General features: G+C 37.3%; 4 protein-coding genes across 4 annotated transcripts; 3 read left to right on the forward strand and 1 right to left on the reverse strand.

Annotated features, from left to right (window-relative positions):
* Positions 1-12,028: 12,028 nt before the first annotated feature.
* On the reverse strand, positions 12,029-17,759 carry LOC141617587 (protein FAR1-RELATED SEQUENCE 5-like). The gene is made up of 5 exons (XM_074434770.1): positions 17,745-17,759; positions 17,483-17,570; positions 14,518-14,586; positions 14,292-14,369; positions 12,029-14,193 (listed from the first exon to the last, which is right to left on the reverse strand). Exons 1-5 carry the CDS (start codon positions 17,757-17,759, stop codon positions 12,029-12,031), a joined length of 2,415 nt encoding a protein of 804 aa, XP_074290871.1.
* A 191-nt stretch (positions 17,760-17,950) lies between these two features.
* LOC141617588 (protein FAR1-RELATED SEQUENCE 5-like) lies at positions 17,951-19,420 on the forward strand. Its single transcript, XM_074434772.1, has one exon. It carries the CDS (start codon positions 17,951-17,953, stop codon positions 19,418-19,420), a length of 1,470 nt encoding a protein of 489 aa, XP_074290873.1.
* A 110-nt stretch (positions 19,421-19,530) lies between these two features.
* LOC141617589 (uncharacterized) lies at positions 19,531-21,181 on the forward strand. The gene is made up of 2 exons (XM_074434773.1): positions 19,531-20,001; positions 21,035-21,181. The coding sequence occupies exons 1-2, from the start codon at positions 19,531-19,533 to the stop codon at positions 21,179-21,181; spliced, it is 618 nt and encodes a 205-aa protein (XP_074290874.1).
* Positions 21,182-24,791: 3,610 nt separating this feature from the next.
* Positions 24,792-25,433, forward strand: LOC141617591 (uncharacterized). Its single transcript, XM_074434774.1, has one exon. The coding sequence runs from the start codon at positions 24,792-24,794 to the stop codon at positions 25,431-25,433; it is 642 nt and encodes a 213-aa protein (XP_074290875.1).
* The last annotated feature ends 46,656 nt before the right edge of the window (positions 25,434-72,089 follow it).

A 72,089-nucleotide genomic window follows, 5' to 3' on the forward strand; every position in this document is an offset into this window, starting at 1 on the left:
TAGGCAATCCTTCACAGGATACAACCCATTATTTTCAAAATGTAAATAGAAGGACATTTGCGATCGCACTTGGAATTCGAGAAGAATAATAAATAGAAAATCACAACAGTTTCATAACCAATTTAACCTTTTTTATTTCATCCATTTTCTAGTAATAATACGTTACATAATAATAAAAAAATAATAAATAAAAATAGGCTATGATTCTAAAAAAACCCACCTTTTTATTACAATAATAATAATAATAAATAATAATAAAGACTTGGGCTATTCCTCCATGTTCCCTTTGCCCTTGTCATTCTTGTCATATTTCTTTTCACGACCTCGAGCCGGACACTCTTGCGCCACTTTAGACCTAATCACCAACGGTCTTTCTCGAGGCCTGGCCTTCCCATTCTTGTCAATCACTTTTTCCATGACAGGAGAGGTATTCGGTTTCTTCGAAGGATGAACAACTCGAAACCCAGCTTCCTGCTCTCCCTCAGTAAGATGCTTCTCTTTCTCCTTTTCCACCTCGCGCACCTTGTAGTCAACAGGCTCGCGCTTCCTCAATCTCTAGCGCTCCTCCGAAGTAGTAGCCTTCCTCCATCGCAGGTAGGAATCCGACACCCATAAGGCACTAACAGAAGAATTCAAGAACCATACATTTCTTTGAGCCCATTTAATGGCCCACTCCCTTCGGCTCTCGGTAGTAAGTGCCACGGCAGTCTGCGGGACGGTGTCAAGCTTCGGAATTGTCTGCTTTAGTCCAACCTGTCTCATTAGCCTCTCCGGGAAGATGCATACCATGAATTCCAAGCCAGAAATGCGCACAGATCGAGTAGGATCCAAAGAAGACACTCCAGTGACAAATTTGAGGTGCCACCATGGTACAATCCACCTGATCAAGGGGCCATCATCACTCTTCAATTTATTCTCCCAATAATTGCAGACTCAAGTGAAGTCCACCATGTACAGCGTGGTCCTCATTGCGATCGAACGAGCATGATAAGAAGAAACATGAACTGGGGGCTCGATCAATCGAAGGCGCTCCATAAGCCAAACCTACCAAAAGCAGGTATTAGACATCAAAAAAAAAAGAAGAAAGTCGAAAAAAGAAAGAAAAAAAAAAGTCGAAAAAAAAAACGAACGAAAGAAAAAAAAAACGAAAAAAAAAGAGGACGAAAAGAAAAATATGCTTTTACCTGCAAGATAACGGGACTTCCCAAGTACGGTAGGTCGCGATTGGCTTTCCTATTATCCAACCCCAAAAGGATCTCTCCTAAACATAAACAAGCTGGGCTCCTGCGCAGCTCCATTTGTTCATCTAGGCCCAGGAGACGGGGATCACCTCTCAAGTCGTCTTCAACATGCCCTTGAAGGACATATACATGCAACAAGCAAAACCCGAATGCCCTTCGCCTGGCAACATAAGAAACGGTGGGGTCGGCCCTATTAATGAATCTGTCAATGAAGTCCAACATCCGCACTCCTTTCGAGGTCACTAAACGGTCCACCTCGAGCCTTGTTAATCCAATAAAGTCTCTAAATTTGCTCTTATACCCTTGTGAAGTAGAAGGAATGGCAGGTAAGTGTTCTGGGTCCCACCCACCGATCGCAGCAATTTCTTCAGGAAATGGGCAAATGTCGCCTCCGGGGAACGCAAAAACATGATAATTCGGGTCCCAATAATCAAGACAAGCATCTAAGAATGGTTTGACAACCTTGATAAGCTTCAAAATCAACAAGGATCCAAGATTATAAGCGCCCATGTCGTGCTTCTCCATGTTGGAAAACTCATTGGTCCACTCTTTTAGGTGAATCTCCAAAGTATTCATGATGAGTGATTATATTGAGAATTTTATGTAATAAGACGAAGAAGAGACGGAAGAATTTTGTGAATAAAACCTCTATCAACGTCTCTATTTATACTAAACTCTGTTTCCTAAAATCGCGAAGCAGACATGCAGGGAACAGCGCAAAGACTTTGCGCGCTCTTCAAAGGGACGCTTGACTCCCGCCGCGCCTCTTCCTCAGCAAGGTTTATGTGATTTTCCGTGTTGGATCTTTCCTAAATTCCTTGGCAAATAATTTCCTATTCCTACGGGTTATTGTTTTGGTAAATACGTGACAATTGCCATATTTCGTGTTTCCTAATTCCGCGGGCACGCATTTCGAGACAATATCAGCATTTTCGTCATTTTAACACACTTGTACATTTTCATTTTAGGGAATAATTTTCTTTTTTTTAATGTCATTCATTTCAAAATTTATATATACTTCTTTGTAATCATTTCATTTCTAACTTATAGGTTTTTATTTTTTTTCATTTTTGTAGGGGTAACCCTCCCTACCGTCCGGTCATTTCCGGCAAATTTTTTGCATTTTGACACTTTCTTTTGCATTTTCTTTGCATCCTTTTGAGTCTTTCGTTTTGCGATAATTTAGGCCATATGTATTTACAAATGTATGTTTTGCGTGATTTCTATGTAAATTTCGGCAGCATGACGGCATAAATCGTCATCTACCAAACCTGTTCAAAGCTAACCTACAGATACAAGCAACGCAACCCAGCAACAAAGGCACTCAGGCCATCATATATACAACCAAAAAAGGGAAATGTACAACAAACTGGGAGCTTGAGCCCCAAGCAAAGTCCAAAATGTCCAAAATGTAGGTCCAAAATGTATAAATGTGCAAAATACAAACAACAACTAAACAAAACTACTGCCGGTCGCCCTCTAGCTCCGAAACTCTTGCCGCAAGAGCAGCAACCTCGGCGTCACGAACCTCAAGCTCCCTCAAAAAGCGAGCTGTCTCCTCCCGAGACTGGGCCAACTCTCACTCCAGCTCGCGGTCCCCCTGCAAACAGCAAAATTGGCTCATGATAATCATTTTAAGCAATTACAAGAAAAGTCGGAAAATCAAAGTTCAAAACGAAATAGGCGAAAGATTCGTACCTGATGACCTCGACAGCCGACAAGTGCCTCGACAGCAGTAGCTCGCAGCCGGTTGGCCACCCTCCATAACGCCACAAACCGAGACGGCGCAACCTGCATTTTCAAAAAGAAGTTCTCAATAATTGAATAAGTTCAATCAAATGTGTCCTTACATAAAATCATGCAAATTAGAGGCTCACACTCCGAATCAGATGCTGCCAATCGTCCAGGCCAGCATCCGTCACAGCCACGTCAAAGTCACGTTGCTCGGAGATCGTCGTCCTCCCGGTCGTGTTAGTGTACTCGAGGGTCTCGGGGTACTCTGGGGGCTCGATGCCCGCCGCCTCAACCTCCTGCAAAGTCAAATGTTTCTCGTTAATCGATGATCTTTCATCGTATTCTCAAATCAAATCAATCAGAAAAGGAGAGTAAGATGCTCACCACAACCGGCCAGTACGCCAACCTCCCGTAGAGGAACGCCGAGTAGTCCTCGCCAATAAGAAGGAGGGCGTCACCGCCGACGCCAGGCAAGTCAGCCTCCCTCTCAGCCTCAAAAGGCTCCCTGAACATCGTCCTAGGAGGATCGATGGGAACCGTCAGGACATCCCGAGAGCACTGACTAGCCAAGCGCTCGCCCAACTACCACACATGACCCATCGACGTCCTCAGCAGCAACCGGCTCGAGCTCCTAGGTCGAAGGACCTCAGCCACAAAAGGAGGCACTCCAGCGTACTCCGCCCAAGGCCTGGGCACCCACTGGGACAAGACAAACACGGAATCATTCTTATGATCGATTAAGAAGTAATGAAGAAGCAAAATGAATATAAGTGAGATGCTCATGCTGTCCAGCTGAAGAGCGTTCACGTCCCGCCGATAAACACCGTGAGAGGAACTCTTGCTCCTCGTCCGACACATCACCCAATCCCTCACGACGGGATAGGCCTTCTCCAGCGGCTCCGTCCTCTTGGGCGAGAGGCTCAGAAAGTAGGAGAACACCCACGCCTGTAAAGGCAAGATAGTCAATAAACGATCTTTCGTAACTTGATAAGGAAAAGAGTTGATTTTAGTCTAAATGAAGGTTCATACCTCCAACAGTAGTCCAGGGCCGACAGCGCCAAGAGAAGTCCCCTTTTCCATCAACTCCGGACGAACCATGGCCCTCATGAAGCGGATGAGAATCGCAAAACCAGCAGTGACCCAGTCCCAACGCCCTAGGGAGCTCAGGTCAGAAAGGAAGGGAAGAAGCTTCGTCGACAGCCTCTCTCCCTTGTCTCCGAGGTAGATCGAATACAGAAACCACCAAAGCCACAAATGGGCCCTCTGCTCAGCTGTACAGGGAGGAGGAGCCGTCTCTCTCCCGTCAATCACCACCAGCGCCGGGGTCTTCCCCGCAAAGTAGTCTCGGACATAGGAACTGGGCACCAAACCAGGCACTGTAACAGCCTTCGGTGACAAGTTAACAGCCTCCAGAGTGACTCCCACCTCACCAAAAGGCATGTGAAAAGTGGAAGTCGTGTCCCAGAATCGGTCCAAGAAAGCGCGGACATGGCTAAGGTTAGCCCGCAGCTTCCTCTTCGCGATATCCCTCCAAGCCTGCACCAAGGCACCGAACGCTCCATGCTCGATCATGGCGCGCTCCTCCGCCGCCAGCCTCTCGTAGCACTCCATCGCCGTCGTGTAACCCGAAAACGACCTGATGTTCCCGGCCTCCTATTGTGATTTGAAACAAAAGCTATCTTTAGTTTTGAATGAAAATTGGAAAAGATATGAGCAAGTGAAACGAAAGAAGATGAGTGATGAGTAATGAATTTAAGATTACCAAACTCTTCACCATCCTGTAGGAAAGGCGACCCTCCGCAGCCCAAAGCACGTGCCTACTGTCCCAGGTCTCAGCCCACGCAGGTGCTCCCCTCAACTGACGACCTCCTCGTCTCACGTTGGCCCGCCTCGGGGCCTCCTCCTCATTAACAGCCTCCTCCTCGTGGACCTCGTCCCCAGCAGCCATCACCGCGGCGGTGAAAGCCTCCTCCAAAGCCTCCTCAATAACACGAGAAGGGGTAACATCAGTGTCTATCTCCATGGAGCCCTCCCAGAAGTAGAAGCCTCATCACCTGCAACGTTAAAGTAAGTTTAGGCCGCGTCACGTGACGACAAGCCTGGATTAGGGGACTTTAGAGCCTTAGGAAGCCCTGAAATCGCTCTCTTCTCGCCATCTTTGGCTATATTCTCACAAACCCGATCACTCATATGGTAGTCCAGGTCAAGTCAAGCCTAAGTTGAAGCCTAGTCATGGGTTCGAGTCGAAATTTCGGCAGCATTTCGTTATAACGACGATTATGCCCTGAAAAAGCCGTCAAAAACCAAAATTCCGAGATGGTAGAAAGTTTACCCATCATCCAAGGATCCCAAATATCAAGTTTCATCGCAAATGGGCAATCCTAAGGCCATTTTCGAAGCAATTTACGGTTTAGCTGTGAAACCTTCTCAATTTCACTCAAATGCTCAAAACTCAACGAAAATTCGAAACAAATACGTGCTTATGATCCTTATACTACCAATTAACCCTTTACATGATCAATTTTGCAAGGCAAGATCATTTGGGGAAATAGCCCCAAATTTTCGACATTTTAGGGTTGGGAACCCTAATTTTGTCGATTAAATTCATCCATTATTGAAGATTAATGCAAGAATGATATACATACCTCGATTAGTCATGATGAATGCAAGCTTTTGGATCAAATTTTGGCGGAAATGGTTAAGATTTGAGAGAGAAATTGGTAAATTGTATTTCGAACAAATGAATTGAATCCCTCTGTTTTGCGCGTTTTTACGCAGAAAAGACACCCTCAGGAATAGACGCAGCAGGCGCTGTGCCTCTTTCAAGAGACGCAGTTCTTGCTGCGCCTCTTCCTGAGGTTCCTTTCATACGAGTTTTCAAAAATTCGTTATGAGTTCGTTATTTACGGGCCCATCTTTGGTGCACCTCTTCCTCAATGCCATTATATCTTTTTTGTTCCGTTTGACGATAATTCTTCGTTCAGACCCGCATTTCTAAGCCAACTGTAGACTATTATACGTTATTTATTGCTCCCAAGACTTTTGCTTGTCACAACGAGCCAGTATTCCTTCACAGGTGTTTCGACACGCCTTCATTATATTCCCCCAACGAGAGTACACGGATAAACTTTCCTTCTCAAAACATGGAGATCAGTTCCCGATTATGTTCCCCCAACGAGAGTTCACGACCGACAGTCACTTCCTTTTGAGACATGGAGATCAACATCGACCCCGAATTCTTCCGAAGTTTGTTTGAAGCTCAACGCAAACAGATTTCTCCCAGCAGTTCCAGACTGTGTCCTGCTGTCTTCCCTAAAAATCATCGTTTCCTTATTATTCCTCAGGCAAACCTTCATATCTCTTAGGTAGCCCTTTTTAGGATAAAACCTTCAAATCTTTCAGAAATTTACCGTAAATCCTTCAGACGACCCATTTTAGAATCCCTGTGACCCCTAATGTCTTCAGACACCAAGTTATCTTCAGACCAAAGAGTTTTGCCGAAGCGTCTTCAGTCCCGTTTCACCCAGGGGTATCTCAGGTATGATCTCTTCTTATGGCTGGCGAGCCTCCTTACGTAGTCTAATGGACTTTAAACAACCCTTCCCGATAGTCGACAGACTCTAAAATGTTCCCGACGACAGGTCCTTGGTTCAGACCCCTTGAACCGCCTCGCGTCGCCATAGTCGTCAGGTTGTAATCTTCGATTGACCTGATGGCTATACTTTGACTTTCGCCTTGTCCAAGCCTCAGTCAAAGTGGGGGCTCTGTAGATACCTCATTTCTGCACCTCCCGCAAACCACCCGGTGATGATTGGGCCGCATGTTTGGTACGCGGAATGATTTGTGACAGTTCGTAAGTTTATCATCAAGTGATTGCTCAAACACTGATGTCTACCTCTTAGTTGTAATCTACGCGCCGATACGGTCATTTTGACAGTAATTAGAGTATATTTGGAGTCCGGGCCTAAAACCGTCTTCATTTTCTGATAACCGTTAAATCCCGAGTCAGAATATTTTGGAATGTTCCGGATATTTCTATTCCATATTTTATAAATATTTCACAATCTTTTAATCTTTGGTAAACAATTTCCCGTAATATTCATACAAAATATTAAGGAAAACCAAATTATCCCGTCATTCAATAACTTAAAGGCGGAAATCTTTCTTCCGCAGGAGGAAACCACCTGGGAACAGACGCAGCAGGTGCTGCGCCTCTTCCAAGAGATGCAGTGACTGCTGCGCCTCTTCCCAGGTCCTTTTCTGCGTATTTTTCGTATCTTTTTCATATCTTTTCGAGATTCACTTCCAAAGTCTCTCCGAAAACCCTATTCCTTCACATGATTAGTATAAATAGGAGCTTCGCTCCTCAAATTTCTCACGCGAGTGTCCGCCCTTCTCTTCTCCCTTTGCATTCTAGACCGCGTTCTTACTTTTTGGCGTCTACGTGCTTGAACATTCGATCACGTAAGCTCGGATTCTTCTGAGTACCAGCCTCGTTTGCATGACCGACCAATTTGACCAACTCCCCCATAATCAAGTTAATCAATCTAATCGTTTTCCTCTTACGAGGGCACTTTCGTTACATTCGAGTCGAGCATCACAAATCGATAACTTAGTTCATCTCGTTTCGTCAAACATGTAAGTCTGAGGGTGTAAATCTCTCTTTTATTATTGTTATTTACTTTTTGTATCACCAATGTAAGATTTATGTCGAAAACACCTCTTAAAATCGATTTATAAAACCTCGTTTAAAACCTTTTTTCGGATTACCAGAAGACAAACCGTCGAGAAAGGACGCAGCAACTGCTGCGCCTCTTCGAAGGATCGCAGTGTCTGCTGCGCCTCTTCGTGAGGCTGACGCAGTTCCTGCTTCCTTTCTTCTTCCTTCGTCCTCTGTAGTTCGTCTCCTTCGTTTGTTTTTTTTTAATTCTTTGGTACAATAACATAATAATTTCACATGTATATTGTTTAGACATCATTAATACGTTTATTTAATCATTAAATCCGACTTAAATCTCTAATAATCTCATATTTGCGAGTTTTCGTCATTAAATTCAATCCGGGTTGTAGAGATTCGATTTGTTCATATTGAGTTTCTGGAATACGACTTTTGATATATTCTGATCTGTCTATTGTCATATTCATCGCATATTTGTCGTTAATTCGTTATGTTTAACCTATTTAGTTCACCTATGTCACTAATCAATCGTTCATTCATGTAAATAATTCATTCGTATTCGTCTCGTCCATGTTTTATTTTTATGACCCTCATTCACATGTAATTATGAATTAAATCACTTCCATCCGAGTAAATATATTAATCAAATCCTTAAATTCACTAACAAATATTAACTATTTTCGATTAAAACTCACAGTCAGAACTCACCCTTGAACAGACAAAGAATCGACAAGCTGCTGCGCCTCTTCCAAAGGGCGCGATCTGTTGCGCTGTTCAGGTTGATTTCTGTCTCGAACTTCCGTTCGCTTTGACCTAGTTTAATTAGCTTACGTATAATTAACTATTAACCGTATTATCGCCTCTTTATTTCATTCGTTAATTCCTTTATTCTTTCGTTTTCTCAAATTATCCGTTTTAAAGGTATTTTCGACATAAATCGCTAAACCCATTGTAATTTTTATTGTAATTTTCTTTTATCATTGTATTTTGTATCATTTGTATGTTTTCACATGTAATTGAACCTTAATTCCAACTTCGACCCAATTATATGCTAAATTACGTGTTAACCGACTTAGTTAAATCTTCACATGCTAGGATTAAAACTTGGATGTTACATTGCATGCATATAATCGACGATATATCAAGTATAGATGATTTCCCTAATCATTAGTAGAGGCCGCTATCGAGGCGGGCGGGATTAGGTGTTCGATCAAAAGAGCTTCCTAATACGTACCCTCACCCCTTACTCCAGATCTCTGTGAACATCCGTGTTCATTGGCATCCACGAGAGTCATTCTAGACATAGAATGCTAAGGGTAACAAGTTCTTGGTGTTCATGTCACTACTTTGTGTCTTGACATGACACGAGGTATTCGAACGGTTCCAATTTCCCATAAAAATTGGTGGCGACTCCACAAATGCAAACGCTTGTTTCCCAAGCGCCCCCGTGGCCCATTGTCCACAATTCGAAAATGCAGTTTTTCAGATTCGAAAATGCATTTTTATACATTATTATTATTATTATTTATACATGTTGATTCAGATTCGAAAATGCAGTTTTTTCAGATGTATTAGTCCTCAATATCTAAACAATTTTATAATTTTCAGTTTGCTAAGCACGCAATAAGTCCTCAGAAAGGAAATATTGTCTGGTGCCCTCATCTTAAGATGCACTACAAGCCTGAAAATGGAGCAACTATTGAAAAGGTAAATTTGTTGGGAATCTAGTGGAAAAGTTGTTTTGGAGTTGGGTGGAATGTCATTGTATGACCTTTGCTGCTATGACATTGGTAGGTGTTTTTTGGCAAAAATGGTAATCATTGGTTAGCTTCTGTGTCGGACCTCAAGAAGCAGGAAAACTATATCTTGGACTCATGCAAGCCAAACTTAGAAAAAGCATATGATATTGAGGAGTATAATTCTTATGTGGAGGATATTGTATGGACTCTACTTTTTTTGTTATATTTTTGCATTTATTATCAGTTAGAATGAAATTATTTTATTACTATTTTTGATAAGTTGTTGTCATTCAAAGGTGTTTCATGTTGCAAATCAGTTTGAGCACCACAAGGGTTACAATCATCTTAGGGGCATCATCTTGTTTACTACTGTTGTTATCAATGTACCTCAGCAACAAAATACGTAAGTTTTCTAAAAAATTCCTTATTTATTAAGCTGGGGTTAGGGGGTTTCATATATTAGATTTCCACTGTTATAAAGTTTTGTCCTTTAACAGGATGAAGTTTTTCACTCTAATAATCTCATACTGTATGTGTAGTTATGATTGCGGACTATTTGTTATGAAGTTTCTGGAGGGTGCAATACACGATAAGAAATTATGGGAGGACCAAAACTATTTCAAAGTGAGTTTAGTAGACTTGATAAATAAATTTTCATATTTTACGATTTTTTCACTTTTGCGTGTCATTGCTTATCGTCATTTTAATTTGCAGACTATGATTGCTTATCGTCGACAAATTATGGTGAAACTACTCAAGTGGGAAAAAATACTGCAAAGGTAATTTTTGAATATGTGGAACTGATAGATACATATATGTAGGTGCGATAGAACACGTTAGTAGGGCACACAATTTTAAATTGCTAGATAGACTTCTTTCAGTGTGTAGATACACACCTCCTGCTGTGTGGATACACTTCTTCGGCTGTGCAGATATCCCAGCTGCTGCGTGGATACACACCTGCAGCTGTCTGCATACACACCTGCAGCTGTCTGCATACACACCGGCAGCTGTGTGGATACGCATTGTTGGCTGTCTGGATACACATATCAGAATGTGCGGATACACCTCCGATGTTGGGTGGATACATTCCTACTGTTCTGTGGATACACACCTGCAACTAGTGTTGATACACATCTCTGGCTGTTTGGATACACACCCGTTGGTGTGTGAATACACAGCCCCGGCTTTGTGGATACACATTCCTACTGTTTTGTAGGTACACATGTGCCGGAGATACTAATTTTATTTTACATATAAATTATTTTAAACTAACTTAACGTTAATTTTTTCATGTTTTATGGCCAGGTGAGTTTGTAGATTATTTTAGCAGATGAGAGTGTGTTTTGTGGATGTGTTGTGCGTACTGAAGTGTAATCGAATTTAATAGTGTTGTGTTCAAACATTCCAGGAACATTTTTGACACAATGGTTTTTGTTTCAATCCTTTTTCAATGTATGGCTACTATTAATACTATTAAGTTATTAAATTCCTATTAACACATATTGCGGCTGTTGTGTGGATACACATTACTGGTTGTGTAAATACACATCTATAACTTTCTGGGTACACTTTCGTGGGGATCTGATTTTTATTTGTGCGAGATACACGAAGCTATCTGCGTGGATACACACCTGCAGCTGTGTGGATACACACCTGCATCTGTGTGGATACGCATTGTTGGCTGTATGGATACACATCCCCAGCTTTGTGGGTACACATGTGCCGGATATGATAAAATTATTTTAAACTAACTTAACGTTACTTTTTTCATGTTTTGTGTATATAAATGGCTACTATTAATAATACCCAGCTAGTAGTTATTAAATTCCTATAACCAATGAAGTAAATTTAATTTTTAATTCATCAAAATTCCTCTGAACAATTTGTGGGTTAAATAATCTTAATTGATGTGGGTTAAACAATTTGTAGCTAAGTATAGCTACCATGACTTTAGTACTGATTTGGTGAGCACAATAGGCGAGGTATTAATGGCACATATGACAATTATGGTACGAAGAAACACCACATGCAACATTCAAGTCACGAGAAAAACTACACCAATTCACTATTCCCATTGTTTCATCAATTTTTATGAAATAAAGAGTTTAATCTACAATCTGTATTAATATTTTATTTTTAATTATGGTACCACCACTATTTTTCCACCCCTTCCTACATGTAGACTATTCTACATATGTAGAAACAAGAAGATTGTGTTTATCGTCCTTCGGCCTAAAACTACTTTGTATGTTTTCTATATCAATCAATATTTCTTACGTGTGTCACAGCTCGACTTTTGAGGGTACACAATAAAAGTTTGTATAATAATAGAGAAACAAAGTGTTTGAACGGTAAATGTGAGACATTAGACAAAACCAAACCATCGCGACTATAGGGATCCGTCATAACTAAGCACAAAGCACGCTAAGGAATTATGGCCCAAGATGCGTTAATTAAACATGACAATGTACCTTGGACTTTACACACTAGAAAGTTTTGAAAAGTCGTTACACACTAGAAAGACCACTATTTAAAGTCAAATACAACATACTTCTTAGAAGTCTTTACATACTAGAAAGTTTTTAGAATACTTAATACAACTTAAACTTTTTCTAGCTGAAATCAAACTGGAGTCACTTTTGAGTGGCTCGACTAGGGCAATTCCTACTATCATGATGAGTCATTTCACCGCAAGCACGACATTTCTTCAAAGGCTTGGCATTTTCTTGTACTGCCTTTTCCTTGTTTGAAGTAATCCGTCTTCCTGATCCCTTATTCTTACACTTTTCTGGTGGTAGAACACTAGCTTCAGACGGTATTTTTGAGCCAATAAGCATCTCAATTTCAGCTTTCTTGTTTTTTGACTTCCCACGCTTAACTGAAATCATCAATTTCTCGTTGAAACCAAGAAGAAGTTCAAGCAGCTTATCACCAAGTTCCTCATTATCTTCAACAAGTGAAACTGAAGTAAATACTTCCGACCACAATTCACTTATCTTGCTTTGGTGGTTTTCTATTGACATACAATCAGCTAGGAGGGTTGTCCCAACAACATTAAAAATAGGACAACAGGTTGCGTATTTGCTCCATCTGTCTAATAGATACTCCCTAGGTATATCATCAAACCCTCTATCTTTTAACACCCACAGAACATGCTTACAAAGTAACCCAATTCTTTCAAACATCTTACACGAACAAGAAAATTTATTACCACTTAAATCAACTTTGTATACCTTGTCTTTCTCGCGGTCCATTATTGAAATTTGCTCATTGTTGTCTTCAGTTGTCCTCGGTGAAAGACCACAAGTAAAACACGCATTTTGGAGTTCTTCTTGAAATTGATTAAAAACAGTGGTGGTGTAAAATACAGAAATTTTCTTTTCTAGAAGGAGAGGTGTTGATAATTTTGGAGAAGAGTTCTTATCATCAGCAGTCACCTTATCATATTTCCAACGCTGCGCATCCATAGCCGATTGGAAACGCATCCAAAACTCAACAAGAGTGAGGTGCGGGGTTGTGAAATTTCCAAAGAAGTTATTTTCAGATTCTGACCTTGATGTTGTGCGCATAATCCCACCAAGATATATGTCTCTAAAGTAGGCAGGAATCCAACTTGAACGAATGTCAAACATTGACTTCAGCCACTCATGATCAGAAAGCTCATACGAAGAAAGGATCGATTTCCATCTCAATTCGAATTCTTGTGTATCAATCTCTCCATCCCAAACAATAGAATTTATTTCCTTCAAAAAGTTTGTGTTTTGGCAAATTGTTGGCCCGACTTTGTCTGGCAACTTTTTCATTATATGCCACATGCATAATCGGTGTTGTCTTTTGTCACCAAACACATCTTTTACAGTTTGATTGATGCCTTTGTATTGGTCAGTTATAATTGTAGTAGGATAGCAATCACCCATAGCCTTCACAAAATTCTCAAACAACCAGGTAAATGATTCTCCATCTTCCTTTCTTAACAAACCACCCGCAAAAGTGACGCATCTTTTATGGTTGTCCACACCAGTGAACGGACAAAACACCATTTTATATTCATTGAAGTTATAAGTAGCATCAAAAGAGACGGCTTCACCAAAAAGGGCATAGTTTTTAATTGAGATTGGATCTGCCCAGAAAACCTTACTTTGTCTTTTTTCATCATCCACCTCAAAGTCGAAATAAAATGATGGAGACATAGCCTTCTTTTGTATGAAAGTCTCCAATAACATCTCAGCATCATATTCCCTGATATATTTCTTAACATCCCTTGAAAAGTTTTTGAAATCTTCTAAAGAAGCCCCAACATTTCTGTACCCTTTTACATATTCTTTAAACATTCTAAAGGAATCCACCGGACCATGATTTACCCTTGAATTATCCATGATCATTTTCTTGTGAAAGAGGTTCAAATTCCTAGATGGTTTCATATGAACCATTGTAGCTGGTGTAACCATTGCGTGTGTGTGTACCTCAACAAAATCATAAATTTGGTATTCACCGGTATCAATTCTCTTAAAACTAACCTTAGCTTCACATGTTGTTCTCGTAACAGTTCTCTTTCTTTTAGTCCCCTTGTTCCTACTTTTGCCTTCTTTATTACACACACAACGCTTGTGTGTAATAATCCCATTAACCAATTTTGTTGAATCTAACATTGGAATAAACCCACAAACTTTTGCGTATTTGTTGTAAAAATCTATTCCATCTTCCAAATTTGAAAATATCGTACCGTTGATTGGTTTTAGATCTTCTGGACAGCTTGGGAATCCAAAAATTGTGTTTTCAGAACCAACTTGCGGGGTTTCTACAAGATGATTTAACCAAAAGGTTGTTATTTTAAGGCAAGTACATTATATTAGTGAAATCAAACCTTGTTAATGAACAAGCCACAATTTTTTTTACCTGGTGCATTAGTCAATGGAAGCACATGAAGTATATCATTGTTCATTAGAGCATCAACATTAGCAGCAGCTATACTGTCTGCATAGGAAATGACACACAGTAGAAAACGCATTATGTTCCAGTACTAAAATCAGCCAAAAAATATACTCCATAGGTACACATTACTATGATATTAGATACAATAGTTAATGTATTTAGATACATGCTCAAGATACATTTTTTGTACCTGTTGCATCTATCAAGGGAAGTACAACCAGTATATATGAGGCATGGACATTAGTAGCAGGTATACTATCTGCACAGGTACACATCTCATTCAAATTAGATACTGTTGGATCATATAGCTTATATGTTTATGTTTTGATGATGTCAAGGTGTTTTACATTTTATATACTTGTTGCGTGTAATTGTTTGTCAAGTGTTTTAGAATTAATTTATTACAAACAAGCAACAAAGAAGATTGTGACAATTGCATGTTAAAGTTCAAGCCCTCGTTCAAAGATCAAACGGTTTAAAGATTCATTCAAGAATTATGTGAAGACGAAGTTCGTCTAAAGATTAATCAAGCTTGGATGATGACGTAGCCTATACTCGAAGATCTTCTTGAAGATTAGAATAGTATAGGTGATTATCTCGTGATGGTAATCAAGAATGAGTTTCTTGAATTGGCAAAGTTATAGCTTTGCAGCTATAACATTACTAGTAAAAGAGCTCAATGCTATAGCTCCCCTACTATAACTTTGAGATGCTGAGTTTTTACACACGACTTATATTGTTTCGAAAATTATTTTTATAATTGTTTAAAGTTTATTTTAAATGTTTTAATAAAAGTATTTATATAATAAAGCCCGGTTTAGTGAGGAGTTCGGCTTTGTATTGGACGTTGATTAGTAGTCGTGATGGATCAACTTATGAGTTGGACTTTGCTACTAATTAGGGTTTCAACATAGCCTCTCTTAAAATGAAAATTCTAAATCATATGTTAAGGCTAGGGTTTGCACGAGTCACGAGGCATATGAGCCGTGACATCTCGTGTTACCTAGGGTATATTAGGTAAAGATTTTATTCTATAATAATATCTTTACATATCTTATATATCTTACTTAATATATTTGTTTATGATAAAAGATATTCTTGTTTTAGGAAATCTTATCATAATCTTAGAATTTATAGTAAAGATAATATTTGAATAGATTATATTCTATCTTTTGGAATATTCTTTATTATCTTTTAAGGCTTTTAGGAAAGAGATAATAAGAAGATATGATTTGCTTTGATATCTTATTATTTCGGCTATTAGGGTTTGTGCAAAACCGTGTAGCCTACTCCTTCCTTCTCTATAAATACTTTGCTATTTACAACATCTAAAAGAGAGACCTTAAGCATAAAAATTGATTTCATCTTTACAAAGCAAACCGTGTGTTTTCAAAGAAAAACCGTTTTGTTATTTTGAAAGGTCGTGTGTTTTAAAACTCGCATACTTGTTCTTATTTTATCGTTATAAGATAATAGTGCTTAGTTGATTTCTTAACTTGTTCATTAACGTGAACCTTTGTTAGAATCATTAGTGCTTTCTTATTAGCGTAAGTTAGTCACTCGAGTATTTAACGGTACTCATTGAGTTACAGCTAGAGTTAGTTGTACGAGTTGGGTTAGTAAATTTGTAATCCGTAGAAAGGTACTAAATTTATTAATCGAGAATAGTGGACGTAGGTGTCGACTTGTGAAACTGAACCACTTCAAAAACCGTGTGTCTCTTCGTTCTTTCGTTTGTGTCGTTTATTCCGTTTACTTTCATTAGTTGATTAGTTAAAGTTTAATCAATAAACTTTAAATAATCAATTACATACGCATAATCGAAAAAGCTTTAAAAAGTTTTAAATCCTCAATTCACCCCCCCCCCTCTTGAGTATTTTGGATCAATAGACTCTTCAGATACAGTAATTCATATGTCACTATACATCAACAATTTGCTGCAGAAAAAAAGAAGTTGCGATTTTCAAACTGCTAAAGGTTCATCCAAAAATTTTCAAATGCTATACTAGCTCAATTTTTTGAAAGTCTGCTCTACAGTGCACAAAACTATAATCAATACGAGTATTTATCAAATACGGAGCACACACTTTCTCACCCAAGCCGCAACCATGCTAGCTACGACCCAAAAAATAGATGAGAGCAATATGGTGGAGTTAATATTCCACAAAACGCCACATTAGGTACATGATACCCACAAATTATAAATTACACAACTTCTAAATTTGATCAAATACATAAACACCATGCCTCAGATACACTGTTTTAGCTAGCCAGATACATTTTTTTTCAAATTAGCTGGAATCATGTATCTAACAGCTTGAAGAGATGTATCTTTGGCTAAGAATTTTATTCTGTCATGCCCCCATTAAACACAAAAAAAATACAAAAACAGGCAGAAAAATGATCTAGAGGTAGAAAAATTATACAGAGATACACATCTTTGTGATCCTAGATACACTAGTTCAGTTTTGTAGATACATACGGGTTCAGGTACGAACTAGTCAGATACATGCTTCTAGCTAGAACTGAACGAGTATGTATCTACAAAACTGAACTAATGTATCTAGGATCACAAAGATGTGTATCTCTGTATAATTTTTCTACCTCTGGATAATTTTTCTGCCTGTTTTTGTATTTTTTTTTGTGTTTAATGGGGGCATGACAGAATAAAATTCTTAGCCAAAGATACATCTCTTCAGGCTGTTAGATACATGATTCCAGCTAATTTGAAAAAAAATGTATCTGACTAGCTAAAACAGTGTATCTGAGGCATGGTGTTTATGTATTTGATCAAATTTAGAAGTTGTGTAATTTATAATTTGTGGGTATCATGTACCTAATGTGGTGTTTTGTGGAATATTAACTCAACCATATTGCTCTCGTCTATTTTTTGGGTCGTAGCTAGCATGGTTGCGGCTTGAGTGAGAAAGTCTGTGCTCCGTATTTGATAAATAATCGTATTGATTATGGTTTTGTGCACTGTAGAGCACCTTTCAAAAAATTGAGCTAGTATAGCACTTGAAAATTTTTGGATGAACCTTTAGCAGTTTGAAAATCGCAACTTCTTTTTCTCTACAGCAAATTGTTGATGTATAGTGACATATGAATTACTGTATCTAATTTGAATGAGATGTGTACATGTGCAGATAGTATACCTGCTACTAATGTCCATGCCTCAGATATACCGGTTGTACTTCCCTTGATAGATGCAACAGGTACAAAAAATGTAGCTTGAGCATGTATCTAAATACATTAACTATTGTATCTAATATCATAGTAATGTGTACCTATGGAGTATATTTTTTGGCTGATTTTAGTACTGGAACATAATGCATTTTCTACTGTGTGTCATTTCCTGTGCGATAGCAGTATAGTCTTTCTTTGCTAATGTTGATGCTCTAATGAACAATGATATACCTCATGTGCTTCCATTGACTAATGCACCAGGTAAAAAAAATTGTGGCTTGTTCATTAACAAGGTTTGATTTCACTAATATAATGTACTTGCCTTAAAATAACAACCTTTTGGTTAAATCATCTTGTAGAAACCCCCACAAGTTGGTTCTGAAAACACAATTTTTGGATTCCCAAGGTGTCCAGAAGATCTAAAACCAATCAACGGTATGATATTTTCAAATTTGGAAGATAGAATAGATTTTTACAACAAATATGCAAAAGTTTGTGGGTTTATTCCAATGTTAGATTCAACAAAATTGGTTAATGGGATTATTACACACAAGCGTTGTGTGTGTAATAAAGAAGGCAAAAGTAGGAACAAGGGGACTAAAAGAAAGAGAACTGTTACGAGAACAGCATGTGAAGCTAAGGTTAGTTTTAAGATAATTGATACCGGTGAATACCAAATTTATGATTTTGTTGAGGTACACACACACGCAATGGTTACACCAGCTACAATGGTTCATATGAAACCATCTAGGAATTTGAACCTCTTTCACAAGAAAATGATCATGGATAATTCAAGGATAAATCATGGTCCGGTGGATTCCTTTAGAATGTTTAAAGAATATGTAAAAGGGTACAGAAATATTGGGGCTTCTTTAGAAGATTTCAAAAACTTTTCAAGGGATGTTAAGAAATATATCAAGGAATATGATGCTGAGATGTTATTGGAGACTTTCATGCAAAAGAAGGCTATGTCTCCATCATTTTATTTCGACTTTGAGGTGGATGATGAAAAAAGACAAAGTAAGGTTTTTTGGGCAAATCCAATCTCAATTAAAAACTATGCCCTTTTTGGTGAAGCCGTCTCTTTTGATGCTACTTATAACTTCAATGAATATAAAATGGTGTTTTGTCCGTTCACTGGTGTGGACAACCATAAAAGATGCGTCACTTTTGCGGGTGGTTTGTTAAGAAAGGAAGATGGAGAATCATTTACCTGGTTGTTTGAGAATTTTGTGAAGGCTATGGGTGATTTCTATCCTACTACAATTTTAACTGACCAATGCAAAGGCATCAATCAAGCTGTAAAAGATGTGTTTGGTGACAAAACACAACACCGATTATGCATGTGGAATATAATGAAAAAGTTGCCAGACAAAGTCGGGCCAACAATTTGCCAAAACACAAACTTTTTGAAGGACATAAATTCTATTGTTTGGGATGGAGAGATTGATACACAAGAATTCGAATTGAGATGGAAATCGATCCTTTCTTCGTATGAGCTTTCTGATCATGAGTGGCTGAAGTCAATGTTTGACATTCGTTCAAGTTGGATTCCTGCCTACTTTAGAGACATATATCTTGGTGGGATTATGCGCACAACATCAAGGTCAGAATCTGAAAATAGCTTCTTTGGAAATTTCACAAACCCGCACCTCACTCTTGTTGTGTTTTGGATGCCTTTCCAATCGGCTATGGATGTGCAGCGTTGGAAATATGCTAAGGTGACTGCTGATGATAAGAACTCTTCTCCAAAATTATCAACACCTCTCCTTCTAGAAAAGAAAACTTCTGAATTTTACACCAACACTGTTTTTTTTATCAATTTCAAGAAGAACTCCAAAATGCGTGTTTTACTTGTGGTCTTTCAACTAGGACAACTGAAGACAACAATGAGCATATTTCAATAATGGACCGCGAGAAAGACAAGGTATACAAAGTTGATTTAAGTGGTAATAAATTTTCTTGTTCGTGTAAGATGTTTGAAAGAATTGGGTTACTTTGTAAGCATGTTATGTGAATGTTAAAATATAGAGGGTTTGATGATATACCTAGGGAGTATCTATTAGACAGATGGAGCAAATATGCAACCTGTCGTCCTATTTTTAATGTTGTTGGGACAACCCTCCTAGCTGATTGTATGTCAATAGAAAACCACCAAAGCAAGATAAGTGAATTGTGGTCGGAAGTATTTACTTCAGTTTCGCTTGATGAAGATAATGAGGAACTTGGTGATAAGCTGCTTGAACTTCTTCGCGGTTTCAACGAGAAATTGATGATTTCAGTTAAGCGTGGGAAGTCAAAAAACAAGAAAGCTGAAATTGAGATGCTTATTTGCTCAAAAATACCGTCTGAAGCTAGTGTTCTACCACCAGAAAAGTGTAAGAATAAGGGATCGGGAAGACGGATTACTTCAAACAAGGAAAAGGCAGTACAAGAAAATGCCAAGCCTTTGAGGAAATGTCGTGCTTGCGGTGAAATGACTCATCATGTTAGTAGGAATTGTCCTAGTCGAGCCACTCAAAAATGACTCCAGTTTGATTTCAGCTAGAAAAAGTTTAAGTTGTATTAAGTATTCTAAAAACTTTCTAGTATGTAAAGACTTCTAAGAAGTATGTTGTAGTTGACTTTAAATAGTGGTCTTTCTAGTGTGTAACGACTTTTAAAAACTTTCTAGTGTGTAAAGTCCAAGGTACATTGTCATGTTTAATTAACGCATCTTGGGCCATAATTCCTTAGCGTGCTTTGCGCTTAGTTATGATGGATCCCTATAGTCGCGATGGTTTGGTTTTGTCTAATGTCTCACGTTTACCGTTCCAACACTTTGCTTCTCTATTATTATACAAACTTTTATTGTGTACACTCAAAAGTCGAGCTGTGACACACGTAAGAAATATTGATTGATATAGAAAACATACAAAGTAGTTTTAGGCCGAAGGACGATAAACATAATCTTCTTGTTTCTACATATGTAGAATAGTCTACATGTAGGAAGAGGTGGAAAAATAGTGGTGGTACCATAATTAAAAATAAAATATTAATACAGATTGTAGATTAAGTTCTTTACTTCATAAATATTGATGAAACAATGGGAATAGTGAATTGGTGTAGTTTTTCTCGTAACTTGAATGTTGCATGTGGTGTTTCTTCTTACCATAATTGTCATATGTGCCATTACTACCTCGCCTATTGTTCTCACCAAATCAGTACTAAAGTCATGGTAGCTATACTTAGCTACAAATTGTTTGACCCACATCAATTAAGATTATTTAACCCACAAATTGTTCAGAGGAATTTTGATGAATTAAAAATTAAATTTACTTTATTGGTTATAGGAATTTAATAACTACTAGCTGGGTATTATTAATAGTAACCATGTATATACACAAAACATGAAAAAAGTAACGTTAAATTAGTTTAAAATAATTTTATCATCTCCGGCACATGTGTATCCACAAAGCCAGGGATGTGTATCCAGACAGCCAACAATGTGTATCCACACAGATGCAGGTGTGTATCCACAGGCAGCTGTGGTGTATCTGCACAGCCGAAAATCTGTATCCCCACAGGCAATGTACCAAGAAACTCATAGATGTGTGTTTACACAGCCAGTAATGTGTATCCACGCAACAACCGCAATATGGGTTAATAGGAATTTAATAACTGAATAGTATTAATAGTAACCATACATTGAAAAAGGATTGAAACAAAAGCCATTGTGTCAAAAATGTTCCTGGAATGTTTGAACACAACACTATTAAATTCGATTACACTTCAGTACGCACAACACATCCACAAAACACACTCCCATCTGCTAAAATAATCTACAAACTCACCTGGCCATAAAACATGAAAAAAGTAACGTTAAGTTAGTTTAAAATAATTTTTCATGTAAAATAAAATTAGCATCTCCGGCACATGTCTACCTACAAAACAGTAGGAATGTGTATCCACAAAGTCGGGGCTGTGTATTCACACACCAACGGGTGTGTATCCAAACAGCCAGAGATGTGTATCCACACTAGTTGCAGGTGTGTATCCACAGAATAGTAGGAATGTACCCACCCAACATCGGAGGTGTATTCGCACATTCTGATATGTGTATCCAGACAGCCAACAATGCATATCCACACAGCTGCCGGTGTGTATGCAGACAACTGTAGGTGTGTATGTAGACAGCTGCAGGTGTGTATTCACGCAGTAGCTGGGATGTATCTGCACAGCCGAAGAAGTGTATCCACACAACAGGAGGTGTGTATCTACACACTGAAAGAAGTCTATCCAGCAATTTAAGATTGTGTGCCCTACTAACGTGTTCTATCGCACCTACATATATGTATCTATCAGTTCCACATATTCAAAAATTACCTTTGCAGTATTTTTCTCCCACTTGAGTAGTTTCAACATAATTTGTCGACGATAAGCAATCATATTCTGTAAATTAAAATGACGATAGGTAATGACACGTAAAGTGAACAAACCGTAAAATATGAAAATTTACTTATCAAGTCTATTAAATTCACTTTGAAATAGTTTTGGTCCTCCCATAATTTCTTATCGTGTATTGCACCCTCCAGAAACTTCATAACAAATAGTCCGCAATCATAAATACACATACAGTATGAGATTGTTAAAGTGAAAAACTACATCTTGTTAAAGGACAAAACTTTATAACAGTGGAAATCTACTATATGAAACCCCCTAACCCCAGCTTAATAAATAAGGAAGTTTTTAGAAAACTTATGTGTTTTGTTGCTGAGGTACATTGATAACAACAGTAGTAAACAAGATGATGCCCCTAAGATGATTGTAACCCTTGTGGTGCTCAAACTGATTTGCAACATGGAACACCTTTGAATGACAACAACTTATCAAAAATAGTAATAAAATAATTTCATACTAACTGATAATAAAAATGCAAAAATATAACAAAAAAAGTAGAGTCCATACAATATCCTCCACATAAGAATTATACTCCTCAATATCATATGCTTTTTCTAAGTTTGGCTTGCATGAGTCCAAGATATAGTTTTCCTGCTTCTTGAGGTCCGACACAGAAGCTAACCAATGATTACCATTTTTGCCAATTGTGAAAAACACCTACCAATGTCATAGTAGTAAAGGTCATACAATGACATTCCACCCAACTCCAAAACAACTTTTCCACTAGATTCCCAACAAATTTACCTTTTCAATAGTTGCTCCATTTTCAGGCTTGTAGTGCATCTTAAGATGAGGGCACCAGACAATATTTCCTTTCTGAGGACTTAATGCGTGCTTAGCAAACTGAAAATTATAAAATTGTTTAGATATTGAGGACTAATACATCTGAAAAAACTGCATTTTCGAATCTGAATCAACATGTATAAATAATAATAATAATAATGTATAAAAATGCATTTTCGAATCTGAAAAACTGCATTTTCGAATCTGAATCTTAATTATCTACCTGCACTGTTGTTGGCAAGTAGAGAATATCAGTTCTATCACATGTGCACATCACACCATATATATCAAGCACCTACATATAAGAGGATTTTTGGAAGCTTAAGGATGCTGAAGCTAAGATCCTGATTCAAAGAGCCAAAATTCATGATATCAAACTTAATGATGCTGGGTCTAAATTCTTTTCCACTATGATTAAGGAGAGACAGCAGAGTCAGCTCATTGGAGAAATCCAGGATTTAGATGGTTGTACTCATCATGGACTCCATGAGGTGGGTGAGGCCTTTGTTGATTACTATAAGCAGCTCCTTGGTTCTTCTACCCCTGTCCAGAGTATGGATTCTTCTATTGCTCAGGCTGGATGCCTAGATGACCATGATAAGATGCTGCTCACTGAACCTATGTCCAGGGAAGAGATCAAAGCTGCTTTATTTTCTATTGGGTCTAATAAGAGCCCTGGACTGGATGGTTTTTCCTCTGGTTTTTTCAAAGCCACTTGGGATATAGTTGCTGATGACTTTTGCCTTGCTGTTACTGATTTCTTCAAGACTGGTTTTATGCCTAAACAGGCCAATGTCACTCTTATATCCCTTATTCCTAAAAAGAAAGTGGTCCAAACTGTCAAAGATTTCAGGCCTATCTCCTGTTGCTCTGTCATCTATAAGACTATTAGCAAGATTCTGACAACTAGATTGCAGAAGGTGGTGGCCAAGCTCGTTGGCTATGAGCAGGCTGCTTTTGTACCTGGTAGGAGCTTACCTGAAAATGTCATGTTAACTCAGAGCTTAGTTAAGGGATACCAAAGGAAATACCTGACTCCCAGATGCATGCTCAAAGTTGACATAAGTAAGGCATTTGATTCTATACAATGGCCTTTCCTCACTAGTATGCTTACCACTCTGAACTTCCCTACAGTCTTTATCAAATGGATTATGGGATGTGTTACTGGTGCCTGGTTTACTCTCAAAGTTAATGGATCAAATTATGGGTTTTTCAAGGGCAGGAGTGGAGTTAGGCAAGGGGACCCTCTGTCTCCCCTACTTTTTGTCCTCAGTATGGAAATGCTCTCTCGAATTCTTAGGACATTGTGCAACTCCCAGGATGTATCCTATCACCCTAAATGTATGAAGCTTGGCCTCACACATCTCATTTTTGCTGATGACCTCATGGTCTTCACCAGGGGAGATTTGCCATCTGTTCAGAAGATTGCTGACATTCTGAAACTCTTTGCTAGCTGGTCTGGATTGAATGCTAATTTTGAGAAGTCTGAGGCTTATTTTGGTGGAGTCAACTCTACTCTGAAACAGCTCATTCTGAATGCCATTGGCTTAAAAGAAGGCTCTTTCCCCTTCAGATACCTTGACCTCCCTATACATCCTTCTAGACTCACTAGTACCATGTATGATCCTATTATTCTTAAAGTGCAGCGCCTAGCTTGCAGTTGTGCTGTCAAATTCCTCTCCTATGCTGGTAAAACTGAAGTCCTCAACTCTATGGTCTTTGGCTTGGAGAACTTTTGGTGTGGTAGCCTGCTCTTACCACAGAATATCTGTGCCACCATAACTAAGTTGTGTAGACAATTGTTTTGGGGATACCAGGATGGGTAAAGGAAACTGATCTTTAAAGATTGGGCAAGTATCTGCAGTCCTTGGTCTGAGGGGGGCTTCCTGATTAAGAATCTTGCTGTCTGGAATAAAGCTAGCATGCTTAAATGGCTTTGGCATTTTGTTCAAGGCACTGGTTCTATCTGGACTTCCTGGATTAGGCATTATTTCCTAGCTAATACCTCCATTTGGGATTTAAAAATTCAGGATTATCACTCTGAGAGCCTTAGAAATGTCCTCACTGCTAGGGATTTTTGGGTCACTCACCGTTTGCGATCGTCAGAAAGCAATTGATCCGTTGCTCACTTGCACTACCAAAGGTAAATTCTCTGTTGGGAAAGCCTACAATCTCCTAAGGCCTAAATTCCCTACTCAAGCTTGTTACAGAGCAGTTCAGGACCCTTTCCTTCAGTCCAGACATAAGTTTACTCTTATGTTAGCTCTCCAAAGGAAGCTTGCTACTGTGGATCAGCTTTGCAGGAGAGGGATTAGCATTGCCAATAGATGCTGCCTGTGTAAGAAGAATGCTGAATCCAGCAGACATTTGTTCTTTAATTGTCCTTATTCCCAGACTGTCCTTTCTTCACTTCTCTCCTGGATGGGACTCAATCTTAGGGATTTGCAGCTTAGAAGCCTTATTCTCTGGTGCCACCGCAGTAAACCTAAGCAACACTGGAGGAACAAGTGGTTCAAGTGTGGTATTGCTGCAGCAACTTATTACATCTGGATGGAAAGGAATTATCGTCTTTTTGAAGGCAAGGAGAGGCAAGCCCCCTGCCTCATCAAGGATATTAAGCTTTGTGTTCATGTTCTCCTTTTGCACAAATCATCTCCTACTGAACATACTGCAATTCTAGAGGCCTTGAATGTCTAGGGTATCTCTTTCGCTTTTGCTGTTTAGTGGCTATGCTTTGTAAGAACCTCATGTAATCCTATTTTGGAAATATATGAGAATATCCTTCTTGCAAAAAAAATAATAATAATAATAATAATAATAATTATTATTATTATAATAATAATAATAATAACAATAATAACAATAACAATAACAATAACAATAACAATAACAATAACAATAACAATAACAATAATAATAATAATAATAATAATAATAATAATAATAATAATAATAATAATAATAATAATAATAATAATAATAATAATAATAATAATAATAATAATAATAATAATAATAATAATAATAATAATAATAATAATAATAATAATAATAATAATAATAATAATAATAATAATAATAATAATAATAATAATAATAATAATAATAATAATAATAATAATAATAATAATAGGTCTAGGAAAACTTACCAAATCCATTACCCAGTGCCGATTTTGCAAACTTTGCATTCCTTTTCGACACACTCCCATCCACTCAGTATTCACAAGAGTCTCGTCTAAACTGTATATGAATATAATTAGAACATAAAATGCATCAACAAAATTTAATTGTGCAAATATGTTATCGATTTGACAACTTACTCGACTCCTTTACCCCTTTTCATTACAACAGCAAGAAGTTCTGTGTCTGTGAGCTGACGTTGACATTGATGTTGTGACTGCCTTCTCATTTGGAATTCTTGGTCAACTGCTTCAAATCTAGAAAAATCAGGGACAAATAAAAAATTAAATTTATCAAGAACTTTACAACTTCATTAGAAAGTTTATGATTATATTGACTCAAAGGAATAGAGGGATACCTCATATCAAAACTCAAAGATCCAGCTTTTGATAAGAGTTTATCCTTCAGTTGATTACCGTCAAAACAACAAATCTGAGAGCAAACTCTTGCAGCAAAAAGCTTAACTTGGTTGTGCTACAAAATAAATTGGAATATATGTTAAGCATTACATGTGTGTAGAAACAAATTGGAATATATGTTAAGCATTATAGAGACTAGCAAATTGATTGAATTGTATCTAGGTAGCTAGATGTATACTATATGAATCATAACTTACATCATTTAGACCCTAAGGAAAACCCTTTTCTAGTGCCTCTGTACTTCTCCAACAAACGCATTAGATAAATCCCAGAATCAACTCCATCACCCATATTTGATTTCGGAATATACTCCTCTGTCACCAGATTCTTGACGTCTTGTATAGATGGAATCTTGTTTCGAACCAAGCAATTCATAACAAATTACGTTTGACAAAATTGTTTAGCAAACCAAAATAAATATCACATTCAGAAAAGGACTTTACAGGTCATACCGTAGACTCAATCATTGTTGTATAATTGACAGATTTTGGCTTTATCACATGCAGGATTTCCAACTTCATTGCTATGAAGTTAAAACAAAACACAAATGGCGTCTCAGAGATTATTGGAACAAAAATCTGCAATTTCATGTTTGTAAAAAGTCAGTAAATTTGCAGTTTAGAAATAATAGTAAACTGGCACATTGAATAAAAAAAAATAAAGTCAGAAAACTTGCGGTTTAAAACCCAATATTTACTTACGAGATTTGCTCCTGCAAAATTGTGATTAATGCCGGTAGTATGAGTAGCAATAAGGGGATCCTGGTGATTAAAAAAAAATTATAAGAAAATGTAGCGGAGTATGACTGCAAATGAGATAAACATGAGTAATTCCAAGAATATCATCAGATTATTATAAACTTACTTCATCATCAGTTTGCGGGAGATACAACCTATACGGTGAACTGGCTGCTCTACTTGTTTCACTTTCGTTCAAAATGAAACACCAAGCATGTCTGACAGATTTAGGCACTATGTCACCTGTCACTACCGTCTTCAGATCTGCCCGACTAAGTTTATGGTTATCACATTGGAATAGGATCTCACTGAATAAACATGTATCGATAAAAGTTAGTTATCACAATCATACTTTATAATCAAAAAAGTGTGTAACACAAATTCATACACAATGTTAGTAAAATCATACCTTTCATCAGATGACTCTGAAAATACATATTCCAATACATCTTTTTCAACTTTATTCAAATTCCCAGCAACTATAATACTTCTCTGAAGGAAAGGAGATCTGAAAAATTGTGATTCAACTCTCTTCCTCTTAAGCATTTCTCTTGTAATGTGCACTGGTTCTTTTGGTGGCAATGAGGAAATCGGTTCAACAAAAAGTGGTTCCACAACTCCAACTCCATCTCCAAGATTTACAGCCATATCACAGAACTTTTTTAACTCATCTTCTTGTGATTGTAATTCTGAACTAAGTAATCTAAATGAAGGTGAGGTAAAATCATTATCCGATGGGAGGGAAGGTGGTGTAAACTTTGGAGGGGAGGGGTGTATAAACCGTGGAGACCGTCGAACAAATGTAGAAGATTTTTGTTTCTTCTCAAAATTCAGTGGCTCAAACTCTTGCGACTCGGAGTCCAAAACAATAGGAGAAGCTGACTTAGCTTTGGTGTTGATAGAAACAGGAACTGAAGCCGTTACACAAGTTGGTTTGTTGATAACATTACTTGTCTCCTTTGCTGGCCGTTTTCCCAAAGCAATTTCTAATTTAAGAAGAGCTGCCAACAACTCATGCTCATCTTTAAATTTAAGTTTACCAAACTTAGTAGGTGGATCCTGCTTCTGACTATCACCTTCATTACAAACAGCTCCATTATCTCCCACATTGTCAGCTCCTCTCTTGTTCACTTTTTCAGCTCCCTTCTCTTCCACTCTGACAGACTCATCAACTTTCTTTTCAGGAATATTCAATCTCTCTATTGTTGGTTGTGATGAATAGGAGCAATCACTTAAAGCATACGCGATTTGAGCCATCTGTTGTACAATCTTACTGTCAGGATAATTCATTCTAGGTTCTGCCAAAGACTTTGAGAAGCTAGAATAGGCAAGAGCAAGATTGTTTGCATCTTCTGCCAATTTCATGAAATTAAACATACTGCTCCGGCTACTGTCCTCCTCCACTGTCTCAGTAGGCTTCGGGTCCTCAGTAGGCTTTGGGCCCTCAGTAGCCTTTGGGTCCTCTCTAGCCTTCAGGTGCTCAGTAGCCTCTGGTTCTCGAATAAAAGCCTCAGGCATATCCAATTGTATTGGGATACTAAAAGTTACATGCTGAACCGTAGCCTTGACAATGCGACATAGAACACCTCCAGTACCAAACCCATCCTTCATCTCATCCTTAAGCCTAGATTTTATCCTTTCTTCTGTCCATGATGCTAATGTTGGGAATACCCGAGGGACTGAAAAATAACTGAAGGATACTCTATCAAGATAGATAAACACGAACACCATGATAGGCCCAGCAAAATTATCATTTTCAGACATTCTCCAATTTTTAACAGCTTCAATAAACTGTTGTCTGGTAAATTTGCACCAGTTTAATGATGAAACAGCTGAAATATCTTCTAAACACTTCAACACTCGTAAGCTGGCACAAGTCCCTTTTACGCCCATCAAAAATGCTGAGACAATGAATACAATAAAGTTTCTTTTAAACTCTTTCCCGCCGTCTCTTTGGCTGATTATCAGTTGTAATATATCCTTAACATCAACCTTTGTGGGATCTTTTGTATTGAATTGTGTCAACCATCTACTCTTTAACTCAACAAAGTCAACACTCCTATCTGTTGAGGAAGCTATCATGACATCATTTGCACTCATAGGAATACCAAGTGATAAATGAACATCTTCATCCGTTATTTGAAGTTGCCCTTTCATATAGGAGCATGACGATATGTTGAATTTGGTAACTAGCCAATGCGCAAGAGCACCTGGAACCATATCTATCCGGAGATTAAGAACACCAACAAAGCCCATGTCCTTTATATCAGCTACTTGTTTTGCACTCAAATTACTGTTGATAAATGTCAACAACATTTTAGGTGACATACGTGTCCTCAAATAACACTGCCCCAAGCCATCATCATCTTTTAAATTCGTTTTAACAGCTTTCTTGGATCGACTTCTCTTAGTAATAGCATTCTGGGTTTGTTTGCTTGTACTTGCACCATCATTATATAGCATCAACTTATCCATGTGTGGTAATCTGAAAATATGATTAAAATGTGTGGTTAAAAATAAGTGTATCTATAAAGCAAAAAAATACCATTGATAAAATACATTATTCACGAATGATAAGAATTTTACATTCTAAAGAAGAAAAATGGAATAAGAAGCACAAATACCAAGCACAAATCTTCTAAGGAAGTGAGACAATGACTTTGATAGACACATATATCAAACTTTAAATAGTGAAGCTAGCGTGCTAGACGTAAGTATCTAACTACTGTAAAGATGTATCTACATAATAGACATATATATCTTGTTACTAAACACATATGCATCTACCTAAGCAACAAGAGCTATGTATCTATCCAGCGGAAAAAGGATGAAAAGACGGGACATAAATCATAAAATTACAACGTGAAACACTTTAGGGTGAACCTTCTGAAGGACCGTGATTAAACTAGAAGATTCATGCTAATATTGGATACAAAAGAAAAAAATTATATTACAATAGAGGGTACGCAAAATGTTAAACAACTTACTACATAATTATACAAAAGAAGTTCATAATTATACAAAAGTTTATAACAACTACATAATTATACACAATAACTACTAAACTGCTAACAAAAGGAAAAATTTAAAAACCTTACACATATAACACCCTAAGTACACATAAACTAGCTTGGGCAATATGTCGAGCGGGAAAGGGAAATCAAAAAAAGAGAAATTTTCACGAGTAATTAGCAAATCTACAGCAATGGAAATTGATGTGCTTCTTGTCTCAGATGGCACAGCTCTAAGCAACAACAACACTTCGCCAATTGCAATATCATTAGGAATGTTAAGATGCATATTAGGACTTTCATTTTTTGCCTGGTGAAAATGGAGGATGAACTTCGCTATCATATTGTCCGTTAAAAAACATTTGCAGCTTTGATAAAGGATGTTTGGACCCCTACGAGCAATCCGTACCCCATTCAAATCATTTAGTACTAAAGACCCCAAGAATGCCATGTCAACACGAGGTGCATTTGGATGTATGAGAAAGAGTTGACACCAATTTCTACAAACCATTGCCATATTTGCCTTATCTTCGTACAAATCAAGTCGTGTGAAGATCTCATTCATTAAATGTTGATTATTAAAAACATCATATTGTGCTTCTTCATAACTTGTGCCATTGAGGGTAACTTCCTTTAACGGATCAAATGAAAACCGCATTCCCGTTTGCTTTTCAGGGACATAATTTCTAATAAACTGTTCTTTATCTTCTGCTAGAATATTAACAACACACCCATTGCACCAATTTTCCATAGATAATTATGTAGACTAAATTAAGACTAAATTATCTGGACCTACATATTTAGCAAGTTAGTAAAAAAAGACAATTAGTTACAAACAAAGAAAACAAAAATAACTAAGATGAAATTTTAATAACTAAGAATATTCAGAGATGCACAAACTATTGATAGCAGTTACATGAATCAATTTGTGTATCCAGTATAAGAAATATGTGTATTCCATAAGTGACAAATGTACATCCTACGTCTAGGCTTAGCCAATTAAAATCTTCTGAATTCTGACCCAACAAAACTCGTTAAATATTAATATAATGGTGAGACATGCACAGGCTATTGCTAGCGGATACATGAATTGGTTTGTGTGTCCTACAGAAGTAGCATGTGTATGCTGTAGGCAAGAGATGTATATCTAGAGGTAAAGTACAGCTATGAACACAGCAACAAATGCTAATATTGGAAGATACATAGGCTAATGCTACCAGATACATGAAGCAATTTGTGTATCCAGTAAAAGTAGCATGTGTATTCCGTAAGTGACAAATGTGTATCCAGAATAACAAAGACCTAAGATGGCATCCTAATTGTGGACTTAGCCCAAAACGTTAGACTGTTCCGAATTATAACCCAAAATCGCGAACATTAATATAAATGGTGGGACATGCACAAGCTACTACTACTGCATACATGACACAGTTGTGTGGATGCTATAGAAGTAGCATGCGTATCCTGTATGTAAGAGATGTGCAGCTAAACTTAAAAATACACCAATAAACACAGCACAACTGAGCATACCAGTCAACAGAACTCACACCAGTACGACAACCAGAAAATGAATCGCATCCCCTCAAAACACATGACAACATAACACAACAGATAATCATAGCAATTAAAACATTAATTATATATGTTTGAGCTTCAATAATCAACATTTGCAGCTTAATACAGATCAAAAATCAAAAATAGAAATCAGCTGAAACATAAAATGAAGAAATTAGGGTTACGGCAGGACAAAAACGTCACCGTCGGAAGGCAATAGGAGATTAAGTCGCCACCGTCGCCGTCGCGAGCAGTCGTCGCTGATGTCGCCGTCGGGGAGCGGTGTTCGATGATAAGAGAGAAGTCGTCCTTGCTATTATCGGGAGTCTAATGGGGGATTGTGAGTGACAGTTGTGAGTTGTGATTAAAAAAAATTACACAGTGAGAGGTATTAAGTAGTTCGTATGGTTCGCACTATAATTTGGTTCGTACAGGATCCTGATTCTATATATATATATATATATATATATATATATATAGTATTGGGATCAACTAAGTCCACCTTCTACTTGTAAGTCCATAAGTCTCATTGTGAGCCTTTGGATGAGGGAGTTGAAGGGCTGAGATTGAAAGCAAAAATAAGGGGATTAATGCCTAATTAAACACTCCCCCTCTCTACTTTACTAATCCCCATTAATTAAATATTAATCCACTATATAACATTTTTTCTCAAACACACTTCTCACTCGTCCCTCATAATATCATCCTCTCCCCTCTCTAAAATCCCAAATAAATCAAAATCCTAAAAAACAAAAACCACTCTTCCCCACTTTAAAAAAAAAACAAACAAATCAAACCCTAAAACAACCCCACCACCCCCCACCACCGGCCTATCCGTCACCGTCCACCACTTCCACACGGCCACCACACCACAGCAACACAAACCTCACAACCCGACACACCACCACCCACTTTTTCCGCCTCTTCTCTCACCACCAACACCACCACTCCCGTCACCACGCACAACCACTATCACTCCTGTCACCACGCAACCACCACCCATGACACCACCCACGACACCATCCCCTCACAACCACCGTCCACCACCAACGACCACGCAGCAACCACCACTCATGACAACGCACAACCACGCACCAAGCTCTACAACCGCCACCACCCAACATCATCTCCTTCGTCTCTTCTCTGAGATCTCGGTTTTTGGCAATAAATTTGTTGTTTCTGTTGTCTTTTGTTTTCTTATTCTTTGTTTTTTTTCTTTTTCCTTCCTGTCTTCTCAGATCTATGTTTTTTTTTTTTAAAATTTGGGTGTTTGTATTTTGGGTTTTTTTCCCCTTCAAATGTCTTGTAAATTAGTCTTGTTATACATATTTTTTTTCAAATTTCCTTTATATTTTTTTCTTAGATCTTATTTATATTTTGTGAGATCTCACTTTTTAACTTTTCTCACTAAATTTTTTATAGTCTTGTAACGTTTTTTATATTTTTTCGAGTAAAAGTTGTGTTGGTGTTGTTGTTGTGATGGTGGTGGAGATTTGAGTTTTAAAAAAAAAAAATGAAAAAGTTAGATCTAGTTTTCAAAAGTTAAACCTAGATTTTTTTTTCCATATTTTTTCTTTATTTGTTGATTTTTTTTCTTCTAGTAAAGTTAAAATTACACTTTTCACTATTAAAGTTACACTTTTCTATATTAAAGTTACACTTCTTAAAATTACAGTTTTCTATATTAAAATTACATTTTTCTCCATTAAAATTACACTTTTTTCTATTAAAATTACATTTTTTCTATTAAAGTTACACTATTTTCTATTAAAGTTACACTTTTTTCTGTCAAAGTTACATTTTTCTCTATTATTAAAGTTACACTTTTCTCCATTAAAATTACACTTTTATCTATTAAAATTACACTTTTTTCTGTTAAAATTACATTTTTCTCTATTATTAAAGTTACACTTTTCTCCATTAAAATTACACTTTTATCTATTAAAATTAGACTTTTTTCTATTAAAATTACACTTATCTCTATTAAGGGTACCCTCTCAAGGACTAAATTTTATACTCTCAATGGACTAAAGTTACACTATCAAAGGACTAAAGTTACACTCTCAATGGATTAAAGTTACACATTGAATATGGACTAGAGATATGCTCTCAATGGACTAAAATTATAATTTAATGGACTAAAATTACACTTTAGTTGACTAAAGTTACACTTCTGGACTAAAAATTATAATTTAATGGACTAAAGTTACACTTCTGGGCTAAAATTATAATTTAATGGACTAAAATTACACTTTAATGGACTAAAATTACACTTTAGTTGACTAAAGTTACACTTCTAAAAGACTAAAGTTACACTTATAAGTTATAAATCAATCAATTTACAATCAGTTGTGTTAAAATTTGAAAAAAAAAAAATTTCTCAAAAATTGACGTAAAATTGCTTCAAAATTTCAAATTTGTCGTAAAACGCAAAATTTGTCGTAAACTTGCTTCAAAATTTGAAATTTCAAAATAATATCCGTCAAAACCGCTATCTTTTGTTAAAGTTACACTTTTTTTTTTAGAATTACACTCGTAAAATTCGTATAAACTTTGAAGTATAAGAATACGTTTTTTTGGCAAGTGTATAATAATGAATTAGTGAATGTATAATTAAAGCTAGAGAGAGAAAGTGGGATTAATTAGTGTATAGGAAACTCATTAGTGTTAAGTGTGTTTGTTGTCTTCAATCTCAACCATCCATATTGGAGGATCTAATGGTAAGGGATAAGACTTAGGGACTCAAAACATATGGTGGACTTATATATATATATATATATATATATATATATATATATAGTAATAAGATCAAATGAGTCATCCTCTTACATGTGAGTCCATAAGTCCCATTATGGGCCATTGGATCTTGGAAATGGAGGGCTAAGATGAGAACACAAAAATTAAGGTTAATGCTCTAATTTGGCCATCTTCCTCTAATTTTCTCATTAACTACATTAATCCTCCTCATCTTTCATTCATCAACTCATTATCACATCTCTTTATTCTCTCTCTATATCTCACTTCTCCATATTCTCTCCAAAAAAACCAAGAAAAAAAAAACCCAAAAAACCAAACAAATAAAAAACCCAAAAAATCCAAATAAATCATTTACTCATCTTTTACTCATTCACCATCCAACTACCACCACCCACCGGAAACCACCACAGTCGCCAACCGACACCGCCGCCGCCACCACCACCACCGCCCCGACGTCATTTTTTATTTTTTTTTATTTTTTTATTTTTTTTTAAACTTGATGTTTGGGTGTTCTTTTTATTTTTTTTGTTGTTTTTTTCTCCTTATATCGTCTTGCTATATAATATTGTTTCAAATTTGTGAGTTTTTTTATTTTAATCTTAGATCTACTAAAATAGATCAATTTTCATTGACCCATTTTTTTTCATTTCCGTTTTGTTTTTTTTTTTCCAATTTTGATGTTTTGGTCTTTTTGTTTTCCGGTTATTGACATTTTTATAAATTATAGTTTGATTTTAGTACTAAATCTATTAGTTATGAAATCTCATTTTTTACTTTTTTTCTTGTTGATATCACTTTGTTAATATCCGTCTTGTTATATATATTTGCCAAATTTCGTATTTAAAATTTTCTTTTGGTATTGTGTGATTTAGGATCTATTAAAATTACTTTATCGGTTAAAATTATACTTTTTCCGTTAAAATTACACTTTTTTCCGTTAAAATTACACTTTTTTTGGTTAAAATCACAGTTTTTTCCTTGTTAAAAGTACACTTTTTTCCGTTAAAATTACACTTTTTTCTGTTAAAATTACACTTTTTTTCCGGTTAAAATTACACTTTTCCGTTAAAATTACACTTTTTTCTGTTAAAATTACAATTTTTTCCTTAAAAATTACACTTTTTTCTGTTAAAATTACACTTTTTTCCTTTAAAATTACACTTGTCTTCATTAAAGTTACATTTATCTCTATTATTAAAGTTACACTTATCTCTACTAAGATTATCTTCTCAATGACTAAAGTTACGCTTTTGGACTTAAGTTAGAACAATTTGGACTGAAGTTACAGAAATTTGGACTAAAATTACACAATTTGGACTAAAATTACACAATTTGGACTAAAGATACACAAATTTGGACTATAGTTATACAATTTGGAGTAAAATTACACTTTTATGGACTAAAATTACACTTCCGTGGACTAAAATTACACTTTTGTAGACTAAAGTTATACATTTGTGGATTAAAGTTACAGATTTGTAGAATAAAATTACACTTTTGTGGACTATAATTACACTCATAAAATGATAAAAGATACCCACACTATCAATTTACTAAGTTACACTTTAGTGGACAATGATTGAAATTGCACAATCTCAATGACTCAAAATAAATGAATTGTGTAACTTTAGTTCAAATTGTGTTATTTTACTCTAAATTTAGTCGTAAGTAGTGTATTATTAGTTCAAAATTATTCGTAAATAGTGTATTTTCAGTCCAAAATTGTATTTTTAGTCCAAAATTGTATAATTTTAGTCCAAATTTAGTTGTAAATATTGTATTCAATTTAGTCGTAAATAACTCCATTAGTTAGTCCAAATAGTCCAAATTAGTTAGTCCATATTGTCCAAATTAGTTAGTCCAAATTGTCCATATAGTCCAAATTAGTCTGTCTAACTTTAGTCCAAGAGTGTAACTGATGTGACCATAATTAGAGCATATTTAGTCCCCGAATTAGCCTTGTTCCCATGCTTTTTAGTGCATATTTGGGTCATTTATTGTCTTTAGTCCTTTGTTTTGCATATTCTTTGAGGTTTTGTGTCCTTGGTAGGAAAGGAGTGCAAACCTTGCATTTTCATGGCAAAATGAAGCTAAATTGATTGAATTCAATGACCAAGCATCAAAGAGAAGACAAGATTAGAAGGCCTTTGTACATAATATAGTAGATGGGCAATGATGAGAAAAGATCCTTGAATCCTCGAGGAAATCCTCAAGGATTTTATGAAGAAAAAGGAAGAAAAGAAGAAAGAAAGTGTAATACTACGGTTTTATGAGCCTCTGGGTACTCTATCGAGTAGGCCTTACTCTGTCGAGTATGGGTGTTTTTTTTTTTTTTTTTTTAATATAGTTTCTGACCTGTAGGGTACTCTATCGAGTAGCCTTAGGTACTCGATAGAGTAGCAGGGTACTCTATCGAGTAGCCTTAGGTACTCGATAGAGTAGCCGGCACTCGATCGAGTACCTCAGCTACTCGATCGAGTAGCCGGTTTACGGGGTGATGAATTGTCGGGTTTTGTTAATAATACGATTTGGTATATAATTACTTCCGTCACTTTCTTTAAACACTTTTATAAACCTATTTGCTTTCAAAAGAGAAAACAAACTACGTTCTTCGCATCAATCGCATTGTTGGCAAATCCCGGAGCTTGGAAGGTCGGATTTTATCTTTCTTTATACCTTTGTGATCCTTGCGTCGAGGGTAAGATCTACGTACAGTTTTTATAGTGTTTCGTTAAAGTTTGTTAAACCCTAATTTTGGGAATTGGGGATTTGTGTTAGTTTTGTGATTGTTAGTAATTATGTGATTATATGTTAGGAGGAGGATTCGTAGAAGAGGAATTTTGGTACAAATTGTTGAGACCGTCTCGATTGTATTGCATTCGGTAGGGTTTCCCTACTCGCATATTAGTTACATGATGTGTGTGGTGATTGTCTTTGTAGTTAGTGATTGTTGATTGATTGACGGTTGTGATTTCATGTTGTTGATTGATTCAGACGGTTGTTGATGTTGTATTGTGGTTCTTGTTTATCATGTCTGTGTTCTTCGGGGTGCGTCCCTGGTGAGTGGAGTCACTTGCGGGAGTGGCTTCACGCCCATGATTCGCCTTATATGGAACCCGCCACAGAAGGTATGTGCACATTAATGAACATGGGTTTATCGCTCGATGGAGATGAGCGGGGCTTAGGTGGGAACGGTGCGGTCCCCATCGACGGCGAGGAGTAACTGTTGCGATGGGTACTCTGGCGAGGGCTACACACTTTAGTGTGTAGTCGGTTGTGTGGAGATTGGAGATGGAGGCGAGGTTGTGTTGATTTGTTTGAACTGTTTTGTGTACTTGTTTCATTGTGGCATTGTTTTTGTGTAATTAGTACTCGACCCGTTTAAATGTTTTAAAAGCTGTGCTAATCCATTCGGGGTGGTGAGCAGTTATTGAGCGGGTATGATATGACGCGTATGGGATAGCTGGGATGAGTCATCACGTGGCGGTTAGAAGTCTTCGCCGTGAGAAGATGTTTTATAACTTTGATAGTTTTAGTAGACCGTCCGAGAATCTTGTAATTGAGTTTTGATTTTGGTTTTGATCATGTAATCACATTAAACGTTATTTACTATTTAAATATGTTTCTTTATTGTCTTATGATTATCATTGCCTCGGGTAACCGAGATGGTAGCACTTCTATGCCTTAAGTGGTCCTGGTAAGGCACTTGGAGTATGGGGGTGTTACAAATGGTATCAGAGCGACGATCCTGAAACCTGTAACCAATGAACCCAATAAACATAGGGAGTCAAATAAAATGAACCCGGGGTAAAAGTTGTAGGAGCTAATGCAAAGACTTGGGAGACGTCCTAAAGTCGCGAACTCGCCCTACAATTTTGAACCGGTCACTATGGGATATGAGTCGGGATCGCTATGTGTTTTACTTTTGTATTGTGTACCTATGTAGTGATGTGTGGCATGAATCAGTGGATGTATGTATGGTGAGAATGGGGAATGTGTAGAAAAGATGGTGAGGATGTGATTTCGTAAGTTATTGATTGAAAGTATGATAGTTGTTTTACGATATGGCATTATAGGAATACGGAAAGAAAATTTGTTTGATTGGAGTTATACATAGAGTTATGTATACATATATGTTGTTGGTAGTGTTGTACGAGTTTATATAACTGAAAGTTTGAGTAAGAGCTTGAATAATTGGTGGAAAAAAAGATGATAATTGTTGCATGATAATATGATATTTTTTTTATAACGCATGTTGTATGATGGAAGAGATTTTATAAAGTTGTTATGCTAGTAACATGTGAATATGATACTTGATGTCATATAATTGTGATTTTGTTTACGTAAAGTTATATAATAAAAACATGTGGGTAATATGTGATTGGTAAGTTGAATGATATATGTGCATCGAGTTATTTGTTGCTTGGCTTTTGAAGTTAGTAACATGTGGTTAGGGATACTGGTTTTATGAGCATCGAGTTGTTTTTGTTTACCATGTTGTCGTTTAAGTTGTTGGGAAGTAAAATCAAGTAGTTGTGTTTTCGATTATAGGGAGGTTGTCTTTAAACTGTTATAACTTGAGATGCATAAATGACTTTAATGTGATTCCAATTGGAGGTGATAGCTTGTCCTTTTACGATTCTAACGATAGGTCACACGGCCAAAACGACCAAGAAATGAGTGAGTTATGACTGTTTTACGAAAACTGGACAGTGCTGAGAAATGCGTAGGTACTCGATCGAGTAGCCTTGGTACTCGATCGAGTAGGGGGGGACTCGATCGAGTACGTTAGTTACTCGATCGAGTAGCCCTGGTAATTTGTTTTACGTGGTTCTGATCTTCACCTACTCGATCGAGTAAGTCACTTACTCGATCGAGTGTCCTGTACTCGATCTAGTGACCCGTGTTTTGGGTCATATGCTCATCTTTTGAATTCGTTGCATATTATGTTTGATTCAAAGTTGTTACTTTGCTTCTTTATGCATTGTTTTACATGTACGTTGGTCTTGACGCGTAAGTTACCCAATCTTGTGGTGTAGTGAGTGGCACCTGTGGTGAGTATGAGTTCGGTGGGAGGACATGAGTTATACGTGGTTGTGATAGATAGTGGAAAAAGAAAAGAAAGATCGTTATGGTTTATTGAGACATAGAGCATGTTTTGTGAGATGAGATGAGCGATATGTTTGTACGTTGAGTAATGCAAAAGTAATTAAATGTGGGCAAGGGATGATGTGAGTTTATGGAACGTGAGAATGAAAAGATTGAAATGAGGGACGCAAATGGTGGCATCTTGAGATGTGTAAAGAATCATGGAGGGGGATGGTTAGGAGTCGTGTGAGTTAAGAATATACATAGTGAAAGTTCGTTTTAAAAGGGTTGAGAAGAGTAGTATATAGTGAACTTTGTGGAGACATGTCGCGAGGTGGATTTGTAGACAGTGAATGAGTTTGGGAGATTTGGTTTATTAAGAGATGAAACTACTGTGTGATTTCCTTGGGCAATTAGTGGTATGAAAGGAATTTTGATTTCTAGAGATGTAATTGTTGAACAGTAAACGTTGATTCTATGGATGGATTAGTGGCAAGGGTGATTGATGACATAATAAGAGAATATTTGTGGTAAGAAAGAGTGAGATGATATCGATATGAAATAATTAGATGTGAGTTTTAGAGCGGTGAGAATGAAGGAACACTAAAGAGTTAGGTAGAAGTGATAAGGAGTTGAATGGTTAATTGATTTTGTAGATGTAAAGGAAAAGAATGAGGGGAATAAAACTAAGAAAATGTTGACCGGAGTTATGTGATATAGAGGTAAGGAGTCGTCGAGATGTGTGCTACCAATCATGAGGATGTTAGTTAATGGTTATAGAGGAGTTTTGGGACAACATGATTAGTCTTGAGTTTTGAGGAATTCAGGAAAGTAAGAAGTTGGTAGAATATCTGCATGATATGAGATTTTGGTGGAGATTTAGATGAGGTTACAATTAAGAATGGTATTGGGAAGAATGTTGAAGTAATTTTGTTGATGGATTTGATGTTCGTTATTTGGGATGTTAACCAAAGATAGGAAAGAAATCGTGATATTTAGAGATGAGTGTAAGGATTTGATGTCCGGACAGTGGTAGTGTTATGGTTTGTGACTAGTGGTTAAGGGTGATGGTATATTAGAAAGGTAACAATTCTGAAGCGGTTGATTTTGCATAGACCAGGTTGATATGTATGGTTGTGAGAGAGTGTAAGATGTGGTTATATGAGGCGGTTGTTAGTAGTTGAGTATTAATAGTATGGTTACATTTGGCAGGGGGTGATGGATATGCGAATGGGAGAATATGTTATGAGGGGCATATGAGTTAAGCTCGGGCGACAGGTAACCTTTGTTGAGTGGTAACTTACGTGATCAGGATTGACTAGGTGGATGTGATTACGGGTCTATGATACGTGTAAATGTTTGTGTGAGGTTCTGACCTCACAAGAAGTGGTATGGTGTGGTAATTATAAAGTTGTTATATGATTGTTTTGTAATTTATGTTGGGTACGGTATACTAATGGAATGAGGTTCAAAAGGTAATAATGTGATTGATCTGGCATGGATAGTTAAAATTGTATGTGTATGGATGATACTTGTTTATTCCGTGAAATGGTAAGGATGATGTTCATGAGATTATTATCTGTTTAATTCATATAACATGTTGCATTGTGATTTAGTAAAGTGGATTTGAGTAAGTTTTTCTTGTCCGAGAAGTTATGTTGGGTCAGTGTTTATGGGATTGTGTCTGTTGTGATGTCTATCGGTGTAGTTGTGGTGCCTCGGGTGATGATCCGGGCACGGTACCTAGTGTTGTGATGCGGGTATTTTCGCACTGCGGTGTGGGTGTTGGTGGCGGTGTTGCGATGTCGTCACCGGTTGTGGTGGAGTAGGCGAGATGATTATGATGCGAGTTTTCGAAAGTACATACCAGTTAAACATAGATTGTTGTTTTGTTTGCTGCTATTCCTTGTGAGTTTTGGTTGAACATGTAGACTGTTGTTTTGTTTGTTGATGTTTCTTACCAGTTTCAGCTTGGGTGTGAGGGTAGAGTATGATATGAAAGAGAGTTGTATATGTTTTCGTTGTTGTCATGATATAGTGATATTCATTGATAGGACATAGTTGTTTTAAGATGAGGCATCGGTAGTCATAGTCATGGCAAGTGATTCGTGGAACATGTGTTGTAACGATCCGAAAGCGGCAGTGGTTCATAATCTTTTGTTGAGACAAAGTGAGTGTAGGGTATTGGGAATTAGTGTCACGTTAAGTTGTGTATGAGTTTTGCGGTAATGGAAGAAAGAACTTGAGGATCTAGTGTGCGTGTACGTAACGAGTGTGGATCGTGAGTTATGCTTCTGGGAGATAAGTGCCTTACATAGAGAGGTATGTTGTTTTGCAGTAATAATGAAGAGTTGGTATGGTGATTTTGCTACGAGTTTTATGGTATAGGTTAGGTGGTATGCCGAATGAGTTGAGGTATGAGAAATGTTTATGTATGGGAGCCTTGGATATAGGAATGGTGAGTGTTGGGTTTATAGGCGGTTATCTATGACATGTGATGGTGATGAAAATAATGAGAAGATATAACTAAGGATATAGTATTAGTGAGTTACGAGGACGTAACATTTATCTCAAGAGGAGTAGGATGCGATAAAAGAGAATTTGATGATTGTGCATGTCGTAGTATAATTCGAAGTAGAGTTGTATATATTGTGGTTGATGTTGTTAAAAGGCCATGGCCGTGCTTGTAGTAGCGTTATGTTTAGGAGTGTGAGAATATTTCACTAGTGTTGACAGTTGAATGATGAGGTTATGAGTGTGAGTAAACTTCGAGGATGAAGTTCCTTTTAAGGGTGGTAGAATGTAACATTCCGTTTGATGTCTATGAGTGTCTTGATATTGGATTTGGTAGTGGATGATATATTATGAAGCTAGCAGCGTTAGTGGATGGTAGTTGGTAGTGTATGAAGTTAGTGTTGGGAGAGTTTATGATGTAGTTGATACGACATCGTGAGCGATATGTGGAGGTAGGAATAGTTGGTAGAGTTTGTGTTAAGAGTTCATGGTTTTATGTTTTATAAGTTGGGGTGTTGTTTTGAGTTCTTAGTAGCTTTGTTGCGTCTTAACCGAGTTAGTATGTTTGTTTTTATGTATGGGTTGAACTTCGGGGACGAAGTTCATTTTAAGGAGGGAAGACTGTAATACTACGGTTTTATGAGCCTCTGGGTACTCTATCGAGTAGGCCTTACTCTGTCGAGTAAGGGTGTTTTGTTTTTTTTTTTAATATAGTTTCTGACCTGTAGGGTACTCTATCGAGTAGCCTTAGGTACTCGATAGAGTAGCACGGTACTCTATCGAGTAGCCTTAGGTGCTCGATAGAGTAGCCGACACTCGATCGAGTACCTCAGCTACTCGATCGAGTAGCCGGTTTACGGGGTGATGAATTGTCGGGTTTTGTTAATAATGCGATTTGGTATATAATTACTTCCGTCACTTTCTTTAAACACTTTTGTAAACCTAATTGCTTTCAAAAGAGAAAACAAACTACGTTCTTCGCATCAATCGCATTGTTGGCAAATCCCGGAGCTTGGAAGGTCGGATTTTATCTTTCTTTATACCTTTGTGATCCTTGCGTCGAGGGTAAGATCTACGTACCATTTTTATAGTGTTTCGTTAAAGTTTGTTAAACCCTAATTTTGGGAATTGGGGATTTGTGTTAGTTTTGTGATTGTTAGTAATTATGTGATTATATGTTAGGAGGAGGATTCGTAGAAGAGGAATTTTGAAATACAAATTTGTTGAGACCGTCGATTGTGTTGCATTCCGGTAGGGTTTCCTACTCGTATTAGTTACATGATGTGTGTGGTGATTGGTTTGTAGTTAGTGATTGTTGATTGATTGGATGGTTGTGATTTCATGTTGTTGATTGATTCAGACGGTTGTTGATGTTGTATTGTGGTTCTTTGTTTATCGTCCTGTGTTCTTGGGTGCGTCCCTGGCCGAGTGGAGTCACTTGCGGGAGTGGCTTCACGCCCTTGATTCGCCTTCTGTGGAACCCGCCACGAAAGGGATGTGCACATTAAGGAATATGGGTTTATCGCTCGATGGAGATGAGCGGGGCTTAGGTGGGAACGCTGCGGTCCCCCATCGGCGGCGAGGAGTAACCTGTTGCGATGGGTACTGGCGGGCTACACACTTTAGTGTGTAGTCGGTTGTGTGGAGATTGGAGATGGAGACGGGGTTGTGTTGAGTTTGAACTGTTTGTGTACTCGTTTCATTGTGGCATTATTTTTGTGTAATTAGTAATCGACCCCTTTTAAATGTTTTAAAATCGTGGTAATCCATTCGGGGGTGGTGAGCAGTTATTGAGCAGGTATGATATGACGCGTATGGGATAGCTGGGATGAGTCTTCACGTGGCAGTTAGAAGTCTTCCGCTGTGTCAGAAGATGTTTTATAACTTTGATAGTTTTAGCTGTAGACCGTCTGAGAATCTTGTAATTCAGTTTTACAGTTTTGGTTTTGATCATGTAATCACATTAAACGTTATTTACTATTTAAATATGTTTCTTTATTGTCTTATGATTATCATTGCCTCGGGTAACCGAGATGGTAGCACTTCTATGCCTTAAGTGGTCCTGGTAAGGCACTTGGAGTATGGGGGTGTTACAGAAAGAAGCTGTAAGACAATCCGAGCGGATTGTCCACAAGACACCCGTCCAGCAGCCACAATCCGAGCGTCTTCCCCCTGTGGACGCCCGTCCAAAACACCCCAAATCCGCCCGTCTTCCTCATCTGGACACCCGTCCAGAATCACCAGAATCCGCCCGTCCCGTGCCCTGGACGCCCGGATTCTCTAACAGCTATTTCGTCTTCTACAAGCCTCATGGAAGGATGCGCATATTTTTCTAAGACCGGCGAAAAGGAGACCGGAGTCTCCCTAGAGACCGGCGATTTCTCAAGGACTTAATCGTCATTTAATCCCTTAGTAAATCCTAATCTATGTAACTAATCCCCACTATAAATACCCCATTAGTCTAATTAGATTAGCATGTTCTTCTTAGAAATCTCTAGTGTAGTTAATATCAATCAAATCTCTCTTTAATCTTGTAATCAACATTTAATCAAGTTTTAATACAAGTTTCATTTCCTTAATCTCTCTCTTGTTCATCCTTTGTTTTGGGTAATTGAAGACTATTTGGGTTATTATTGGGAGATTGACAACCTTCCAATCTATCATCAAGTACTTCTATTATTCTTTGCTTTATTATTGGAATCATTAGTAGGTATAATTCTCTTAATCCCTTTTTAATTATTGTTAATCCCTTTCATTTATTCATCATGTTTTACTTTGTTGGTATGATTGACAACCTTGCTAGCATGTTCAACATGATAATGAGTGAGTAGTTTCCTTAGCTAGGGTTAATGGGTAATTAGGGGAAACCAACATGGGGGATGATTCATGCTTAAATTAATATGTTTTCATAGTTTATTTGCTTGCTTGTTGTGATCTCAACTTATGCACATGTTATGTTTGATGAAATGCGAGCTTATGAATCCTTGCATTTTTTATCCATCACCTATCTTTTCAATGAGACTTGTAAGACATAAACCAACTCGAGTCTCATTAGACCATGCATATAGTTGAGTAGGGAAGATTAAGTCGACTTGTAGGTGTTGTACAATCTAATTGATTCGGTTCCGGGACCCAAACTTTCCTAGGATTGTAAGATATAAACCAACTCGATCCATCACAACAATAATTGCTTGCTTATAATTTGAGAATATGTTTGTATGATCAATTCCCATAAATCCCCTATGACCCCATGACACCCTAGTGCCTTTTATCAATTGTTTACATGCCTTTCAATTCATCTTGCTTGTTTACTTTCATTGTTATTTAGTTTAGTGTTCTTCTACTTCAAACCCCAATTTGTGACACCCTTAGACACCACTAGTTGCAATAGAAAATCTCATCTCAATTCCCGTCCCTTGGGATCCGACCTTTACTTGCCTCTTTACTAATTGTAGAGTTGTTTGTGAAGTTATAAATTGTGTTTTGGTCTAGGTGCTCCTAACGACAAGTACCGAAAACTAAACCTCCTCGAGAGTCCGACCAAAAATGGTGCCGTTGCCGGGGACGGTGTTAACTTGATTTAGATTTTCTTGAGTTGTTATTAGTTGTGTCTTTCTTTGCCTTGGGGAAGTAAAACTCCTCAAGGTTTGTTCTAACTATTTTCAAGTTGTTCGATATTTTGCAAGATGTACCTTATAGATTGTTTTGTAGAGGACCACTTAAGTATACCTTTCTTCAAAGATCCCATGCAAGCATTGGAAGCCTTGGAAGCAAGTGAGGCTAAAAATATGTATTGGGAATTGGAGGTAGATCTTTTTGAGGCCGCTCTAGCTAACAAAGAGCTTACTCATGCACAATCCGAATTAGTACATAACATCCTTGTGGAAGCATGTCAACCTATAGAAGATGAGCAATCCATCCTAGAAGACATCTTACAAGCTCAAGAGCAAGATGAATTCGTCATGGAATTCGAATGTGATGAGGTTGATGAAGAACAAGTTGAATATGCAATGAGAATGGAATGTCTAATGGAGATGGAGCAAATTCTCAATGAACCTCCAAAGGAGGAAAGTGAGGTACAAGCCCCTACTCTAAAACCCCTTCCCCCAAATTTGAAATATGCTTACCTTGATGAATCAAAGACCAAACCCGTGATTGTTAATGATAGACTTGATGAAAACCAATTGGGAAAATTGCTTGATGTGTTGAAACAACATGAGAAGGCTATAGGTTATAGTCTAGATGACCTTAAGGGGATAAGTCCCAACTTTTGCATGCATAGAATTCATCTAGAGGAGGACCATAGACCTACCATTCAACCTCAAAGAAGATTAAACCCCCACTTGCAAGAAGTTGTCAAGGGAGAGGTTCTGAAATTACTTGATGTGGGAATCATATATCCCATATCAGACTCTTTGTGGGTTAGCCCCGTTCAAGTGGTACCTAAGAAAGGAGGTACCACGGTGGTGACAAACGAAAAGAACGAGTTAATACCCACAAGGAAGATCACCGGTTGGCGTATGTGTATTGACTATCGAAAATTGAATTCCGCAACAAGAAAGGATCATTTCCCCTTACCATTCATTGGCCAAATGCTTGAGAGGTTAGCCTCCAACAAATTCTTTTGTTACCTTGACGGGTATTCGGGATTCTTCCAAATCCCTATACACCCGGATGACCAACATAAGACCACCTTCACATGCCCTTATGGTAATTTTGCATATAGGAGGATGCCTTTTGGCTTATGTAATGCCCCCGCCACCTTCCAAAGATGCATGATGAGTGTCTTCTCCGACTACCTAGAGACCATAATGGAAGTTTTTATGGATGATTTTAGCGTTTATAGAAAGGACTTTGACTCATGTTTGCATAATCTTTCTCTTGTATTGCAAAAATGTGAAGATGTTAGTCTTGTTTTAAATTGGGAAAAGTGTCACTTCATGGTCAATGAAGGAATTGTTTTGGGTCATTTAATTTCGGAAAAGGGCATCGAGGTTGATAAAGCTAAGGTTGAGGTGATAGAGAAACTCCCACCTCTCGTGAATGTTAGAGGGGTGAGAATTTCTCTAGGTCACGCGGGTTTCTGTCGCCGTTTCATAAAAGATTTTTCAAAAATAACGAAACCCCTCACTCAACTCTTACATAAAGATGCCCAATTCCATTTCACTGATGAGTGTGTTGAAGCCTTTAATAGAATCAAGGAAGCACTAATCTCGGCACCGATCATTCAACCTCTAAATTGGGAACTACCGTTCGAGATTATGTGTGATGCTATTAACTACGCCGTTGGAGCGGTTCTTGGCCAACGGGTAGGAAGAGCTCTTCATGCCATCTATTATATAAGTAAGACTCTTGATCCCTCCCAAGTGAACTATGATACCACCGAGAAAGAGCTTCTTGCCATTGTCTATGCTTTGGACAAATTCCGTTCCTACTTACTTGGATCCAAGGTGATTTTCTTTTCGGATCACCGTGCTCTCCGACATCTCTTGATAATGAAGGAGGCAAAACCAAGGTTGTTGAGATGGATTTTGCTTCTTCAAGAATTCGACTTGGAGATAAGAGACAAGAAAAGAGCCGAAAATGTAGTGGCGGATCACTTGTCAAGGATCCGGTTTCATAATGAACAAGGAGAAACGCCGATCAATGACTCATTTACCGACGATATCTTGATGGCCATTCAAACACAACTTGAAAGGCACATCACCCCATGGTTTGCCGATTATGCCAACTATATCATTGGAAGAGTACTCCCTCCAAATTTGAACTACAACCAAAGGAAGAGGTTTCTATTCGAAGTAAAGAGGTACTTTTGGGATGACCCAAAGCTTTACAAAAAGTGTAGTGATGGGCTCTACCGGCGATACATCCCTCAATGGGAAGTCCAAGGATTCTTGGAAGGATGTCACTCATCACCCTACGGTGGGCACCATGGAGCAAGGAGAACCATTGCAAAAATTCTTCAATCGGGCTTCTATTGGCCTACAATGTTCCAAGACACGAGGGAATTCATCATTCATTGTGATGCTTGTCAAAGAACGGGGAATATCTCTTGGAGGAATGAAATGCCACAAAGGGGCATTCTAGAGATGGAGATCTTCAATGTTTGGGGGATCGACTACCAAGATCCGTTTGTGACATCCAATGGGAATAAGTATATCCTTGTGGCCGTAGATTACGTCTCAAAGTAGGTGGAGGCAATTGCCACTCCAAACGATGATGCAAAAACGGTCATCAAGCTCTTCAAGAAAATAATCTTCCCAAGATTTGGAGTTCCTAAAGCAATCATAAGTGATGGAGGAACACATTTTCATGAAAAGAAGCTCGCATCTCTTTTGACCAAGTATGGTGTTCAACATAGAACCGGCTTGGGATACCACCCTCAAACAAGCGGTCAAGTTGAAGTTTCGAATAGAGATATCAAGCAAATTCTTGAGAAAGTGGTGAACAAGACCCGAAAGGATTGGAGCACAAAGCTTAATGACGCTCTTTGGGCTTATAGGACGGCCTATAAGACTCCCATATGAGCCTTCCCTTACAAGCTTGTCTATGGAAAAGCATGCCACTTGCCAATCGAATTGGAGTACAAAGCTTTTTGGGCAATCCGAGCACTTAACCTTGATCTCAAATTAAGTGGTCAAAAGAGGATGATTCAAATTCAAGAGCTGGAGGAATTCCGACTACAATCTTATGAGAATGCCAAGATCTACAAGGAAAGGACAAGATTGCTCCAAGACAAAAGAATTAAGAAAAAGGCCTTGCACAAAGGGGATAAAGTCCTTCTATTCAATTTCCGCTATCGACTCTTTCCGGGAAAGTTGAACTCTAGATAGATGGGTCCCTATGTGATCACCGAAGTTGGAAAATATGGGGATTTTGAAATCAAGGCGGAAGATGGGAGCAAATTCAAGGTCAATGGTCAAAAATTGAAGCCATACTATGAGGGAGCGTTTATTGGAGAGGTCGAGGTCACCTACCTTGGGCCTCCTCATCCTTGAAAGAATCATCAAAGGGAGAGTTTGGTGGAGTCCTCCCTAAACCACCACTTGTAAATATACTAACCCTCTAACTTGTATTTATAATTTTGTTGCATTCCTTTTATCATAAACATAAATTCTTTCCATGAGAGTAAGTGAGGGAGGGTCACTAATAAATTTTGAATGAAGGAAGGAACCAATATTCAAGTGTGGGGAAGATTTTATCGAAATCAAGGAAATCAAAAGAAATCCGCAGCAGGGAACCCGAGCGTCCAAAGAGAGAATCCGCTCGGATTGAAAAAAGACGTCCATATTTCTGAGAATCCGCTCGTCCCGCTACAATCCAAGCGTCTGAAGACGAATCCGCTCGTCTTTTTGCCAGTGCATTTTAAGAAAAGTTCCTGTCACAGAATCCGCCCGTCTTTGGGAAAAGACGCTCGTCCTGCTCTAGAAAAGACGCTCGTCTTGTGCTCGATCCGCCCATCTTATGCTGCATCAAATTTTTGGAAAAATTAGCTGTATGGGAATCCGAGCGTCTTCCCTGGAATCCGCCCGTCCCAAAATGACAGAATCCGAGCGTCTTTTGCCCGAGTCCGCTCGTCTTCCTGCGTTATTCAATCCCGATTTTCCTAGTTTTAAAACACCCCACCACACAATTTGTGACACATCACCCTTCCTTCCACTTGTATTATAAAAACCCACCTCCTTGTGACTTCAAAGCATATCCCAAATACTCTTTCATTCCACAAAATCAAAAGGCCCCAAATTTCTAGGGTTTCAAAAGCAACATTCAATCCACAAAGAGCATCTTTATACTTTAACAAACCAAAAATTCCAGCTCAAAAATCAAAGAATGGCACCAAAGGGATCTTCCTTTAGGGATAGAAGAAGACCAAGGGTAAGAGGAAGCTCTTCTACTTCCCATTTCAACACCTTAAGAAGGGAGCATGAAGAAATTGTGGATCTTACAAGGCTTGATGACTTCTCAAATGTTGAATTCGTCAATGATGTGCAAAGGCTCGTTTTTCACCGGCTTCTTCGTAAGAACATTCTCCCTACTAAGTTTTTATGTCATAGAACTTTAAGGAAACTTGGGATTTATCACCAAATGGAAGCTCTTTTTGAGTTGTTTGGTCTCTCTACCCTTTTCCACATGCACGAGCAAACTTACCGATTCCTTGTGCTTGAATTTTTAAGCTTCTTGAAAATCACAACCTTGAATAAGACGATATTCATAGAATTTAGGTTGGAGAGTGCTTCAAGAATGATGACTCTAGTGGAATTTGCTAATGTGCTTGGTCTCGATGTCTCGCCTACCCGGGCATCAAAACCGAAGAGATATAGTGTTGCACCCCTATGGAGGGCCATGACCGGCCGAGATTTCATGTACATCAAGGAGTGTCTAGCTTTCCACATTCAAAATCCTATTTTGAGACTTACTTACCGGTTCCTTTCCGGCACTCTACTTGCTCGCCGAGACCCGACAATAGTGAACGAACTTAACCTTGTGTTCATGGAATCTTATCTCAATATCCAAGGAAGGGGTGGGTACCACTTTAATGCGCCTCTTGTGCTACTCGAAAAATTGGCAAAGTTTAGGAACGGTGATGATGATGGGATGAAACACATTGTTAATGGAGGGCTCATTACAAAGATTGCAAAACATTTCGATCCGAAATTCAATGAGAATAATGAGTATGCTCCTCTTTCCGGAAATAGAAGGATAAATTAAGAACTTCTTCTTATTCATCATCATTGGATAACCCTTGAGGGGGTTGATAAAAGGGTCAAGTGGATAACAAAAGGAAGTGACCCAATCTACCTACCAATGACCGGACTACCAAGAATCTCACCAAGAAGGGGACCATTATCACCAATCCCATCCTACCTCATCCCTCCAAACCCAACCCAAGCAAGGCAAGCACCACCACCTCCAAATCCCCAACAACAACAACAAGAGAAACAACCACAAGATGAGAAAATCAAAGTGCCTCCCTACCCTTTCCCATATCAACCGTACAACCACCCCAACCTCTTTATCCTTCCCCGTGATGACTTTGTAACGGTAATTCTACAAGATTTGCACTTCCGACAATATGAAGCTACCGTGGACAATTATTATGCACTCTACCCTCAATACCACGATATGATTCAAAGGGGGAAAATTAGTGAGGAGGGAGCATTTCCCTCTTGGGCACAATTGGATATACTCTTCCCTAATTCGGAGAGGGCAAATGAAGGGGCAAACGGGCGACAAGAGGAAGGGAGCGACAAATCTTGTGGTGGGGACACGGTGGAGCTTGGTAGCGAAGAGGATGAGTTCATGGACCCGAATACAAGTGATGCATCCAAGGAAATATGGGATAGTGATCTAGAGGGAGATGACGACGATCTCTAGAGGATCTCTTCATAGCTAGATGGAGCGGGCGTGAGGCACCCATCTCAAGCTTAAGTGAAGTTTCCTCATCTCCTCTCTTTATTTTCAATTTTTATGAAAGAAGTTTATATTTTGTTAGCTTGTACAATATTTGACTTTGCCTTTGGTTGGAGAGTCCTAGCAACATGAGGACTAACACATCGGCCCCATTGAGGTGTTCTTATTTCATTGTTCCCACTTTTGAAAATCCAAAATGACAATTTAGTTCATGCATTGCATCTTGTGTGCATGAACTACCCCCAACTTTAGGACATTAGAAATAATGTCTATCTCGGTTTGGGGAAGTACATGCATACGCAACGGGAGGTAATCTAAATTACGCTCTCCGTCATAAACAAAAAACCATGCATCATGTAGTGTAGATTAGTGTAGCTTGCATTTAGTGTAGAATTCATGCATCATGCTTGCATAGTTTCCCATCTTTAGCCATTGAGGACAATGCCCATATTAGTGTGGGGATAGGGAATTCTAACTTAACTTTTATTCAAAAACCCAAAAAAATCAAAAAGTTTCGAAAAAATCAAAAAAATTGAAAAATTTGAGAATCCAAAAACAAGTTCATTTCCTTTGTAGTGTAGACTTGTATATTTTGTTGTATATATTGTATTTGTTCTATCCTTGTTCACATTGAATGACTACGCCACATCCGAGACATGAGGATATTGAAGACCGCATGGTATGATCTTTCCAATCTCCTTTTTCCTCTTTATGCTAATGACTATGTGGCTTTATTTTGATTGATGCGGTATAACAATATGAATTTAGGACTTGCATTTAGTTTATATGGCATATTAGTTGGTAGAATCATTTGCATTAGGATGTATATATGCTAGTTGCATCATGGCATGTAGTTTGCATGTTAGAAAAATTTTTCGAAACCGTCTACTTGGGAAGCTTGACAAGTGTATATAAGGCCCTAGTAGATGCTTTTTCTTCTTAAGACTTTGCTTGTTAGAATACTTGTAAAACACCCTAAGATGTGTCATGCTAGTATCCTTTGACCCATGGATTAAGGCATAGTCAAGAGTACCTTATGGTGTGATAACTCCTTGGCTACCGTTTATTCCAAGGTGACCCTTGAAACCATGCATACATCATCTATGTTCTACCACATTTTTGTCATCAAAGGGAATGGGCACAAAAAGAAATTGATTTGAGTTCAAAGAAATGAAAAGAAAGTGAAAAAGTTTGCAACTGCATCAAATGAAAAGAGGAGCAAAAATAGACTCCTAAAGCTTCAAATATAAGGCACCCTCACTACATATGGGGTGACTTTGAAAATGTTCAAAAAAGAAATGCAAAGAAAAGTTTAAAAGTTGTCAAGTATTGAAATGCCAAACATCAAAGAAATGGCAAAAGAAAGTGTTTTCAAATGTTATATGGCACAAGAAATTGGGGGGAAAAACAACAATAAAGCAAACTCCCAAAATGAAACTCAAATATCTATTGATCCCTTTATCCATCGTATCCATTTTTGTGCATGGTAGAGAGGGGACGACCCTTCTTCTTGTCTAGGCAAGAGGGGGAATTCCGCAATCCTCCAGTGTTTCTAACGCCATAGGGAGTCTATTCTTGACAAAAGCATTTAACGATTGAGGACAAAGGTACCCTAGATTGACACAACTTGGAGGTGATTTATGGGTATCCTTCTAGGCTTAGTAGTTTGAAGAAATTGCATCTATGAAGGAGTGTGTACCCTTGAATTGCTTCCCTTGTAGATAATTTCCGCCACTTAGATGAGGAAAGTGGCTATTCTTTTGTAGATGCATCCATTACTTGATTTTGTGTGCTTAATGTTTGGATGTGTCGCCATTTTGGCAAGACCCACCTTGCCTTGCAAGAAGGCATCCTACCTCATGGTTGTCTTGTTGTGAGTTGAAGGGACGGAGTGAGACCCGCTAATTGTCTCATATCGTCTATGTTATTAGGTTAGTTTAAATAATGGTCCTAGTCTTTGTCACCTCTTTACTCGGGACGAGCAAAGGTTCGGTTTGGGGATATTTGATGTGACCATAATTAGAGCATATTTAGTCTCCGAATTAGCCTTGTTCCCATGCCTTTTAGTGCATATTTGGGTCATTTATTGTCTTTAGTCCTTTGTTTTGCATATTCTTTGAGGTTTTGTGTCCTTGGTAGGAAAGGAGTGCAAACCTTGCATTTTCATGGCAAAATGAAGCTAAATTGATTGAATTCAATGACCAAGCATCAAAGAGAAGACAAGATTAGAAGGCCTTTGTACATACTATAGTAGATGGGCAATGATGAGAAGAGATCCTTGAATCCCCGAGGAAATCCTCAAGGATTTTATGAAGAAAAAGGAAGAAAAGAAGAAAGAAAGAAGCTGTAAGACAATCCGAGCGGATTGTCCACAAGACGCCCGTCCAGCAGCCACAATCCGAGCGTCTTCCCCCTGTGGACGCCCGTCCAAAACACCCCAAAATCCGCCCGTCTCCCCCATCTGGACGCCCGTCCAGAATCACCACTTTCCGCCTGTCCCGTGCCTTGGACGCCCGGATTCTCTAACAGCTATTTCATCTTCTACAAGCCTCAAAGAAGGATGCGCATATTTTTCTAAGACCGGCGAAAAGGAGACCGGAGTCTCCCTAGAGACCGGCGATTCCTCAAGGACTTAATCGTCATTTAAGCCCTTAATAAACCCTAATCTATGTAACTAATCCCCACTATAAATACCCCATTAGTCTAATTAGATTAGCATGTTCTTCTTAGCAATCTCTAGTGTAGTTAATATCAATCAAATCTCTCTTTAATCTTGTAATCAACATTTAATCAAGTTTTAATACAAGTTTCATTTCCGTAATCTCTCTCTTGTTCATCCTTTGTTTTGGGTAATTGAAGACTATTTGGGTTATTATTGGGAGATTGACAACCTTCCAATCTATCATCAAGTACTTCTATTATTCTTTGCTTTATTATTGGAATCATTAGTAGGTATAATTCTCTTAATCCCTTTTTAATTATTGTTAATAACTTTCATTTATTCATCATGTTTTACTTTGTTGGTATGATTGACAACCTTGCTAGCATGATCAACATGATAATGAGTGAGTAGTTTCCTTAGCTAGGGTTAATGGGTAATTAGGGGAAACCAACATGGGGGATGATTCATGCTTAAATTAATATGTTTTCATAGTTTATTTGCTTGCTTGTTGTGATCTCAACTTATGCACATGTTATGTTTAATGAAATACGAGCCTATGAATCCTTGCATTTTTTACCCATCACCTATCTTTTCAATGAGACTTGTAAGACATAAACCAACTCGAGTCTCATTAAACCATGCATATAGTTGAGTAGGGAAGATTAAGTCGACTTGTAGGTGTTGTACAATCTAATCGATTCGGCTCCGGGACCCAAACTTTCCTAGGATTGTATGATATAAACCAACTCGATCCATCACAATAATAATTGCTTGCTTATAATTTGAGAATATGTTTGTATGATCAATTCCCATGAATCCCCTATGACCCCATGACACCCTAGTGCCTTTTATCAATTGTTTACATCCCTTTCAATTCATCTTGCTTGTTTACTTTCATTGCTATTTAGTTTAGTGTTCTTCTACTTCAAACCCCAATTTGTGACACCCTTAGACACCACTAGTTGCAATAGAAAATCTCATCTTAATTCCCGTCCCTTGGGATCCGACCTTTACTTGCCTCTTTACTAATTGTAGAGTTGTTTGTGAAGTTATAAATTGTGTTTTGGTCTAGGTGCTCCTAACGACAAGTACCGAAAACTAAACCTCCTCGAGAGTCCGACCAGTAACTTTAGTCATTAATAGAGATAAGTGTAATTTTAACCGAAAAAGGTGTAATTTTAAAGTAAAAAGGTGTAATTTTAAAGGAAAAAAATGTAATTCTAACAAGAAAAAGTGTAATTTTAACAGGAAAAAGTATAATTGTAACAGAATTAAGTGTAATTTTAACAGTAAAAGTGTAATTGTAACAAAAAAAAGTGTAATTGTAACAAGAAAAAGTGTAATTGTGCCAGAAAAAGTGTAATTGTAACAAGAAAAAGTGTAATTGTAACAAAAAAAGTATAATTTTAATAGGAAAAAGTGTAATTGTAACATAATTGAGTGAAATTTTAACAGAAAAAGTGTGTAATTGTAACAAAAAAAGTGTAATTGTAACAGAAATAAGTGTAATTGTAATAGAAAAAAAGTGTAATTTTAACAGGAAAAGGGTAATTTTAACGAAAAAAGTGTAATTTTAACGAAAAAAGTGTAATTTTAACAGAAAAAAGTGTAATTTTAACAGGAAAAAGTGTACTTTTAACGAAAAAAGTGTAATTTTAACAGAAAAAAAGTGTAATTTTAATCGATCCTAAATCACACAATACCAAGACAATATATAAGAAGACGGATATTAATAAGGCAATATAATAAAACTAAAAAAAGACAATATAATAATAAAACGAGATTTTAAATACCAAATCTGAAAAAATATAGTCCGTATATCCTAGCAAAAAAATATACAACACCCACAACATTAATATGTAATTACAAAAATAAAAAACCAAAATAAACACCAACAATACTAGATCTAAAATAATAAAAAACGAAAAAAAAATAAAAAAAAACCCCAAAAAAATAAATCTGGAAAAACCCAAAAACCAAAAAATCTGGAAAAATAAATATGGAAAAAAAAAGATCTAGGTTTAACTTTTTAAAACTAACTTTTTCATTTGTTTAAAAAAAAAAAACTCGAATCTCCACCATCACAACAACACCAACACAACTTCTTTTCAAAAACTTACATCTAAAATTTAAGAAATATACCTAATGTCATATTAATACCCGGAAATAAAAAAAATGCATATAACAAGACAAAAAAAAATATGAACAAAATCTAAAAAAAAAAAAACATTTATTACCGGAAAAAAATGTACATAATATAAATATAACACACGAAATTAATAAAAAACAAAAAAAGAAGCTAATCGTGACAGTAGAAGAGGAAGGAGAAAAAAAACAAAAGAAAAAAAAACAATAACAATAACAACAGCTCACTAATTTAAAAAAACAACAAAAAAAAGGACTGAAAATCGAAAAATGAGGAGAAGAAAGGGCAGAGGAAGACAATGAATTTGTTTTTCTGAAATTTTTGTTTTGGTTTGTTTTGGTTTTGGGTTTGTTTTGAGTTTTTTTTTGTGGTTTGGTGATGAGAGGAAGAGAGAAAAAGGAGAGATTGTGAGATTTAGAGAGAGGGAAGGAGTTTGTGATAATGAGGGATGAATGAATTAGTGGGTAACTTAATTGCAATGAGGAGCTAATTTGACTAGATTGATTTGTGGCCATCCATTGAGATGTAATCTCATCCCTTTATTCCCTCATCCAAGAGCCTTATAAGGACTTAAGGACTCAATAGATGTAAGGGACTTAGGAGAACTTCACACTATATATATATATATATATATATATATATATATATATATATATATATATATATATATATATATATGATCCGTGAGAACGCATATATACCATTAGATTAGACTAATATGAAAGGTTCTGATTAAATATAAATCTAAAAAAAATCCTTCCTAAACACAAACTACCCTTCCTCCCATCATTTCATTATTTAACACCTGTCGCATTTCACCAAGATCCCGAGTCGCCGGAGCTCCAACAAGACTCTCGTGGGAGAATCTCACCAACCTCGCTACACGATCGTTAGAGCTACAACCAATACCACCATCGTCGTCCCTCCTTATCATCATAACACGACAACCGTACCACCGGCATCGTCACTCCGACGATAACAATTCCGGCAGGTGGTCGCACTTCTCGTACCGCAATTTATAAACCCCAATATTAATAATTGAGGGGAAAGCAAAGAGGAGGCGGCTTCATGGTGGACAAGGGAGATGTAATTACTGTCGAAGCTCCGTTGGCGGGAGTGGGTAAAAGTGACAGTGGTTGTTGCTCTCATCGGAGATTACGGGTGGTAGTGATGGTGTATAGAGGATGATAAGTGTTGGTCTGATTTTCTGTAGAAAGAGTGATTGTGATTGTTTGGTGGTGTTTAAGGTGGACGATTAATGGTGGTAAGTTTGGGCAACTGTGAGTGCAATTTGTTGGTTGAAGACATTCACAGAGGTGATTGACTAATAAAATGAAGGTGGGCAACAATGGCGATGCAACATCATTGGCTCAACAATAACCACATAAAGAGCATGTATCTACACCGTTATTTTATGTATCTACAAACTATTCTTATGTATCTACCATTAATACACCAAAATCGTTTTAGATACATTAAAAACGCTCTGAGATACATCATTGTTATTGAGTTGTTAGCCTTAAATTGAATGAAGAAGATTGATATCATGGTGGTTAAGCATAAGCATAAAAAGTATGCAGAGAAGCAATATTTTCTAGGGTTATTTAACATGGATACTTCAAACTATTGGTCGTCTTCTCAAAATACTCTAAACTTTAATTTAACTCACAATAAAACATACTATCGACTCCCTCTTCTCATATTAAACTCTTTAACCGGTTACCTGTGTAACAAGTCAACTCCTCCATTCTTTTTACAAAGCTACCCATGAACCACCCTACTCAGCCTTATCGTCACCACACCACCAACATAATCGCCGCCATCCCACCCCATCAACACCTATGCCCAACTACGGACCATCTAAGCCGAAGTAAGCACCAAAATCACGACACCACTCATAACCTCCCAAACCCTAAATTAATATTTACCCCCAAATTGATTTGGGGATCTAGGTTTCTGGACTACTGACGAAGGGGGACAACGATGACGACGACAATGATGCAATGAGGCAACGCACGTCAAGATGCAAGAGACGAAGTCGTGGTGCATCGTCGATGGTAAGAAGGTAAGGCAGAAGAGGTCGTGGCCTGGTTTTACAGATTGAAACAACTCAAACAAGGGAGAAGGGGAGGCGATTGGGTTTATGTACATCACAATCCATTTAACAGTGTACCATGAAAACATTTAGGATAAAACATTTAGGATAAATCATAAAAATCAAGTAGTATCACAATCCAAAAGTTATGGTGAAAAAGCTGTTTGTTTTCAGTCCAACAATGGCGGCAATGAAGCTTTCTCGTCTTTTGTTATCATCGGAGGATGGCGGTTATAGTGTTGGTTGCGTGAATGATGGTGTTGGTTGAGTGAATGGTGGTTTAATGGATAGAAGATGGCGACGGTTGTGGTTGTCTGCGGTGGTGAATGGTTGTTGAAGTGGTGCAAGTGGTTGACTTAGGCGTGAGGTTATGAGTTTTTGACCGATGAATGGAGAGGATGGAGTTGTGGTGATTGGGACTTGACGGTGATGTAATGGTAGTAACCGAACAATTTAATTTTTTAACCTGATTTTACAGGTTAAAAACGGGGCTAGTATAGTATGGGAAGAGAGGCTCAATAGTATAGTTTATTGGGAGTTAATTTAAAGTTCAGAGTATTTTAAGAAGGCGGTCAATAGTTCGGAGTATTCCCGTTAAATAATCCTATTTTTTATTATTGAGAAATGAACGAAGTACAAACTATATTTTTGTACATCCAACTAGAAGCAAAATTTATGGACAAAAGCATTAGTCTAATTTATACAACTGTAACACACCTAAGACAATAGAACATCATCTCAACCTTTTTGAACTCTCCAATTTTGAGACAAGGCTGATGCATTTGGCTTGGACAGCGTGGTGCTAAACGTTTTCTTGAGCCCACCAATTGTCTCTCTTTACAGGTTAATAAATGATAATCTTGAAGGAGGGTAGAAGGAGTCACATCTATTTAAACAATAATGGATGAAGGAGCAGAGGAGAACGAAATTTGCGTTGGTCGGGAAGTGAGCCGGAGAAACGCCGCGCATGGTCGTCGTCGGAGTGACTTGTCGGTGTTTAAGGGCAATAAGGATTGCCGCCTCTGGTGGTTGTTGGATGGCCGGAATCTTAGATTAATGGCAGTGGTAGTCGTGAATCAGGAAGAGAGATAGAAAGTTATAAAGTGGTAAAGATGAGGGAGAGAGAAGGTAAGGGTGGGTTCTAATTTTGGGGGCAGTTACACGTGATTATTACTTTAAATTGGTCCAGTTAGTTTGTTTTCACCGTTCTCACCGAGTGTTCGTTCTCACCGGATCTTGACTCTCTCTCTCTCTCTCTCTCTCTCTCTCTCTCTCTCTCAGAGAGAGAGAGAGAGAGAGAGAGAGAGAGAGAGAGAGAGAGAGAGAGAGAGAGAGAGAGAGAAAAGTTCTCCTAAGTCCTTTATATCTTTTGAGTCCCTAAGTCTTCATATGAGCCTTAGGATAAAGGGGATGGAGGGAGGAGATTGCATCTCAATGGAGGGCTAGAAATGCATCTAGCTAATCTTCCTCCCTAATCATTCCTAATCTCCTCCTCATTCTAATCTTATTCTTATCATCCACTCACTCATCTCTCTTTCATTCATTCCAAAATCAAAACTGCAGCTCTCCTCCTCTCTTCCTCTCATCACCAAACCAAAAAAAAAACCCAAAAAAAACCAAAAATCAAAACCAAATCAAAAACCACCCGACCACCATCAACCCTCATAATCCATTCCTCCGTGCCGCCGCCCCACGACACCACCAATCCTGTCGCCTAACACCCGTCACTAACCAACATCCTTCTCCTCCCTTCTTTTCAGATCTGAAACCACCTTCCACCCCCGTCATCAATACCACCACGCACCACCACCTTCCACCCCCGTCACCAACACCGCGCCTCATTCACACTCGGCCTCCACAACCTAAAACCCGACACCTAACCACCATCCTCCCTCTTTCACGGCCACCAGGCCGGCTCCACGCTCCTTCACGACCCACTGCCATCTTCTGTTTCTCTTTTTTTTTTTTTTAGGGTTTTGAGATCTGTTTCTCATCACTCCCAACTTCTATTTCTCTTATTTTTTTTGGGGTTTTTTCGTTTATTATTTCATTTTTGTATTGTTTATATGTATTGTTTCACATTTTCAGAAAAAAATTGGGTTAATACCCTAAAAGAAATCGTTTTTTTATTGTTTTTTTCGTTTTTTTTCTGCATTTTTGAATTGTTATAATGTTTTGGTTGTTTGTTATAATGTTTTGGTTGTTATAATGTTTTGGTTGTTTTGAGTATTGTTGATAATTATTACTCGTGTAATGTTATAATAATTTCAGTATTTTTTTCGGTTTTTTATAATCTGATCTATTTTTTTCGGTTTTTCAATTTATTATTTTAGATCTAGTATTGTTGATTTTTTTGCTAGGTTATACGGACTATATTTTTTCAGATTTGTTATTTAAAATCTCGTCTTATTATTATATTGTCTTGTTTTATATTTTACAAATCACGCCTTGTTAATATCCGTCTTGTTATTATATTAAAATTACACTTTTTTTTTGTTAAAATTACATTTATTTATGTTACAATTATACTTTTGTCCGCTAAAATTACACTTTTTCCTATTAAAGTTACAATTACACTTTTTTTGGTTAAAATTACACTTATTGTTGTTACAATTACACTTTTTTCGTTAAAATTACACTTTTTCCTGTTAAAATTAAACTTTTTTCTATAAAATTACACTTTTTCCTGTTAAAATTACACTTTTTTCTATTACAATTACACTTATTTCTGTTACAATTACATTTTTTTTTGTTACAATTACACTTTTTCTGTTCCAATTTCACTCAATTCTGTTACAATTACACTTTTTCCTGTTAAAATTACACTTTTTTTTGGTTACAATTACACTTTTTCTTGTTACAATTACACTTTTTCGGTCACAATTACACTTTTTCTTCTTACAATTACACTTTTTTTTGTTACAATTACACTTTTTATGTTAAAATTACACTCAATTCTGTTACAATTATACTTTTCCCTGTTAAAATTACACTTTTTCTTGTTGGAATTACACTTTTTCTTGTTACAATTACACTTTTTCTGTCTCAATTACACTTTTTCTTCTTACAATTACACTTTTTTTTTTGTTACAATTACACTTTTTATGTTAAAATTACACTCAATTCTGTTACAATTACACTTTTTCCTGTTAAAATTACACTTTTTTGTTGGAATTACATTTTTTTCCTTTAAAATTACACCTTTTTACTTTAAAATTACTCTTTTTTCGGTTAAAATTACACTTTTTCCTGTTAAAATTACACTTATCTCTATTAATGACTAAAGTTACACTCTTGGACTAAAGTTAGACAGACTAATTTGGACTATTTGGACAATTTGGACTAACTAATTTGGACAATTTGGACAATATGGACTTATTAATTTGGACTATTTGGACTATTTGGACGAACTAATGGAGTTATTTACGACTAAATTGAATACAATATTTACAACTAAATTTGGACTAAAATTATACAATTTTGGACTAAAAATACAATTTTGGACTGAAAATACACTATTTACGAATAATTTTGAACTAATAATACACTATTTAGGACTAAATTTAGAGTAAAATTACACAATTTGAACTAAAGTTACACAATTCATTTATTTTGAGTCGTTGAGATTGTGTAATTTCAATCATTGTCCACTAAAGTGTAACTTAGTAAATTGATAGTGTGTGTATCTTTTATCATTTTATGAGTGTAATTTTAGTCCACAAAAGTGTAATTTTAGTCCAAAAAAGTGTAATTTTAGTCTACAAATGTGTAACTTTAATCCACAAATGTATAAATTTAGTCTATAAAACTGTAATTTTAGTCTATAAAAGTGTAATTTTAATCCAAAATGTATAACTATAGTCCAAATTTGTGTATCTTTAGTCCAAATTGTGTAAGTTACAATTTACAAATAACTCCATTAGTTAGTCCAAATTGTGTAATTTTAGTCCAAATTTGTGTAACTTCAGTCCAGATTGTTCTAGCTTTAGTCCAAAAGCGTACTTTAGTCATTGAGAGGGTAACCTTAGTAGAGATAAGTGTAACTTTAATAATAGAGATAAATGTAACTTTAATGAATACAAGTGTAATTTTAACAGAAAAAAGTGTAATTTTAACGGGAAAAAGTGTAATTTTAATCGGAAAAAAAGTGTAATTTTAACGAAAAAAAGTGTAATTTTAACGGGAAAAAGTGTAATTTTAACCGGAAAAAAAGTGTAATTTTAACGAAAAAAGTGTAATTTTAACGTTAAAAAGTGTAATTTTAACAGAAAAAAGTGTAATTTTAACGTTAAAAAATGTAATTTTAACAGGAAAACAACTGTGATTTAAACCGAAAAAAGTGTAATTTTAACGGACAAAAGTGTAATTTTAACCGAAAAAGTGTAATTTTAACCGAACAAGTAAGTTTAATAGATCCTAAATCACACAATACCAAAACAAAATTTTAAATACGGAATTTGGCAAATATATATAACAAGACGGATATTAACAAAGTGATATCAACAAGAAAAAAGTAAAAAATGAGATTTCATAACTAATAGATTTAGTACTAAAATTACACTATAATTTGTAAGAATGTCAATAACCGGAAAAAAAAAAGACCAAAACATCAAAATTGAAAAAAAAAACGGGTCAATGAAAATTTATCTATTTTAGTAGATCTAAGATTAAAATTAAAAAAACTCACAAATTTAAAACAATATTATATAGCAAGACGATATAAGGAGGAAAAAAAAATAAAAATAAAAAGAACACCCAAACATCAAGTTTAAAAAAAAAATTAATTAAAAAATGACGTCGGGGGGCGGTGGTGGTGGCGGCGGCGGTGGCGGTTGGCGACTGTGGTGGTTTCCGGTTGGTGGTGGTAGTTGGATGGTGAATGAGAAAAAGATGAGTAAATGATTTATTTGGATTTTCTGGGTTTTTATTTGTTTGGTTTTTTGGGTTTTTTTTTCTTGGTTTTTTTGGAGAGAATATGGAGAAGTGAGATATAGAGAGAGAATGAGGAGATGTGATAATGAGTTGGTGAATGAAAGATGAGGAGGATTAATGTAGTTAATGAGAAAATTAGAGGAAGATGGCAAAATTAGAGCATTAACCTTAATTTTTTTGTTCTCATCTTAGCCCTCCATTTCCAAGATCCAATGGCCCATAATGGAACTTATAGACTCGCATGTAAGAGGAGGACTTACTTGATCTTATATATATATATATATATATATATATATATATATATATATATATATATATATATAGTAATATAGTAATAAGATCATCTAAGTCCATGTCTTACACTTGAGTCCATGAGTTCTATTGTCATCCCTTAGATCATGTTATTGAATGGCTTAGATTAAAAGTAAAAAGCAACTAATAATATTATTCTAATGGCTAAAATAATTACCTCTCTCCTCCTACCACTCATAGGGTATTAGCATGCATGCAGGTTGTCAATCAAAGCCATCACTCACACACGTCCTACAAACTTCCCCCCACTTATTATCTCTCTATTATTCAAAATTAATTTTCCCCCAATTAAACGCCATTCATTTCAAGAAGAAACTACTCTAAAAATCCCCCAAATTTATCGGTTTTTTGCTACCTTATTATCGTTTTTTTTCTCCATTTTCTTTGCTCACTTGCAAACTGCCATTGTCGTCCTTTCAATCACTTCAGAAGGTAATTTTTTTTGGGGTTTTTATAGTTTTATGATTTTTTTCTGGGTTTTTACAGTTTTATTATTTGTTCTCTTCATTTATTTAGACGTTTTTTTTAATTTATTGGACATTGTTATGCTATTGGACTGTATTTGATCACAGTACTTTGTCACCATTGTTGATGTACTGTTCTATTTGATCACTGTTTTTGGTTTCTTCATTTTGATTAGCCAGTTATTTTTAGCACATTTAGGATATGTACGACAGTTATTTTTTATCACTGTATTTTGTCAACTAACGTTTTGAGTATATATGTTCATATTCATTAAGATTAGTCATATTTTTTGGAGAAATCCTACTTTTGTTGCTTACAATTACTCTTTCTTTGTTAAAATTACAGTTTATCCATTTTTTGTTGGAGAAATCCCACTTTTGATTACCCTTTTGTTAGAATTACACTTTTGATGCTAAAATAACACTTTATGCTGCTGCAATCACACTTTTCTTTGCTAAAATTACAATGTAGTCTGTTAAAATAACACTTTATCTTGTTAGAATTACACTTTTCTCAGCTAAAATCACACTTTTCTTTGCTAAAATTACAATGTAGTCTGTTAAAATAACACTGTATTTTGTTAGAATTACACTTTTGTAAGCTAAAATAACACTTTATTCTGCTACAAATCCCACTTTTGACCCTTTTGTTAGAATCACACTTTTGTTGCTAAAATAACACTTTATGCTGCTACAATTAGACTTTTGTCAGCTAAAATCACACTTTTTTCTGTTAAAATGTCACTGTTGCCTGTTAAAATAACACTTTATTTTGTTAGGATTACACTTTCCTCTGCTACAATTACACTTATGTTAGTTAAAATAACACTTTGTGCTGCTACAATCACACTTTTCTTTTCTTTGATAGTTTTTTTTTCTGTTAAAATAACCATTTATTTTATTAGAATTACACTTGTGGTCGCTATAATTACACTTTATCTTTGCTACAATTTTAAATGTCACTGTTGCCTGTTAAAATAACACTGTATTTTGTTAGAATAACACTTTTGTAAGCTAAAATAACACTTTAATCTGCTACAAATCTGACTTTTGACCCTTTTGTTAGAATCACACTTTTGTTGCTAAAATAACACTTTATCTTTGCTACAATTAGACTTTTAATGACTAAAATCACACTTTTTTCTCGTTAAAATGTCACTTTTGCCTGTTAAAATAACACTTTATTTTGTTAGAATTACACTTTCCTCTGCTACAATTACACTTTTGTTAGTTAAAATAACACTTTGTCTTTGCTACAATCACACTTTTCTTTTCTTTGATAGTTTTTTACATTTGCTGTTAAAATAACCATTTATTTTATTAGAATTACACTTGTGGCTGCTATAATTACACTTTATCTTTGCTACAATTTTAAATTTTCTTTTTGTCTTATTTTTTTTTGTATTTAACAATTAATTTTGAGTAATGTTAACGGATGTCGAGGTGGAAATGAGGGTAAATCGGGCAAGTCCAAAAAGCAAAGGTGCTGTTAAGTCGAGTAATGAGCTTGTTGTTGCCAAACCAGCCAAACCAACCAAACCAAATAAACCGGACACGAAGAAAATAGCAAAGGTGGTGTCAAGTGCCGGCAAAGCGGTGGTTGAGCTCCTTGAAAAGCTTAATGATGCACGGCGAGATGCGGTACGGAGGATTGGTTTCGGTGGTATTCTGGAGCTTAAGCTCAAAACATATCCGATGGGGTACGTTAAAGATTTTCTCGAAAGCATTGGTGATGAATCGTATATTTTTCGGGCCAAGGATAAGGAGTTCATGGTCACCAAGCATGACGTGTATGATATTTTTTTATGTTACCACTTGGTCCTAAAACTCTTGATCTAGTACCTACGGGCCGCCAAAAGGATTCTCAAGCGCCGGAGAACAAGCAATTGAAAGATAAATGGCGAAAAGCGTACATCATAAAAGGGGTTAATGAAGGCATTAATTTAGGAATTGTCTTCCAAGATATTTTAAAAAAAAATACAAAAAGGAGGTCCGCATTCTGCAGGCTGTTTGTTCTCCGCTCGCAATGTCATCATTCCTAACTCCAACATCATACGGTGGGGTTGACTTCAAGCTTTTGAGAGTTGAAGATGTGGACTCGATTACGCGAAGACGATTGGTGTACTTATGTCTTTGGAAAATTTGGTGAAGGTCTGCGGCAGACATCTTGGTGAAAATAAAAGACGCTTTGGGGTGTATCCCCTTCTTAATGATTACGTACTTTCAACGTTTCGATTTCCGTGGTGAGAGTTGTCGCCACACCCTGCCCCTCATTAAGCACTGGGACCGGCAGACGCTTTCTGACAGACTACATGGTGAGCTTGACAAGAACTGTTTGGGTCGGCTAACTTGGTCCGTGGTCAAGTATCCTCGGTGCCTACAAAAAGAACTGTTAAGCATTGGTGGGGTGCCTGATGACAGCCAAGTGTTGGCCATTGGAAATGTGGTTAGGGATACGGCATTACAAGTGACTTCAACTTCAGACAGGAAGAAGTTCATCGAGATTGAACTCCCTTCTGGTGTTGATGATGACGAGGAGTTGAAAGCTCGGGCTGTAGATGTAAGTGCTATTTTAATGTTTTAAAGATACTTTTTCTTTCACTACAATTACACTACAATTGTAATTGCGATATTAATCAGTAATTGCTTAAATTACAAGGTTGTCAGTAAAAAGTATACTTTTTAAAGTTAAAATTATAGTGTAGTATGTTACAATTACACTTTTGTCCGTTAAAATAATACTTTTTAAAATTAATATTATACTTTTGTATGTTACAATTACACTTTTGTCCGTTAAAAAAATACTTTTTAAAGTTAAAATTATACAAGATTGTCAGTTAAAATTATACAAGGTTGTCAGTTAAAATTATACTTTTTACAGTTAAAATTATACTTTTGTATGTTACAATTACACTTTTGTCCGTTAAAATAATACTTTTTAAAGTTAATATTTTACTGTTGTAGCTTACAATTACACTTTCGTCCGTTGGAATTATACTTTTTGACCTTAGAATTACAGTTGTTAAGGTTAAAATTATACTTTTGAATGAACACTTTTGACTGAACAATTGTCCAATTATCTGTATTTTAATGTAGGATGTGCATGAGCTTTACTTGAAGATGCAAAGGAATGCTACTGTCTTCTATTCATGGTATGCAGATGCAGCCATGACGCTCAAAAGGTTAACAGGAGGGATGAACCATCCTAGTGACCCTGTCGCTACACAATGCACGCAATCATTCTTTCAAAGCCAAAGGATGAAGGATTATGCTGTGGAAATGCAGGAGATAGCTGAACGAATAAATCGTTCCGTGAAATCAGCACCTGTTCTGCAACAAAGTCCAGGTGATCAGTATCAGAATGATGAGGTAGATGACGACGGGTACGAGCAGCATGTTGGTGACGATGATGAAGAGGAGGACAATGGTGATGAGGACGAGGGAGATGACGAGGATGTTGATAATGTTGGCGATGAGGAGGACGGTGATGATATGGAGGATGATGGTTCCGATAATGAGAAAGAGCTGACTGTAGATCTTGGTACAGACCGTGAAGGCCCGGTGGCCGCGTCAATTATTTCGGATGACGCACCTAGTGAGAAAGCACTGGAGGTGTCTACACAACAGATAATGGAGGCCGTGCAATATTACGGCTCCGCTGAATTTACGGACACTGCTCACAGAGACGAGTACAGTAAGGACACCGACGTGGATGTTGGAAGTACTCGTGAGATTTCCGTTATATACACAAGGAGGAAGGCAGATAGAAAGCAGGTGGTTGTTAAAGAACCACCAAAATTTGACCGGGAAGCTCTGGAAGATATATATTCAAAAGAAGAGCTTGATGAGGCTGAGAAGAAGTTCTATGTGAATGCTGCAGCTGCAAAGGAAGAAGAGCAGATGATGGATCGGACATGCATGTGGCGGGGATAATGAGATAGCGACAAAAAAATGAGGCCGAAGAAGAGCAGACGATGGATCTCGGACGTGCATGTGGCGGGGATAATGAGATAGCGGACAAAAAAAATGAGGACGATGGGCCCACCGACGCTGTTCCACCCGTCACTCAAGCTGCCGATTTCGTCTGCGGAGATTATTGAAACGGCACCGCCGAGTGAAAGGTCGGCCGAGAAGACCATGGAATTGGAGAGGTAAGAGAATTGGTGAATGTGGCCTCCGACGCTACGGGAGCGGTTGTGCATGTGAGTGAAGCTCTGAATGCCGAGGCGGAAAAGGATGATGACAAGATTGGGAAGGGTAATGCTGAACCTGGTCTCCAATGTTCCAGTTCAATTGTGGTTTCGCAACACTACACGATCTTTGTACAAGTGGACTCTAAATCTTTGGAATTTAGAGGGCCCGATCTGGGAGGCGAGAAGGCGGATAATGCTTTGGCGAAAGCTCAGAACACAGAAGTTCCCCCCCTGCCACTCAGTTGATGTTCTCTACTGCTGAGATATGCGATGCAGAGCGCGCAGCCGAACAACATTATCAAGAGGGTGCAGGAAACGGCGGAGGCGAAACCACTGACGAGCGGGTGTTAAAGGAAAACGAGCGGCTGAATATGTATATGCGTTGCGTGCAAAGGAATTTATGGACGTAGAATGGACAAGCACTTGTATATTCTTCTGCTGGAAGTAAACGCGCTGTTCGAGGAGCACCCAATATCTCTGTGCCGATTGTAAATGAGGAGGGTTGGAATAGTGATGAGCCAAATTTGGATATAAGTTCTCAGACAGTGGTAGAGAAGGTAGTGGATGGGGCTGCACTGAAGGATCACGGAGGTAATGCCGTGGATGAAGTTATTTAGTTAGAATTACATTTTTCTATTTTAAAGTTACACTTTTGTTATTTACTGATAACACTTTTTGGCTTAGAATGACACTTTTTCTCTGCGCAATTAGACAATTTGTTAGTTAAAATCACACTTTATTCAGTTAGAATTACAATTTTCTCTACTAAAACTAAGCACTTTTTTAAGTGTTAATTATACTTTTGTAGCTTACAATTACACTTTTGTCTTCTAGAATTAGACTATTTTTAGTTAAAATTACACTTATTTGTGATAAAATAACACTCAATTTTGTTTGAATTATAATTTTGTCTACTAAATTATACTTTCTTCTCTCGCCACGATTACACTTACTTACCGATGATGAAATAACACTATTTTTATTACGAGATGCGGCGATTGAGGATGTTCTTGGGAAGTCTTCGGAAGGGACTGTCGAGAGAAGAGAGGTATCAGCTGACGTAGTTCCAGAGGCAGAGAACGTTGACATTCCTATCCCGGTCCCGTACGTCCCTCACAGTGATCTGAGCTACCATCCTTTTTTACTTCACTCGAGTGAGCCCTTACCATGCATGGATCACGTCATTGAGAACCTTGGGTGTTCTCTTGATTGTGGGGCACCTAATCCTGATTTGTGCTTTGTGACGAAAAACCTAGCATTCAGTCAGGAGCTCCTAGTGCCAATGTTCAGTGACAGGAAATATGTGATTGACTATGCGTTCAATCAGTCAGACGCGTTTAACCAGTTGTAAGTGTATTATTCTTTACAAGAGCCTCTTAACATTGCTAATTATATATATATTTGTTGGCTAATTACATTTTTTCGTTGTAGGGAACTATTGGTCCAATTCAGCGATTTTTATTTCATTACCCGGGAAGATATTGCAACTTTGAACCCTCGGGAGCAAATCATGACCAGTGTTATTGATGGTTGGTGCTTGCTACTCAACCACATCATGAAACCTTCGGACATATCCCGTTCTTTCTTTGGACTAAGTCACACTGTAAGTTAAAATGTTACCTTTGTGTGTTAAAATTACACATTTGTCCGTTAGAATTATACTTTTTAAAGTGAAAAAGTTGGTTTTGTATGTTAAAATTGCACATTTGTCCGTTAAAATGATACTTTTTGCCGTTAGAATTACACTTTTGATTGTTTAAATTATACTTTTAACATCTCCCTTCTGAGTTAATTCTAACACTTTTTTTGGTTAAAGGTTCACTTTATTTGTATAAAATAGTTCTTTTAATTATCTGTTCACGCATTTAATACTTTTCAAATTACAGTCCCCTGCAATGATGATTTGGGACGCTCAAAAGCTTGGGAAAGTGTTGAACAAAGACGAAGACATTTATGGTGGCTGGGATTCATGGGCTGAAACCTGTCGTGCACCATTCCAGCTTGATACGGACATGGTAGGTAACAAAACATGTAATATTGTCTCATGGTTTTTAAGTTTTCCTTGTTCTGATCTTAGCAACACACGGTGCAGATCTTTCTCCCCGTTTTATCTGGCGACGGTGATCACTACAGCTGTGTGTGCATCAACTTTCTCACCGAGCAGATTGACTACCTCGACAACCGCAAGTACGATGACCCAATAGAAACGCTCCCTTACGGAGGGATAGCGTGTATTTCCGTAAGTGGCCGATATCTTAAAAGTCAACGAATTTTAGTGGGTCGTACTACGTTAACTCACTGACGTTTTTTTGTGTCCAGGCAAATATAATGGGGAAGTATTTGGTGTCTAAAGGGTTGTCTAAGGGGGCAAAGGTCAGCGGGTTCAAGATTGTCAACATTGAGTTCAGCTGGTAAGGTCAAGGGTATTCGAGAAATGACTGTGGTGTTTTCATGATGCTACATATGATGTTCTACCGCGGAAGCCCTTTTCAATGTGACCTCGGGAAAGAGGATGCTATGAGTTTGTACCGTGCTGAGATTGCTGCAACACTCGTCCTCTGTGACATTAACAGTATCAGAGAAGATATCCTGACGAGGGTTGGTTTTTTCAAAACGACTGCTGGACATCCGTTGACAAGAAAGTTGAATGCTGTTAAGAGGAAAACAGATGGTGACATAGGGCCGGAGTCCACAAAACGTGCTCGCGTAACTGAATTTGAAAAGCCCGTTATGGAGGTGACGCCGGTTGCCATGCGCATTCCATCCGGTAAAGCGCTATCCTCCGTCAAGAGCCAACCCCGTGGAAAGGGGGACGAGTTGGGCTGCTCTCTCGACTGTGGTAGAGGTGGTCTCAACACAAATGTGGTGTCGAAGCTGCTCCGGGGCAATCAAGCGTTAATCAAGGATATTAAAAACAGGAGGAAGCATGTTGCCGACTATTGCTTGTTAGATGACCACACTTATGATGAACGGTCTGTCACGCTGGCTTAATTAACGCCTTCTTTATTCAAGGATACTCAGATTATTTTTGACATTTATTTTACTTTAATTAACGACTTCTTTAATATTACGGAGTGCGGTGAACAATTTGTGTCAGTACACCCGTCACGCAACGCCGGAGAAAAGACATTATGTCCTTGATGCCCGAAAACCTTATGTCGTTAAATGTGATCGAGTCTTTGGTCGATTTTGATGAACCATTTGGAGAAGGAGGAATATGGCGACCAAATGAGGATGTCATTCTTTGGTATACGTCACATGGTAATTCCATTTATCATTGCATAATATTTATGTCCACTTGTATTACACCTTTGTTACTTAGAATGTCACTTTTCTTAGTTACAGTGTTTTAATGTGAATGTTTCACTTTAGTCCTTTTAATCCACAAAAGTGTCATTCTAACCGTGTGAAGTGTAATTTTAAGGGACAATAGTGTAATTTTGGGTGACAATGTAAACACAGTAATCATGTTCACTATTGCCTTTTCAAGGATTTACTGTTGCGTATGCTCGGGACGTTTGAGCAACCAGGCACACAATCGACAAAGAACTATGACGACTGCCGGATCCTGGGACACCTTCATCGTCGACAGCGACCGCACCGTTAACTTGAAAACAGACTTGCTATTTGTCCCGTTCTGCATTGACGACCATTTTGCATGCGTATGTATCAATCACAAATCAAATACGATCGACTTGCTTTGGACGGGCAAAGGCATTCTGACTTAAAGAAGTCGCATTTGGCAAAGCAAAGCGGCGCGTTTAATTGTAAGTTATTGTCGATCGCTTTCTTCCGAATGCTATCTTTTTTGTTCAACCAGTTTTTATAGGGTAATTATGTACATTTGCAGTCTAGCGCAGTGAGTGATTATTTAGAAT

The sequence above is a fragment of the Silene latifolia genome, chromosome X (genome assembly GCF_048544455.1).
Source record: "Silene latifolia isolate original U9 population chromosome X, ASM4854445v1, whole genome shotgun sequence".
In the NCBI taxonomy this organism is placed as follows: domain Eukaryota; kingdom Viridiplantae; phylum Streptophyta; class Magnoliopsida; order Caryophyllales; family Caryophyllaceae; genus Silene; species Silene latifolia.

What these genes read in the sequence shown, in the direction of transcription:
- LOC141617587 (XM_074434770.1), bottom strand. An exon ending in TCCCTTGATAGATGCAACAG is followed by an intron (nt 14,370 to 14,517) that starts GTACAAAAAATG and finishes TTTCCTATGCAG; the next exon opens with ACAGTATAGCTGCTGCTAAT. An exon ending in TCCATTGACTAATGCACCAG is followed by an intron (nt 14,194 to 14,291) that starts GTAAAAAAAATT and finishes ATCATCTTGTAG; the next exon opens with AAACCCCGCAAGTTGGTTCT.
- LOC141617588 (XM_074434772.1), top strand. Translation starts at nt 17,951, where the DNA reads ATGATATTTTCAAATTTGGAAGATAGAATAGATTTTTACAACAAATAT.
- LOC141617589 (XM_074434773.1), top strand. Translation starts at nt 19,531, where the DNA reads ATGTTAAAATATAGAGGGTTTGATGATATACCTAGGGAGTATCTATTA. An exon ending in GCGGTGAAATGACTCATCAT is followed by an intron (nt 20,002 to 21,034) that starts GTTAGTAGGAAT and finishes GTGTATCCACAG; the next exon opens with GCAGCTGTGGTGTATCTGCA.
- LOC141617591 (XM_074434774.1), top strand. Translation starts at nt 24,792, where the DNA reads ATGTCCTCACTGCTAGGGATTTTTGGGTCACTCACCGTTTGCGATCGT.